The sequence below is a fragment of the Xyrauchen texanus genome, chromosome 35 (genome assembly GCF_025860055.1).
Source record: "Xyrauchen texanus isolate HMW12.3.18 chromosome 35, RBS_HiC_50CHRs, whole genome shotgun sequence".
NCBI lineage: Eukaryota > Metazoa > Chordata > Actinopteri > Cypriniformes > Catostomidae > Xyrauchen > Xyrauchen texanus.
The window spans coordinates 28,305,464-28,377,552 of NC_068310.1; positions in this window are offsets into that span (position 1 = coordinate 28,305,464).

The window sequence follows — 72,089 nt, forward strand, 5'->3', positions numbered from 1 at the left end:
TATCAGTCGCCCCTGACACACACCACAGCTCCATCAAGAGAGGTTTTTTTTTTACTTTTGACTCATTTATTACACATACAAAGTCAACAGCTCTGCATCACAGATCATACACAGCAGACCCTGTACTCCCATCCTTTTTCTCTGTCTCCCTCATCAACATAAACTTCCCCTCCTTCTCCTCTCTCCATCTGTCTGTGGGGAAGACGTATCTATCTTTTTCCGATAAGTGAAGAGGGAAGTGGTGGTGATAATTTATGACATCATGAGACATGAGATGAGAACATTCCCTCAGACACTTGTCCCCATGGCAACTGACTAAATGTGGGCGGGGCCTCAGGGAATACTACAGACTGAGAACTTTGTGCAAAATAAACATGAAAGATAATCAGGATTGGCAAAAATAAAGAACACAACAAATAGCAAGAGGCGGTGATAGAGTGATAAGATGGAGGAATAAGCTGACGCCTTCGTTGCTCCATTAATCACATTTATGGCATTTTGTTTGCTGATAGCAGCAGTTCCTCCTACCTTTTTCAGACATCGTTATGTAGAAATTATGAGATGGCGAACCTTTGTAGTGCAAGCACTATGTCTGCAGCCAGGCCGGAGGTTATTTATTGGCCGGCAGAAAAGAGAAGAGGGGGAGCGAGGGATTGGGAAAGAGGAATGAGTGAGTGTGTGATCGGCTGCGGCCTTATTAGTGTGATTTACAACAGAGCCACATTAGTTCAGCTTCATGAAAGCCTGAAACCCACAAACACACACACATACACATACACGCTATTACAATTACAAAAACATCGTTGCCCACTGTACGTCTGAGTCCAACATGATGGAAATCATGATTTTACTGTTTTAAGGCCAAATAAATTAAGAATGAAGATGTTATACACACTCACTTTCTCTCTCTTTTACACGCACACTTTCAGAGGAAACCCAATCTTGAAATGTTTCACATGAACCTTAATGACACATCATGTTTTAATCTGACTCTCATCTCGGGAGAGGGACACATGGCACACAAAAATTGAAAATATTCACACACACACCCAGTCACTGTGTGTACTGTGAGTACATTAGGCAGAGTAAATATGGCAGTTTGTGGATTTGTGTAAAAGAAAAAGTCAAAGGATGAATGGAAAGACAGTGACAGAGAATGAGAGAGGGAAAAGCATGTATGTTTGTAAGCTGTTTTCATGCTGTTGTGTTCTAAAAGGTATCAGGCGCTAATAAAGTCTTCAGAGCGAGCAGTTGCTGTTTAACATCTGTGAAAGTGATCAAGCAACAAAGAGGTGGTCTTTCACTCTTTCTTGCTCGCTCTCCCTCTCGCTCTGTTTTATTTAATTTTTCGGCTCATATTGGCTTCTCACTCGCCAAAGCATTTACAGACCGTAAAAAGCATGAACAAAATGAGCAAAAGCGAGAAAAAGGAAATAAACCTCCGTAACACCAATAAGTTATATGCTCTGTTCCAAAACCTAGTGAGCTGCCTACAGAAGCAGCATTTCATGGCATCATGGGCGCAATCCCGATGCAGTTCCAAAATGCATCTTAATTATGCTGCCTTCTAATTTATCTAATTTAAGCCAACATCGCATGTATCCTTTGTGGAGAATGTAACCAAGACTGCATTGCAATGAGCTCAGTTACAAAATAGTGGATAAGGCAGGGGAATGTTGATTATAAATATATTTCAATTTCATTCTATACTAAAAAGTGTCAAAAACTACTGACCTACAAAGGCAAAATGCACTAATTATGCCAACACTGAAACTGGCTTAAAAGTTACTTGGTTTAGTGCAACACGATCACATGGGATGTCAACATGCTGCTTCCAAATGTTCATGGAACCTGAAATCAACCCCAGAGTGCCAAATTACTGAGAAGTGCCATCCCAATCACACATTTTTGCATGAATTCAAATGTGTTTACCTTTCTATACTAATAGCATGTCAAGGTGAGTAATCTCTGAGACACAGGTTCTGATGCCATGGAAACTAGGAAGTAATTGAGGTTTGGAGGTTGTGTTTTGGAAAATGCATTATTACTCCAGTGATGGATAAGTATTGGATTGGGGTTTGCCTCAAGGAGTAGGGTTACTGAAAAATTAATTCCTGTTGACTGTATTACGATTTTTACAACTAAACTAAAATACAACTCGCTTTTGGTGCCACCCTGCGGACATTTCACCTGAACAACAATTCTGGCTTTGAACAGACCAAGCACAGATCAATTTCAGCAGCAGAACTTTTGACGTACTGTCAAAACCTACTGCAACCTCTGACTCTGAGAATAGTTGAGACCCCATTTCAGTTATAACTCAGTAACGACAAAATTTGTAGTTACTGCGTTTTGCCTTTGCTTGGCAGAATAGTATAATTAAAAATGTATCTGTGTACTATATACTGTATATTTATTCTCATAGTATTTTGCGGTTAGCTTAGCAACATTCTGACGTCAAACATGCTAATATGGATTTGCCTATATGTAACGCATTCCAAATAGGTTACGTGTAAGGTTTGCTGATGGTTAAGATGCTACATTGGAAAGGAAGCTGCATTTGTAGACAGTAGGTAGCGAGGTATCTCACTGGAACAGAGCTATTCTACAGTGTCATAATTATTCCTCTATGTCACACAGACACACATCCTAACATACACATAAACTTGTTGATAGGTTGGTGTTCCCTCTTCACTCACTCTGAAACCTCGAGTCTTTCAGCAAGAACCTCACAAGCCACACACACACTCAAGTACACACTTGAGGCTGACAGCGAGGTCAACAACCACATTAACACACACAAACGGATGCATTTCAGCAAGTGTTTCAATGACCATATAAAGAAAGCAGTGTGTCATTCATGCTATGTAAAAGCACCACTCACACTGTTATCATCAGCCCCGTCACTCTGAGTGGTCTATCATAACTCTATGCTTGAATGCCTCCAGACAGGCCTGAAACATTCATATGTCACTCCTACTTTTATCTCTCTTTATATGATAGGATGCCTCGGAGATGTCACCCATTATCACAGAACCAGACTGTATCCATGCTAATGTATTGCTGGTTTCTGTCACAAACACAGCTAACAGAGCTAGCTTTTACACATATACTGATAACATTACACAAAGGTAGTTGACGCATAAGTTGTCCATGGACACTTTTTAAAATCAACAGAAATATTTTAGGTTACAATTTATATTAATATATAAGGGGAAATGTGCTTCTTAGTCCCTGTAACTGGGGCCAACCCTTTCTCTTTTTATCATAAAAAAAAAATAAAAAAGTACATTTTTTAAAGAAAATTTGTAATTTGTACTTTCAATTAATATGGTCATAAAAAAATACATGCATAACATTTTTTAAATCATTAAAAATGTTGTTAAAATAGTTTTAGATTAAGTATAGCATGTCACACCATGACAACTTCCCACAAGTAAAATAGTATATGACTATTCACATTATGAATGAATTTGTTACGACCCCGTGTTGTCCGCCCTGTGTTTTCTGTTTCACTCGTCACTGTTCACATTCCATGTCACGTTTTCCTTGTTGTCCTCCCTGTGTTTCACTAGTCTATTGTCTTAAACTACAATTCCCACAATTCCCGGCCTCCCTCACTGCCTGCACTCATCATTGTTCTCACCTGTGTCTCGTTTAGTCATTATTGTGTTCTTAAGCCCGTGTGGTTGTTCAGTCTCTGTCGATCGTTGTTTGCTCATGTTGAATGTTGACGTGTCATGCTCTTTGCTGAGGTACCCTGTTAATGCTGTCTTCTACTTTACCCTTCGTGGATGTTTTACCAAACCTGTGTTCTCCTGTGTGTCGTTTTGTATTTGAGTTAGTTTTCCCATCGTGGGCTTTTCCTTTGTGTTGAATAATAATTATTTGTTTGTTAAATAAACTGCGTTTGGATCCCCCCGGTAATGTTACCTAGTTTGGTCAACGACTACATGTTTAACTGTTTACAGTTTATATGATTTATATTATGTTTTTTTTATTTTTATGGATCATTTTCTTCCTGTTGCCTGCACACAGGAGCGTAGAGTAAAATCACATTGCTTGCATTTGTGTTTTTTACATGTTCATGTGTTTTTATGTGTTTATTCACATTCTTTTCTTTCCTTCCTTCATATCTGACATGCTTCTTTTCAGTCTCCTATAGACAAGTAGAAAGACAGTCTCAGAGACAGAAATACAGATTAAGCAGGGCGCCTCAGTGGCTCAAAAAAATTATTACTGTGTCCTGTATTGTGAAGTAGTTATCATTACTCTGTATGGAGTAATCTCTATTGCTTTATCTGTTTCTAAACACAAACTGGAAAATAATACACATTTATACACCCTCTTGTAGAATATTTTACTGTGTACTCAAATGAGAACGAAGCTTTTAAAGATATGCAGCCAGGTGGAAATTGTCAAGCAGACTAATGTCAGAAAACTCCTCCATTTGAAGGTAGTGAATAGCTTCCGTGCAAATATTTATTGATGTTATAGAGTACAGAGGGAAATAAATGAACTAGAGCCATAAAGGAATCATACTGTACTGTATATAAAACTCCTAATATCCTTTTAATGTTGTAGAGCTTTTGTTCACCTATTAAAGTGAAAAAAAAATCCCTCTAACAAAAACATTGATTCCCTCTTTCCATGATGTCTATTTAACTTAAAGGAATAGTTTTCACTTGTACTCTATGGTTGAAGTCTTCTAAAGCCATTCAATTGATATGTGTAAGGAATCGACTGAAATTTAAGTCAATCACTGAAAATCCTGCAATTCTCTTCAGCTCTCAATTCTCATTCATGTTCACATACTGCACATGCAAATAATGTGCATCAAGATGTCATGCCAGGTTTAATGCTAATTCTGCCAAAAAACTGTAACATGTTAAGTTAGAATATTTGAATTAAGTGTGAATTAGATTTGAGCGCTGCAGCTCATTTCATAAGCATTCATATAATTGGTATGTCTCTGACTTTATATGTCTGTTAGCTCCTAAACTGCACTATTAAATTCTATTCAATATAAATAAATGTATAAAGGAGGAGACAAATTTGACATGGTCAGAATGCAATCACATTCATTTTACTCTGCAAATCACTGATTTCATGACAATTTTTTTCCGAGGTATGACAATGGAAACATTTATGATTGCGTTACATAAAAAGGATTGTAAAGGATAAGTGTTCAAATGATTTTATTTGCACATTTTGTCACTCACACACACACACACACACACACTTGTTTTGGAGCAGCATAAAGCCTGCATTTCCCTCTTTATGATTTTAATGGTATCCACAGGGAAAATACACTTCTGACACTTTAGCTTTTCTATTTGAGAGAGAGAGAGAGAGAGAGAGAGAGAGAGAATGTGGCATTTGTTAATGGCACAATGCCTGTGTTACCAAGTTTATACATCAAAATAACCAGGCAGATTATAAAGTAGACCAGTGACCACATAAAGACTCCAGAAATGAGCGGTAAAAAGAGGCCTATTATGGATTTCATTAGTAAAAACCCATACGCCCATACTCATAAAACACTCATTGACAGTGAAAGGAGAAATCTGATGCCAGAACTAAATGGTGCACAGTATCTGCTGTGATATATCTGCCTATTGAATGTTAGATGCCTTAACAAAAGTTTGTGTATGAGCCTGCAGAAGCCACACTTCAGAAAAGATTCATGTTTGGAGTTAGTATTCATGCTACAGTTCCCAAATATTATCTGGTTCTTTACTCATTATAATACAGAGTAATTTGAACTTACATTTAGCCATTTTATCCAAAGTGACTTACAGTGCCTTTATTACAGGAACAATCCCCCTGGAGCAACCTGGAGTTAAGTGCCTTGCTCAAGGACACAATGGTGGTGGCTGTGGGGATTACATGGTGAATTTGCACTCTGTTTACTGTCATCTGCTACAAACAGAGCGTGCAATGCTCATGACAGTGTTTTCCCTGTATGATCCAAGGAGAAGCTTTATAAGGAATGAGCAGCTGGCGTCTGCACAACACTGTCTCTATATATTCACAAGCGCTCACATTTGAATTACATGCAAACTATATTTTTATTTTATTAAATCGCAGCTTTTGCCATTCTCACTGCAATCTCACTAGGACATAACATGATTTGAATTTGTGGGGTGTATGTTTACGGAATGACTTTCGTACATCAGATGGTATTGCTTTTAGGTATCTGAGCATTTTTCTAAGTCAGATACATCCTTAATTGTTTGTTGTGATTAAATGTTTTTATTAAATTAGAAAAGAATGCTAAATAGAAGCATTTTCACTACTGTTCTTCAGGACCCCTCTGCACATACATTAGATTCATTAGATTACAAGAAAGAATAAAAGTGATAACTGTTACTCATGGTCCCCTAGACAAGGTCTTAAACTTATTAATTAAATCTTAGGGATGCATATAAATAGTAGGCACTCTGTGAGTGTAATTGTATGTGTGCTCATGTTGGAGGGTGTGAAAGCCTTAAGTGGCTAATTGAGGCTTGTCTTGTGACTTGTATTACCCTTTCACCCCCTGTAGAGTGTCACCTACTGTCACTCAACTCTCTGATGGCTTTACCATCTCAGCCATGCTAGAAAAGACCACACACACATGTTTGAATGCATGTAAACACCAAAACATTCATTTGTGATGAAGGAATTTCATAATCTCCCTTCATAAATAATATTTTTAAAGGAAATGAGATCAGGGATAGATTGTTTTGTACAGTATCAAAAGAGCAGATTAAGTTCAAAAGCAATAAGAGCAATCAGAGAGAGCTTACTCTTCTCTTTCTGCAACAAAACGAGATTAAAGCTCAATAATGACATCATTGGGTCTGTACTGGTTTCAACATTAGCCTTTTTTTTATTTTTTTTGTCATCTGCAAATCATCTGCATTTACACGCAATCCACCCACCAGATTACCATTATCACTATTACAACATTCCCCTCTGCTGTCTGGAGACAGAAACAATCCTCTAACATCCTCCAGTCTACACACGTACACTGGGCACAGGGGGAAGTTGATGCTAATGTTTGATTTTAGACATTTCAGAGAAAGAGTTTCGACACTATTCTAACTGATTCTCTAGAGGTTCTCTGCTCTGTTCTTGAGAGATGCTTTCATGTAATGTATTCCCCTAATTTAAACTGCTCTTGATTCACTGAATCAGGGGCAAACTGTGATTTTACTTAGAAACTGGCCCAAAAGTTGAGCGGGATGGGGGGTTTGGTGGTTGAGGTATCGCTTTCCTTTTCGGCATATCGCGGCACCATTTTGTGGCCCATTCTCCATAATGCGGCCCCTTTCAGCTTATCACAGACATTTGCCCCCATTTTGTGGCCTGCCCATCGGGAAAAGTCCCGGTTCTCCCAATGGGCATCCCGCCCCTGCACTGAATCATGAGTAGTAGTAAAAAGAAAGCGGAAAAAAAAGTTTAATTACTTGATTCGTTTCTTATTACAAACTTCTAATTCTCTTTGTGATCTAGATGAATTTGCTAAGCCAGATAAAGTTACATAACATTCTAATACAAATAGTGAGTATTTGTGTGTTTTATTTATAAAACAAATAATTCTGATTGGATGAGCTGTGTTCAATGCTTTTGAAAAATCATTATAAAGGAACACAAGCCAGCACAGTCTATATTTACACTTGTCCTGACCAACCACTGGGCGGTGCCATGATGATGCAGCTGGACTGTTTTCTGGTTCCGGTCTCCATAAGAAGCTATGTAAAAAACTAGCATTCCTGATGAAGAACAACAACCATTTTAAGTTAAAGTTGGAGTCAAAATAATTTAGGCTCGACTTGTGCAGTTGTTAGCTGTCATACAACTTGAAGGGGTGACAGTAGGGCGATGAAACCAACCGGGGGGAGAAAAGTACACCGAAAAGAATTATGTGTTGGATTTACTTAAAATACAGGTGAAACTCGAAAAATTTGAATATCGTGCAAAAGTTCATTAATTTCAGTAATTCAACTTAAAAGGTGAAACTAATATATTATATAGACTCATTACAAGCAAAGTAAGATATTTCAAGCCTTTATTTGATATAATTTTGATGATTATGGCTTACAGCTTATGAAAACCCCAAATTCAGAATCTCAGAAAATTAGAATATTACATGAAATCAATAAAAAAGGATTTTAAATACAGAAATGTCGGCCCTCTGAAAAGTATAATCATGCATATGTACTCAGTACTTGGTTTGGGCCCCTTTTGCATTAATTACTGCCTCAATGCGGCGTGGCATGGATGCTATCAGCCTGTGGCACTACTGAGGTGTTATGGAAGACCAAGATGCTTCAATAGCGGCCTTCAGCTCTTCTGCATTGTTTGGTCTCATGTCTCTCATCTTTCTCTTGGCAATGCCCCATAGATTCTCTATGGGGTTCAGGTCAGGCGAGTTTGCTGGCCAATCAAGCACAGTAATACCATGGTCATTGAACCAGGTTTTGGTACTTTTGGCAGTGTGGGCAGGTGCCAAGTCCTGCTGGAAAATGAAGTCAGCATCTCCATAAAGCTTGTCTGCTGAAGGAAGCATGAAGTGCTCTAAAATGTCCCGGTAGACGGCTGCGTTGACTCTGGACTTAATAAAGCACAGTGGACCAACACCAGCCGATGACATGGCTCCCCAAACCAACACAGACTGTGGAAACTTCACACTGGACTTCAAGCATCTTGGATTGTGTGCCTCTCCATTCTTCCTCCAGACTCTGGGACCTTGGTTTCCAAATGAGATGCAAAATTTGCTCTCATCAGAAAAGAGGACTTTGGACCACTGAGCAACAGACCAGTTCTTTTTTTCTTTAGCCCAGGTAAGACGTTTGACATTTGAAGCCCATGTCCAGGACCCGTCTGTGTGTGGTTGCTCTTGATGCAGTAACTCCAGCCTCAGTCCACTCCTTGTGAAGCTCCCCACACATTTGAATGGCCTTTTCCTGACAATCCTCTCCAGGCTACGGTCATCCCTGCTGCTTGTGCACCTTTTTCTTCCACACTTTTCCCTTCCACTTAACTTTCTATTAATGTGCTTTGATACAGCACTTTGAGAACATCCAACTTCTTTTGCAATTACCTTTTGAGGCTTTCCCTCCTTGTGGAGGGTGTCAATGATGGTTTTCTGCACAACTGTCAGGTCAGCAGTCTTCCCCATGATTGTGAATTCAACTGAACCAGACTGAGAGACCATTTAAAGTCTCAGGAACCCTTTGCAGGTGTTTAGCTGATTAGAGTGTGACACTTTGAGCCTACGATACTGAACCTTTTCACAATATTCTAATTTTCTGAGATTCTGAATTTGGGGTTTTCATAAGCTGTAAGCCATAATCATCAAAATTATATCAAATAAAGGCTTGAGATATCTTACTTTGCTTGTAATGAGTCTATATAATATATTAGTTTCACCTTTTAAGTTGAATTACTGAAATTAATGAACTTTTGCACGATATTCTAATTTTTCGAGTTTCACCTGTATATATGTAACATTTTTTCATCACCCTCTAAGTAAATTCAACTTATGGTTATTTTAGATTATGCAACTAAAAAAACATTGTAAGAAATACACAAATGTACTGGTTCATTCAACTTTATTTACTTAAAAAGGTATGTCACATGAATACGATTTAACAACTAACGGCATGTTGTTTCAATTGAACTTTAATATAAAAGCTATTATTCTTAAATTGCATCTATTCTTAATTTAATTGTCTGAAAATAAAATAATGATTGATGTAAGTAATTAAACTTGATTCCCCAAAGAAGCGCTTCAGCTACGCACATTCACATGCACAGGGAAAAGCTACACGGTTTCAACAGGATCCAAGATGGAACACTACTACTACTACTGCTACTATAACTAATTACAATAAAATAATATTAATAATACTAAAAAGAGCTATAATCTCTGTGTATTCTTAATAACAAGTAATTACATGCCCCAATAAGTTCTTTTTGAAAAAACAAACATGCTTAAATTATTCAAGCACAAGAGTTTATTTCCCACAACCCCAGTTCTATATGATCATTTGAGTAAGTAGTAACTTAGTAACTTAAAATCTTAATTTTATGGATTTTTAAGCCAAAATTTTTAAAGGAACTCACAGTTAGGCCTATTCTTTAACTTATACTTTTACCTTATAATTATTATTTTGTGTTTTACACATTAATGAAAAAGCTAAAAATGTTATATATATATATACAGTATATATAGACTTTAGACTGTTCTAGTTGGTGGGTTGACAGGCAGGTAGGTATTTATGATGCTGTCTACAATTCATCTTATAAATACGTTATTTATAATGTCAGCTGCTCAAAATCAGAGAAGCCCATGTTTTCATAATTTCCACGGTGTGTGTGTCTGTGTCTGTCTGTGTGCGTGCATGCGTGCGTGTGTTTGTGTGTGTGTGTGTTTGTGGACGGGTTTGGGTGGTTTATGAGGACATTTTTTAGGGTACAATCTGGTAATTACAAGGGTATTATGCTATAAATGTGGTTTATGAGGACATTTTTTAGGGTACAATCTGGTAATTACAAGGGTATTATGCTATAAATGTGGTTTATGAGGACATTTCTAGTGTCCCCATAATTCAAATCGCTTAAACATACTAAACAATGTTTTTTTGAAAATGTGAAAATACAGAAAGTGTTTTGTGATGGTTAGTGTTAGGGAATTGAATCTATAGTTTGTACAATATAAAAAATCAGTATGTCTATGGAGAGTCCTCATAAGGATAGCCGCACCAGTGTGTGTGTGTGTGTGTGTGTGTGTGTATTCTACCGTCTCTAATATTTGTTATTTAGTCTGTGGCTATAAAAAATCTGCACACCACACACATACACACTCTTTCTTTTTCTGTCTCTCTCTCTCTCTCTCTCTCTCTCACACACACACACACACACACACACACACACTATACACACCATGTCCAAACATCCCTGAAGGGCTTTGTGGGCCAGTACCCAGCTCTGTCCAGATAAAAGGCTAGAGCGAGAGGCCTGTCTGAGGGGCAAACGGGATGTTATATTCCTATTAACGGGACGATAATTACTGCTTTATACTTCTATGTTTGGTTTATTCAAACTACACATAAGAATAACAATGTGGTGCCCTTCCATCAATGTTTCTGAAAAATAAACATTTTAAAAGGTTTTTCATACAATTACTCAGAGAACATGACAGTCCAAATCAAAATTAAAGTGACTATGTGGAGAATTGATTTTAGATCAGCCTCCATTATAATACATTTCCATATAATATCTTAGTTCATATTAAAAAGCTGAATAAATCATCAATAAGAGAGTGGGCAAAAGGCGGGAAAACAGTTAGCCCTGTGAGAGGATGAGAATACTAGAAAAACTAGACCGAAGCCCTGCATGAATGTGCAATCTGTTTCATATTCTTAAAACAGCGTATTTATTTTTAAAAGAGACATGGCAAATCTTTAATTATTCATTATCCAAAAACTGGTAATTTCAAAACTGTAGAGGACAAAAAAAAAATCTCTCTTCCAATTACTAGATGAAAGCTTCTGTTTTTAGAGTAGAGTTTTAAAAAGAATTGATTGGCATTTTGGTCTTGATTTTATGATTAGCATGATTATGTTTCCATGTTTTTGCAAATGTTTGATTTCTCTACGGGTTAAAAGCTTTCCAGAGAATGTGGCTTTTGGTTTGGGGTATTTTTTGAATCCAATGCAGTGAAAAATATTCCAAACATTTTAACAGTCTGTCTTCAAACGCAACCTCATGTTCCTTTTTTGCTCTTTTAAGTCTTTTTTTAAACCGCTAACATTCAATGAAGTCTCACAGAGAGGATATCCCTTTTGTGCATGTTGGATTGTAAAACTGTGTTTCCTGGTTCAAAAGAACCAGGGAAAGGACATTTATTAAATACCAAAGAAAACTCTGTAAAAAAAAAAAAAAAAATCAGATATGTTTGTTACATTTGTGGCAGCTTAATACATAAGGACAAAAAAATCCTGAAATATAGAAATAAAAAATAAAAAATACTGCAATAAAATAGCTTAATTCATTCATTCATTCATTTTTTAAATTACACAAAAACTTTGGTAATCCTCAATGTAAACAATTAAAGGGATTGTTCACAGAATGATAATTCTGTCATCATTTACTCAGACTCATGTTGTTCCAAACCCATATGACCTACTTTCTTTCATGGCAAACATAAGAAGATCTTATTAGGTGTTAGCCTCAGTCACCATACACTTTCACAACATCTTCTGTCTATATACATTGAAAGTGAATGGTGACTCAAATTCTGACTAACATCCTATTTGTGTTCCAAGGAAGAAAGTAAGTCATATAGATAAATGAGTAAATGGTGACAGAATTTTTTGGTAAACTATCCATTTAAGAAGGAAATTACAGTAGATGCACTACGCCTTTTAGTCACGTTGATAGTCCAGATTGTTCGGTTAAATAAGCTGTTAATTTTTCATTCTTTCCAGAAGTTCAGAGTAAGGTGCAATGCATGTAAATAAGGGACACAATGCTGTCAATCCAAAGGGTGTCTAATTAGAGTATAGCACTATTTGTTAACAAGAGAGAGGGACAGAGACAATGGTGCCTGGTTCCCCCTTGTGTTTGGACTTGAAACTTACCCATACTTTTGGGATCCTTCAGTGTTCTGTCAGATGCTCATGTCTTCAGTAACTGGCTAAGTTGCTCCAATAGCTATAAGAAATAAAGTACTAGTGTAAGAACAATCCTAGGTTAATGCGCATTGTTGCTCATATATAACATTTAGGCTGTACTATTAGCAGAACATAGACCTTCTCTCAAAAGCAATGCAAAGGTTCATTTGTTGAATATTCATCTATAAAGTTCATATAATTACTTTAGCAGGTTACCAAGTATACAAATAAATCCTAAATATAAATGATATGTGTGGTTGTGAACAAAGTATTAATACACAGTCTAGTATCACCAAACAGATGCAGTGTACTGTAAGCTTTAAGAGTGCCAGAGTATTGGTATTCCACAAAAGGGATAGTCCACCCAAAAATGTCAAGTCTGTCATCATTTTCTCACCCCCACGTTGTTCCAAACCCATATGCTTTATTTCTATCAAGGAACATAAAACATGATATTAGGCAGAAGGAGAGTCTCAATCACTATTTAATTTCATTGTAAAGAAAAAAAGATACAAGGAAAGTGAATGGTGACTGAGTAAATTATAAATAAGTAAATTATGAAAGGATTTTCATTTTTGGGTGGACTTAAACTTTAAAGCAGAGGTTCCCCTGATTACTGTTCCACAGGGCAGGGACACACACATGAAATCTCCATCATATATATATATATATATATATATATATATATATATATATATATATATATATATATATATATATATCCATACTTTGACTGTCCCTCTCCATAAGAGAGGTAAGAGTGGCCACTCCTATGAAGTTTCATCCTGGTGGAAAAATAGATTTATATTTTTTGACTCCATACATGTCAATGTCACTGACTGTAGCAGTTAACCATGTGTGGACGAAATGTCTGCATATCACAGAATCTCTGAATCTCAGGAACAACATTTTTTCAAGGCTGCACCCTAGAATGCAAAGTCATATAACAAGTTACATGTGGCCTCATGTGAATGGACTTAGAGCATGCATGACCCTGATGCGTGTAAATGGCTAAACAGCTAGAGATGCAAACAAACTGAGAGACACACTCAAACACATGATGGAAACCTTGCTTGCTATGACTTCTTTAGTTTTTGTATTTCATCTTTCTCTCACTCTTGTTCTCCCACCTTAGAGCATCTATGAAAGATATCTATCCATCATTTACACTCCTTTTCCTTACCATTTGTGTGTGTGTGTGTGTGTGTTTTTGTGTGTGTGTGTGTGTGTGTGTGTGTGTGTGTGTGTGTGTGTGTGTGTGTGTGTGTGTGTGTGTGTGTGTGTGTGTGTGTGTGTGTGTGAGCGTGTATTTATCACCAGATGTCCCCATAAGGATAGTAAAACCCGAAATTTTTGACCTTGTGGGGACATTTTGTCGGTCCCCATGAGGAAAACAGCTTATAAATCATACTAAATTATGTTTTTTGAAAAGGTAAAAATGCAGAAAGTTTTCTGTGAGGGTTAGGTTTAGGGATAGGGTTAGGTTTAGGGGATAGATTATAAAGTTTGTACAGTATAAAAACCATTATGTCTATGGAAAGTCCCCATAAAACATCGAAACACAACATGTGTGTGTGTGTGTGTGTGTGTGTGTGTGTGTGTGTGTGTGTGTGTGTGTGTGTGTGTGTGTGTACATACTTAGTAATAAGTTTGGGTACAAATTTATCCTCTAAAGCTAAATCTGATGAAATATATATATATATATATATATATATATATATATATATATATATATATATATATATATATATATATTATTTATTTTTTTTTACTACAAAAGTTTGCTTTAAGGGATAGGGTTTGGGTTAAGGTACGTCAGTAATGATTATAATTAGCTTTATGTAAAAACAATAGAAGTCTATTAAATGTCCTCATAAGATATCTAAGTAAACTTGGATGGGTGGGTGTGTATAATGTTGCTTTCACTTCACGTTGGAATCACGATTCGTAAAAAGCATTCACGTCTTTGTAGAACTTGTAGTTACAAGTTGTAAACTCATAATTCTATATAAGCCAAACTGACGGTTGTGATGTCATGTAAAAAGAGCCAATATGTCATCAATCTCAACAGTTGAAGGTAGCGAACACATATTTCTGTTTAATGCCATTTTATTATGCCATTTTTATCTGGAGCACTTTCTTTGTTCGTAAACTTTTGCAACAACATATAGAGGGAAGTAAATAAATTAACGCTGTGATAAAAATTGTGCTGTTATCAACAACAATATTTTTTTGACATTATTAGTGTTGCCAAAGAAACAAAAACCCTATGAAGTCCCATGACACAAACAGGTCCAAGTAGAATATCTGAGTTGCCTTATCTTAATTACACTAATTCCAACATGATATATATGCGGTATAAGTGCAGCAGGATTCTAGAATTATTACTCAAGCAGTGCAATGCTGGCAATGATCTCTCCTGAGCAGCAGGAATATGTGTGTGAGAGAGTGTGTGTGTCTGTAAATTCCATCTGTGGGTCAAATGTCAAATGTCAGGCTCTTACACATATGTCTTCTCAACAGGAGCCTCTCAACATCTCTCAGTTTATCACACATATACACACAAACACTGTCTATCTTCCGTTGGAGAGAGATTTGGTGACAAGGCCATTTTAAACTTGAAAATGAACATTTGTATTGTATGTGTATTTGTGGATTTATTGGCAGTGTCACTCTCCGTTTAAAGCTAAAGTATGTAAAGTTTTTAATGTTAAAATACCATAATTAGGCTGAATTCTTTGAATAGTGTAAACACTGTGTTGCTAATAAAGAAAGCATTGCTTTGTTTGAGCATCTCGAGCTGCCCAATATAGCAACATAGCTTAACCAAAAGTGTGATTTTGGGGCTGTACTACCTGTTTTTCCAGCCAGGAAGATGGGGTAAGTGTTTAGGAAACATGTTATAAAAAAGTAATTATTTTGCAATTTACATTTCAACTAACTATAAATAGATTTGTATGTGTGTCTGAGGTACAGATGGAGAATGCATGGCAAGCCCCCAGGTGCGTTTGTCCACCTGCAATGTTAATTGGCTGGACGCTCACTGGTTCACACAGACACTGACACAATTACCCGTTTTGTGATCTTTCAACCCCCTGCAGTACAGAGGAAGGGATCCAAGAAGCATGCAGTGTGGATGTGTGTGTGTAGGTAGCTATGCAAGTGGTTAGCGGCAAATTGAAATTCCATCCATCCCCTTTACCCCCAGCCCAGTTCGGAACAGCTGAAAGTCAAAATGTGCCCTTCTCTCTCTGCTTCCTCCCTCTCTTTAAAACATTTCTTATCCAAACAGGAAGTTGCCTCCTGACCTGCAGGATGTAAGAGAACACCAGTGGAAATTTCATTAGACTGCACTGATCGCTCGTGGACAAATTAACACACCAATTACCTGCCTCACTGCACCTGTAAAACTTTACTATGTGTCACTCTGACCAAGCCCAGTCACAACGGCTGTACATGTGAGTGTGTGTGTGTGTGTGTGTGTGTGTGTGTGTGTGTGTGTGTGTGTGTGTGTGTGTGTGTGTGTGTGTGTGTGTGTGTGGGGAACTGAGAGATGCAGCTCATGTCTGGATAATTCATTTGTTTCTGCATATTTTCTGTTTCTGAAATATATGCATTGAGTATTTCAGAAAGTTTGAGAATGCATGCAATGCTCTAGAATAATGTAGTCAATTGTGAGCTGCTTTAGAACAATGCCAGAAAAGCCTAAGCAGCTCTAAAACAATGCCTGATGAAAGTGTGAGTTACTCTAGAACAACAACTGATTAAAGTGAGGTTGCTCTAGAACAATGCAAGAGAAAAATGTGAGATGCTCTAGACCAAAGCCTGATTAAACAGTAAGCTGCTCATAATAATGCTTGAGAAAAGCATGATCTGCTCTAGAACAATGCCAGAGAAAACTGTGAGCTGCACTAGAACAATGCCTGACTAATCGATGAGCTGCTCTAGAACAATGCAACAGAACAATGTGAGCTGCTCTAAAACAATGCATGATTAAAGTGTAAGCTGCTCATAATTAAGCTTTAGAAAATCGTGACCTGCTCTAGAACAATGCCAGAGAAAAGCCTGAGTTGCTCTAGAATAATGCATGTGAAAACCAGGGGCTGCTCTTTAATAATGCCAGAGTTAAGAAAAGGCTGCTCTAATATAATGCCTGAGTAAACATAGGCTGCTCTAGAATAATGCCTGAGAAAAGTGTGAGCTGCTGCTCTAGGAGTAGTAATGCCTGAACAAAGCGAGAGCTGCTTTATAATAATGTATGAGTAAAGTGTGAGCTGCTCCAGAATAATACCTGAGTAAAATATGAGCTCTTAAAGTACAGTGCCTGAAAAAGTGCAAGCTGCTCTACAAATAAAATGTTCTGAGTAAAGCAATAGCTGTTCTAGGAATAAAAATGCCATAGTAAAGAGAGGGCTGCTCTAGAATCACGCCTGAGTAAATCATGAGCTAAAGTGTGAGCTGCTTAAGAACAAGGCCAGAAAGCCTGAGGTGCTGTAGAACAATTTCTGATTAAAGCGTGAGTTTCTCTAGAACAACATCTAAGTAAAGTATGAGCTGCTCTAGAATAATAGCTGTGAAAAGTAAAGTTTGATCTTCTTTATAACAATACCAGACAAGCCTGAGCTGCTCTAGAATAATGCCTGATTAAAGCATGAGCTGCTCTAGAACAGAGGTGCCCAAACTGGGGGAAGGTATATAATTTTCCATTAAAAATACTATAGCTTATTTGAAAAGTAGAGTGTAAAAACAGATAGCAAGTTTTTAAATAACCATAAGATACAATACCATATTTCGGCAGGTTCCTTTTTTATTTATTTATTTTTTATACATTTTATACCATTTTCTCCCCAATTTGGCATGCCCAATTCCAACTGCTTACTAGGTCCTCGTGGTGGCTTGGTTACTCACATCAATCCGTGTGGCGGAGGAAAAGTCGCTGTTGCCTCCACTTCTGAGACAATCAATCAATGCATCTTATCATGTGGCTCTCTGTGCATGACTTACAGCATGTGGAGGCTCATGCTATTCTCCACGTTACATACACAACTTACCACGCACCCCATTGAGAGCGAAAACCACTAATCGCAACCACGAGGAAGTAACCCATGTGTCTCTATCCTCCCTAGCAACCGGGCTAATTTGGTTGCATAAGTACCTGGTTGGAGTCACTCCGCACACCCTTGATTCAAACTCACGACTCCAGGGGTGGTAGTCAGCGTCAATACTCGCTGATCTACCCAGGCCCCATTTCGGCAGGTTCTTAATTATAATCATATTTTGGAGTCACCTAAATGAATAGGCCTCTCAATTTTTTTATTTGCAGAAAGCAAATAGCTTTATAAAAATAGCTTTTATTTAATTGCATAATGTAATGCATTCAGCCTTAATTCATCGCCTCTTAAGAAAAGAAGCAAAAGTACTATTAAAGTTTTTCACATCACAACAGTAAAACAGTTTTAATGTCAAATTAAGTAAGTAGACTAAATGCATTACCTACGCTAAAACATTTTGCAGCATTGTTTAATTAGGTTGGCTTGATAGAGCCAACATACTGATATTCTATTTAAACTTATTATTATTATTATTATTATTATTATTATTATTATTATTATTATTAGGTTGGCTTTTCTAACTGATCGGACTTCCGGTATTCCCGTCCCGGACTTCCAAACAGGACTGATTTTACATTGACTCCCATTGAAGGTGTGAAAAATGTTTCCGTTAATAACTCCTCTAAGCGGGAGCTTAGAGACTGCTGTGGCTCAACAACAGAGTTCCGGAAGCCGCCATTCAGCTAGACGGGCTCGCCTCATTTCGTGCCGACAGAAATGCAGCTCTGTGCGGTAAGAATCGCGGTGGTGGCTTGTGTGTTTACATCAACACGGAATGGTGCAATAACTCTATGTCTCTAGTTACTGCTCATCGCTGGTGGAGCTTGTGACTGTTAGATGCAGACCTTTTTATTTACCACGGGAATTCACCACTGTTATTATAACCGGAGTTTACATTCCCCACAGCGCTAGCACTAAGGAAGCGCTCTGTGAACTGTATGGGGCTATGAGCGAACTGCAGAACACTCACCCTGATGGACTGTTTATTGTCGCCGGAGATTTCAACCTTGCGAATCTCAAGACAGTGTTCCCTAAATTCCATCAGTATGTGGACTTTGCAATGAGAGGGGCAAACACACTTGATCTTGTTTACACAAACATCCCAGGTGCATACCGGGCCCCGCCCCCACCTCGGCTACTCAGACCACATCTCTGTTATGCTAATTCCAGCATACAGACCACTCGTCAGATGCACAAAACCGCTCCAGAAGCAGGTGAAAACCTGGCCAGCAGGAACCATCTCTGCTCTTCAGGACTGTTTTGAGTGTACTCACTGGCACATGTTCAGGGAGGCTGCAACACATGGTGACTCTACCAACTTGGAGGAATACACAGCATCAGTGACCAGCTACATCAGCAAGTGAATTGATGATGTCACCTTCTCCAAGACCATCACCACAAGCTCCAACCAGAAGCCGTGGATGATTGCGGAGGTGCGTGTGCTGCTGAGGACCCGAGACTCCGCCTTCAGAGCAGGTGATAAGCCTGCCCTAAGAACAGAGAGGGCCAAACTGTCCCAGGCCATCAGAGAGGCAAAGCATGCAGAGAATCCACAGTCACTTGCAGGACAGTGGCGATGTGGCAGGGCATCCAGGCCATCGCCAACTACAGGACAACATCAGTTGCCTGTGACAAAGATGCCTCCCTTCCAGATGCGCTAAACGAATTCTACGCTAGGCTTGAAGCACAGAACGACGTGTGGCAAGGAGCCTTGATATGTATCACCCAGTTAACTGCCTAGCAACCAGATGGGGTTATCCTAGCAACCAAATAACAAATCACATATCTCTGCACCAGAACATCGTAGAGACTTCCCGGTTGACTTATTTCATTCAGGATGGAAAGGAAGCTTGATAAGTATAACCCTGGTAACTGCATAGCAACCAGATGGGGTTACCCTAGCAACCAAGTAACAAATCACATATCTCTGCACCAGAACAACTTAGAGACTTCCAGGTTGACTTATTTAACTCAGTATGGCAAGGAGTCTTTTGAGTATCACCTTGGTAAATGCCTAGCAACCAGATGGGTTTTCCTAGCAACCAAGTAAAAAAATCATATAGCTCTGCACCAGAACATCGCAGAGACGTCCTGGTTGACTTATTTCACTCAGTATGGCAAGTAGCCTTTTGTGTTTCACCTTGGTATGTGCCTAGCAACCAGATGGGGGTTACCCTAGCAACCAAGTAACAAATTACATATCTTTGCACTAGAACATCGTAGAGACTTCCGGGTTGACTTATTTAACTCAGGATGGCAAGGAGTCTTGAAAAGTATCACCTTGGTAACTGCATAGCAACCAGATGAGGTTACCCTAGCAACCAAGTAACAAATCACATATCTCTGAACCAGAACGAGCTGTGAATATATGTGTATCACATCAATAATCATTGACCGGAATTTATAGCCTCGGCTGATGTAATCATTAGATGCACCTGTGGCCAGGCTATAAATGGATGTGTCACCAGGTTCTGTGTGTGTGTTTTACAACCCTGTCAAAACTTTCTTTCCTCTGCTAGGATTTAGAATTTGTTAGGCAGTGTGCAGTGAACCTTGTCTCCTTTCCTCTTCTATCTAAGAAAATAATATATATATATTTTTAAAAGAGAGAATGACTGAAAGCCAGGGCAAACGATTATGATGTTCCCCTGTTCTCGCTCTATAGCTGAAGAGGACACGCATCAGTTTTGCTCTGTTTGTTTGGTGGAAGAGCATGCTCACGTCTCGGGTTAAGTATGTAAAAACATCAGAAAAAAGTGGAACGAGATGCTGCACTGTTTTGCTGCACTGGGATGCCCCAGGACTGCTCTTAAAAAAGAAGTATCTGATGACACCTGGTGACGCATCCATATATAGCCTGGCCACAGGTGCATCTAATGATTGCATCAGTCGAGGCTATAAATTCCGGTCAATGTTCATTGACGTGTTACACACATATTCACAGCTCGGTCACAACTAGGATTGTTCCCAAAAGCGCTTAGCAAAGCGCAGCATCTTGTTCCGCTTTTTTCAGGGAACAAGGGTTACATACATTACCCGAGATGTTCTTATGATCTTTAAACTTTGAATTTTTAAAACTTCTACTTAAACTTGTAACTACTTCAAACTTAAAACCTTCAAACTACAAGCTTTTACAACTACTTCAAACTTTCATGCTCGGCTTTTTGAAGCCAACCTAAAGTTTGTACTCAAACTTTTTAATCTAGTTAAATAATAATATTACATTTGGCAGTCCCAGTATATGGTAATACTGAGTGAAATCCAGGACAATGTGTAGTTTATGTCTATGAAAAGAAGATATATTTAATATCTTCTTTGTCACAAATTAATATCCTACTTGATAGTATTACGTCATGCCATTATATCTTCATCTCTCCAAAACTGCAGAGAACTACACAGAACCAACATGTGTTCAATGTGAGGAGATGTGCTGTTCTTAAAGAGACAGTAACAATGTTTGAAGAGACGCTTTCGTTTAGTCGTTTAGCAGACATTTTATCCAAAGTCACTCACAAATGAGAACGAGACACAACATGCATAAAAGTTATGTTGAAATCAATTATGTGCATTGTACAAGTAGAGACTTAATGATTTTAATTTTACAGTTCTGTGTGTTAAAATAATACAGTTTGATTTATGCAACATTTACTTTTGGCCCACTGCCATCAATCAAGTTAGATTTTTGGCCCTTCAAATGAAAACATTTAGGCACCTCTGCTCTAGAACAACACCTGATTAAAGTATAAACAATGCCTGATTAAAACATGAGCTGCTCTAGAACAATGCAAGAGAAAAACATGAGCTGCTCTAGAACAATGCCTGATTGAAGAGTAAGATGTTCAGAATAATGCCAGATTAAAGTATTGTATGCTCTAAAATAATACTGGAGTAAAGCATGAACTGCTCTAGAACAATGCCCAAAAAGCATAAGCTGCTCTAGAACAATGCTTGATTAAAGAGTGAGCTGCTCTAGAACAATGCCTGAGTAAAGTGTGAGCTACTCTAGAACAATGTCAGAGAAAAGCCTGAGTTGCTCTAGAATAATGCCTATTAGAATAATGAGTTAAGCAAGTGATGTTATGGAATACTTTTCAAAAGTGTTGAACTGCCCTCAGATCTTGCTGCTTGAGTATATGTTATGTTTAGAGTGTGTGTTTTGTACATTTGCGTGCATGTGTATGCACCAAGGCACTAGCGTAGTCTGCCTCACTGACCGCTTCGGTCCAGTGCCTTTCAAGGTCAGCTAACCATGACCATCATTTAACACTATCAAGTACAGTACATAAATAAACACACACACACACACACAGCTGATTGACAAGTTGCCTATTGAGATATATATATATACTGTATGAATGGGTTATTTAGTTATATAAAACTAAGCTTTGGGCAAAACACTTGCAGTAGTGACTGCTCAGAATAGAATAGAATCTACAGTCCTTAGTCTTGCAGTATGATGCTTTCACATCAAGTCAAAATTACTGAAGAAATTTCTGTATTAGCATTTCTAATTAATAAAATCCATTTATGTCTTTACAAGTTACAGGTTTGAAACCAAGCAAATTATAAAAGCACTCTTTATGAAATTCTCTCCCTTTTGTTACATTATCAACACTTCAAAATAATTGGATACCTCTACAAATATTTATGTTCGATCACTAAAGCCAGTTTTCATGGCTGCACTTTCTTTGTTCTTAAATCTTTTGCTAGTGCATACAGAGGTGAATTTATGTCATAAAATGTATGATTTGTAAAATGTAGATTACAATGTATAATGCACAGCTTGGCATTCAATCTAACAGTTTTTTGACTTGGTTAGTCAAGGGCCATGGTATCAAAATGTTTGAGAACCACTGACTTAGAGTACAACCTGAATTCAGCACAACCACCCTGAATTAGATCAGCGTTGCAGGTCTGCACTGAATGGCATTGAGTCAGAGGTGAAGTATAGTGTTGTTCTGCTGGGTCAGCACTCTCTGTATGCTTCTTTTCATCTGAACTGTGCCTTTGAAGCTGACTCACTTTACCCAGTTGAAAAGGGCTGATCTGCAAACGGAGAATGATCAGAGGGCCCAAACTTTAATATTGTTATTGTAGGAGTCCATCGAGGTTTTCAGAAATTCTCACCATTTCAGTCTCTCTTCCTGTCTCCACGGAACACACAAACATGGCACTATTTTTCTCCTAATCTTTTCACTTTTTGTGATTGTATGTAAATATTGAGGTTTGTGTGTATTCTGCACTCTGGGAGTGTGAATTTGTAATGTATTTGCACTGGAGAAGAGTAGCGATGTAGGAAAAAGACTATAAATACACTTGGGCCATTAGAACCTGCCTCTCACCAGTGGCTTGGGGCCGCAGCCTGTTGGCCAAACAGAAGCGTTGCCTGGGGAATGAAATCCAAGTCGGAGCGACGGGACCCGCTTATGCTTTTATCCCACCAACGCTCGGAAGTCCAGCAGGAATGTCCCGGAATCCTGCAGAGATAAAATAATCTTAGCATCCTGCTGAGAAACCACAGATTGCCTGTGTGTGTGTGTGTGTGTGTGTGTGTGTGTGTGTGTGTGTGTGTGTGTGTGTGTGTGTGTGTGTGCGTGTGTGTGTAAAACTGAACGAGAGTGAACATGTCCTAAACCCTCACACAGGCGTCACCCACCAGTAGATGTGAGAGCTGCTGTTAGTTTCACATTTGTCTTATCATCTGTCTGATGTAGAAATATTAGCATTAGTTATACTAACATATTAACACTTAAAACGTGATGATATGTTACTTATACATTTGCTAACAATTAGGGATGTGCATGAATTTTAAAAATCAACTAGGTCGGTGGGTTGCATCTTAAAAAAGCCCTGTGGAATTAGGTTGGCTTCGGGTTCACCTGACATAAGATGGAGTGGAACAGAATATAACACAATGTAGGCATCTTCCAAATGTTTTTGAAAAGTTTAACCATTTTTAACATGTCTTAAAAGTGCAACATTTGTCATAAAACACAATGCAACAATCAAAGACACAATTTTTTTTTACAGGATTTTAAAATGTATAAAAGCTGAAGCACAGTACAATTTCATTACTAAAAACTGTAAAAAATAGAATAAATTTGAAAGAAATCTAATCGACTAGTTTGTTGTTGGGCAACTAGTCGATTAGTTGACCATTATGACTCTAGTGATAAAGCTAACACACAATTGGCAGTATTTTATTTCACAAGGGCAAGTAATTTGTTGATTAATATGGTGTGGTTAGCATTGCATTGTGGTCAGTGATGGGAAGTAAATGATTAAATGTAATCTGGATTATGTAATCAAATTACACAAATCAAGTACTTGTTATTAGAGTAAATTACATGTTAAAATACTCGTAATCACATTACAGTTACCTTTGTATGGATTACGTGATTATGTTAATCAGAAAAAGGCAGTTAATAGTTGAATGAATTCTTCTTTAAAAAAAATTTCATTCTAAATCAGTCTACTGCTGGTATACATTCCTAAAGGTTTTTGAGTGTTTTCGAATTTGCCGTAGCGACTTCTCCTTTGGTGTCAGAGTCATCTCCTGTCGATTCATGCAGTTTATGTCATTTGTCGCCTAAGCTGGGGAGTAGATATGCTCTCGCGTCATGGCATCAACCAAGGGGAATGGATATTGCACCCTCAGACTGTTGGCTCCTTAAAGGGCCCGTCTGATGTGTTCGACACCATGCTGCAGGCCAGGGCCCCCTCTACGAGGCTGTATGCTTTAAGGCCTCTCCTCTGATTGGTGCTCTTCCCGTGGTGAGAACCCAGTCCATTGCCCTGTTCAGTCAGCACTGCACTTCTTAGAAGAGGCTTCTCTTGGTGACTGTGGCTGCCCGCGGGCCTCCTTCTTCTCTCTATGGCTGTATCCGAAAACTGGAAAATTCTGCCTTCAGAGGCTGTATACAGAAAATAATGTGCTCTTCATACTGTCCTGAGACCAGTTCCCTTAAGAGTTCCATTTATTCACAAACGCCGTCGGTTAAGCCGTTAACTGATTACGTTTTCGGATGCAGCCTATCTCACTCAGTTTGATTGAGTTATCTGGCTAAAAAAAATAAATAATATAAATGCATCTATTCTTCGAATACTACAAACTCTTCAGACATGATTTGTAATTTCGGTTCTCTGGTTTGTGTGCGACTGTGTTCTGTTCTTTAGTATTGCTAGGGCCGACCTGTTTATAAATAAACAAAACGGGTCTCGTTTGCGCCATGTTAGGGTCGGACGTGTGAATGGCGAGCTCTGAGCACTTTGCTAGTTTTAATAATATTTGTGTCACAAACTGGTGAGATTTAATACACACTGATCCTTAATTGTTTTGGGAAGGCAATATCTCAAAGAATTCAAAATCCTTGGGCTCTGGAGGTATTAAAAGACACTTACATGCTTGGGGTGATTCCCCTCAGTGGCAGGCTGGAAGCCCCGCACTCAATTCGGATGGGATCTGAAATAAATCCGGTGTGAATTGATGAATGTGTCGGCAATGCTGATAAAGGATATCGCAGACTTGGAGGATCTTGCTGTAATACGTTGATCGATCATGTCCATGGGGATGAAATTCAGAGGTGGATTCAAAAGTTGCTGATGTTGCGAATAGGAACGATTATTTGGAGTCACCGGAGAGGGAATTAGCTGCTAACCTTCTAGCGACCAAGGTGGATTTGGAATGCGTCTGGTAAAAATTTGAGGATTTGGAGAAACGTAATCGACGAAACAATTTCCGAATTGTTGGAATTCCTGAGCGTGAGGAAGGCCGAGATATGGTCAAATTTCTAGACGGCTCTTCCCGAGTCTACTTGACAAAACAGGCCATAAGCTGGAAATCGAGCGAGCTCACAGAGTCCCACCTCAGAGATCCGCTGAGGGAGACAGGGCCCGATCAATTCTGGCCACCGAACATAAAGATACAAAACAAAAGGCATAAGGATAAGGTCACAAACTGATTGGACAGCTTTTATGATGTAAATTTTGCAACAGAACTTGCCGAACATCCAAAGCAATGCTGGCTGCTGGCTAAATGCGCTAGTTGGATTTACGTATATATATATGGTTGTATTTTTACCAGCTGAGAACAAATGAAGAGCTAATAAAATGTGTAAAGGAGTCAAAACAGCGCCAGGAATTCCTTCGTTGCACACACAAATTAAGATATGCTGCAAGGACATAGCAGTTCTGATGCCTGTACCAAACACTAATGGGCAACATACAGTAGCTCCTATGATGAGAAGAACCAGGTATGCTTGAGCAATCTGTCCTTTGAAATCAGAGAATCGAGTACAGTATTTACAAGACCAGAATTACATTTGTTTTATAACCGTTTTAGCAAGTTAAATAGTTTTGTGATTTCTCTGAGTTTCTCACTGTTCCGTGTAAATAACATTAGCTTAGCTTAAGTTATTGTTATTGGACCGTTTAGACATCTTTGGTCCATGCTGCATTCATATATCAGTCGAACCGCACAAGAGTTCATTTGTAAGCGGACCAAGACTCACTATTCAGGGGGTCCCGGTCCGTTTGTTTTGTGTGCAACAAGGTATGGTTGACAGCGTTCACACTTGTTTATATGACCCGCACTAACTGAGCAATCGCACCAGAGTTCATTTTAGTCAAAACAAACCTGCTAAGGATGGCCGTAGAGAATTGACATGCAAGCATTGTCCTACATAAAGACAATTGAGTGAGTAAGCCATTTGATGATTTTCATGTTGCAGCAAGTAAGCCTGACTCACTGAAAATACACTTGGCTGTCCAAGCAATATCAATAATTTGTTTTCTTTCTTTTGTGCTGGTTACACCTAGCGGCTGGGGTTTGTTTTGTGGAATAACACTCCCTCGGTACAGTTGTGGATGAATCTGCACGTTCTTTGTGCTTATGCCTCCTATCGGCTGGAGTTTGTTTGTAGAATATTTCTTGCAGGATATTGGACTGATTGGGTCTTTGTTGCACTCGTGTAATGACCAAATGGACCGGCTCACTGAACATTCATTGAGCCCGAGGAACTTTTAACTTTTATTTTTTTGTGCCAGTTAGAAGTTGTTTTGTGAAGGAACACGTCTTCGGGGCAATCTACATGTTTTTAGTGTTTTCCGCTTATTGGATGGAGTTTGTTTTATAGAATATTTTCTGTTGTGTAATTCTGGGCTCTCATAGGCATACATAAACTGTTTGAGTTTAGAGGCATGGATGGTTGGCGATGTCGTGCGTGGGGTTAATGCGCACATTTTTCTTTTTTCTGTTTGTATGGTTAGGGGGGAAGTTTGGGATTTCATTGTTGCTCTAATGTTGCAATGTGGTCGTTATAATTTTATTTTTGTTATACAATCTATTTTTTCTCATGTGTCAAAATGTTAATATGATTCGACTTTCTCTCTACATGGAATGTGAATTGGGGAACCTCATAAAAAGAAGGAAGGTTATTTCTTCTCTTAAACGTAAGAAATATGATATAGTGTTTCTTCAAGAAATGCATCTTTCCCCGCAGGAAGCTGAAAGATTTGTGAAGATATGGGGTGGACATATTTTCTTTAGTGCTAGCTCAAGTAAGAGCAGGGGAGTCATTACATTAAGTAAACATCTATAATTCAAATGTCTCAAACAGAGTAAAGATAAATTAGGAAGAGTAATTTTTGTTTTAGCAGAAATTTAGGGGGAAAAGTCTTATTTTTGCTAATATTTACACACCTAGCGCTGATGATCAGGGCTTTTTTATAGATCTTGAAAGGATGTTGCAAGCCGCTGGCACCCCTTATGATATAATATTGGGTGGGGACTTTAATCTTTTGATGGACTCAGTCCTTGATCATAGTGAAGCAACAATTAAATGCTTCACAGGATGTGTCCAAATCTTGGTCTCACAGATATTTGGAGACTTTTGAACCCATCTGGGAAGGACTATACATTCTTTTCATAAGTCCATAAGATTTACTGATGTTGTTTGAAAGTATATATTTTTTAATGTTTTTATTTATTTATTTATTTATTATGTTCTAATTGTTGGTGACCACTGTAGTGCGTGTTTGTGTCAGGTGGGTGGTGTGGGATAATGTTTCAAAAATGTACATGAATATGCTTTTACGATAACTTTTGAGACTTTTTTCATGACACTGATTCACAAATATCTGGACTGATCTGTTACCTCATATGGATGGCATCTGTAATGCCAATATTGCTGGAGTAAGACCACATTTGTTAAACCTGGATAGCCTGTCCATAATAAGTCTCCCATAAGAAAGGCATGTTTTATTCGTCTAAATATATATATGTTGATGAATTATTCTTATCAGTTATGTTTCCAGGTAATGGTTAAGAGGCATTAATTCCTGTAATATACCTAGTACACACATCTGTGGGAAATTGGGTGTAGGGGCTTTAAGAGTCACTTGGTGACATTATTACACACACGAGTGGCTCACTGTGCGCAAGTTTATGGGAGAGCAGGGTCGTGAAGGGATATACTTCATGCGTAGAGATCTTTGGGTGAATAATAAGACATTTCTCATAAATACATCGAAAACCTTTCGATGAAACTGTGAACGGCCTATTTATGTATATTACTTTGGCTGTTTTTCTGTTTTCGTACTAAGTTGGATGCTGACACAGGATTGCGTGTGAGTGTTAGCACAGAGGGCCAAGCTAACTTATTAGGTCAGCTTTATTAACTGGCATTTTAATAATAAATGTCTAGAAGTGACAACTGATGACAGTTCATGGATTCTTTTGTATTTCTTTTCATGTATTTATAGTGAAGTGAGTTAATTGATACTAATATCAGATTACTGTTTATGTAGCATGTGTGTGTAATGCAAGTTTTCCTGGTGTGATAGGCCTACCAGCGTATGTGGGGTCTAAGACAGATATTTCAAATGTGAGTAGATTTCACACCAGTGAAATTTCACAGCACCATTTTGAATGATATTCCAGTCTGGCTTGTAATGGAGTTCTTTGGCATGTTGTATTTCTCTACAGAAAATTGCCACTGCTGTACAATTGTTACTGGAGTTTTGCTGTTAAATTTTATTTTATACAAAGAGACAGATTTTTGTTTTTGTACATTGTTATCGTTTTTACTGAATGCTGTAATGCTTTGGATTTCTTTCAAAGACACTTTGCTTTTATAATTTGATTTTATTGATCATCTTAATTACAGAAAACATCTAAAACAGATAAAAAAGTAATAAATGACCCAAAGTTTCTATTTGTTAGTCTGTGTGAACTTCACCAGCAGCTACAATCTTGGTACCAGTAGTGGGGTCTATTCCAAGTGAGTTAAAAGGATCAATGATCTCTTTACAGTCGATGAGCAAAGTGCGACTATCTTGTCAGAACAAATTAGTGAATTGCAAAATAACTATGATGAAGCAATGGCAGCCATTTCTGCACTGAATCAAAAGTCTTATGTTTATGTCCTAAGGGAAAGGCACGTTTCTTCATATTGCAGTGATTTTGATAAAGAAGGCAGGTCCGGTGATTATTTTATAGAAAAAGTCAAACGGGTGATGCATGCTAGGCATCAGTCAGACCAGGATCAATATGATGTTGTGATGTCACTACTAAAAGGGATAGCCCTAGAAGAGGTATGTCTATGCAATAGTACTGATGATGGGATTGGTGATGTGTTCGAGTACCTCAGGCAAGAATTAAAGCATAGTAGACTTCAGCTCCTGCACAGTGTTTACAGTCGTAAACAACTAGAGAGATAGAACATACGAGAATTCTCTCATGCCCTGGCGCAAGCTCTCAGCTTGATTCTAAAATGTTCCCCTGATGCTGTAGCTAATGAGGCGGCAGCATTAAGGGACCAGTTTGTAGAAGGGGTCAGAGATCCTTCGAAAATATGTATGAAACCACCCAAGGTGTACGATGATAGATGTGCGAGATGAAGCACAGTAGTTCTTCAGCAGGTGCGAAACCAATTAAGTGCAACTGCTGCAGTAGCATAGCACAATGTTCAGCTTTCCAGGTACAAGAACACAAAGATGTCACCTTAGAGGATGTACTTGAGGTTGTAGCCGAGCCATGCAAAGCAATTAGCAAACTAACCCAAGCTGTGAAAAATGTTGCCATACAGAGTGGTAGTGCAGGTTCAAATACCCGTAGGCCTAAGTCTCAGCTAAAGTTCAGTGAGGATGGGCAACCAATATGTTTTAAGTGTCAAGTTGCTGGACATGTGGCAAAGAACTGCCCTCAGAAGAAAAGCACTAGAGAAACCAGACCTGTCCCCTCTGACTTTCAGGCAAAGGGGAACCCCCAATTTTCTTGAGTGGGGTAATTCGGGGAAGACATACTGACTCAAAAGATGCGCCTCCGTCCAGTGACCCATTGATGCGACGTGCTGTGGGTACATGTCCTGTGGTTGAGCTTTCTGTTTGTGGTGTCACTACTCAGTGCATGTTGGACACCGGCAGCCAGGTGAGCACGATAACAGAGCATTTGTCCAGAAACGTCTGTGTGGTGAAGCTGACAATATGTTCAAAACCATGAAGTGAAAGAGCACATCTCTAAGTTGTTACGGAAGGGAGTCATACAAGAGAGCAACAGTGCCTATGCGTCACCCATAGTGCTGATACGTAGGCAGATGGCAGTATCAGACTATGCATAGGTTAACAGAAACTGAATCAAAAGGCCAAGATTTACTGGCTGCCACAGTTAAAATGTGTTTTTGTAGTTCAAGACCCTTCAAGCTAGTTTAAACTTCTTTTTGTTTTGTATTTAGTTTTTTGGTTTTTAGCATGGCAGATTAGTCTGTCAGAAACCGACACTTCTTTCTCATTATATTCCACAAGACCAAATTATCGGAGTTATGATATTCACAGTAATAACTTTGTCAACAATTGTCACATTTGTTTCTATGTATATACAGTTTATCTCCAAAGCACTCCTTTTAGGAGAAACATCTGGGACAAAGGTGATGCTTAAACAAAACATAACTGAGAACTCTGTTTTGTCTCTTGTCCAATAAAAGAGCAACCTCTGAAAAATAGTTTTCCTATTGGTACTCTAAATGCAGACAGTTTTTCCTGTTTTAAACTGATTCTTGTGCCATTATTTAAGAGATTTTGTGTGATGTGTGAGCCAGCAGAGGTCTACCCTGCTCTGAGGAGAGGGTTCCACTCATAAGTTTTATTCCAAATTTTTTCTCCTTATTTTTTAACTTCCCTCAATTTTCTCCATATGTCTGACAGCCGCAACTGCCGCTGGAGGGGTATGTGCTGGGTGTAAGAAAAGAAATAAGGACAAAATGTGTTAGAGAGAGCAGAAAAATCCAACACAAGGCCCATCAACACCTCGGTCATCTGGATCTGTGCAAAACTGGACCTTTCGTGAATCGTAATTTATTTATTTGATCATGTGAAACGCATTATAGTCCTTGATGCTGAGACGCAGATAAAACATTGGTAGGGTCTAAAAGAATTGTGAAAGTGTAAGATCTGTTCTTCAGAGAAATTAAAGGAAAATAATTATTTTGATGTTAAATGGCATTTTGATGCCATTTATAGGCTGATTCCCACTAAAAGTTGAAATACTGTAGCACTATCAAAACACTTTAGAATCTCGTAGCATAGCAACATTGACTCAACCAAAAGCATGAGCTTGATCCAACCAATTTTAGATGGGAGGGGAATTCAAGAAACCCAGCCTGGTCTCATGAACATTATGTGACTGAGGCATATTTGCAAAAACTAAAATATGTGCTTCATTACACATTTGGCTGCACATTCCCAGTGAAATGTCCCAGTAGGGGGTGCCATAAGGCAGTGAAATTATGCCATAATCACACAAGGTTTTAAAGGGTTAGTTCACTAAAAATAAAAATGATCTTATTATTCACTCAACTTCATGCAATTTAAGATGTGTATTACTTTCTTCTGCAGAACACAAACAAAGATTTTTAGAAGAATTTCCAAGCTCTGTAAGTCCATATGATACAAGTGAATGGTTACACTTCCTATAGCGCTATCTAGTGCTCTTTGCATATGTAAAACATTAGGAAGTGTAATCAAGCTTGAAATCATGATCCTGCCTACAGTAGAGATTTCAATGACAAGATGTACAGTGGAAAAGGAGTTACATTTTGGTCTGTTCTTATCCAAAACTGAATGGATCACTTTAGAAGACATTGATTAAACTACTGGAGTAAAATGGATTACTTTAATGTCACCTTTATCTGCTTTTTGAAACTTCAAAGTTCTGGCCACCATTCACTTGCATTGTATGGACCTACATAGCTGAGATATTCTTCAAAAAATCTTTGTATGTGTTCTGCTGAAGAGAGAAAGTCATACACATGGATCGAGAGTGAGTAAATGATAAAATAATTTTCATTTTTGGGTGAGCTATCCCATTAAGCTACAGTAAATATTGGATGAAGGTTTAAGTGAGTAAAACGTACCTCCCTAACCTAAAACTTTAACCTAAACGTAACCGATATTTATCTAAAATAAAATGAGAGTTACACAAAACAGACATCCTTACTCTAAATCAACCCCTTAATTAACCAAACCAATAGTATCCAAAAACAAAATGAGAAATGAAAAGCACATTTTTTGAAGCAAGCACATAATTTCATGTCACTTCCATTATGCTCAATTCACATGTCAGCTTGCATGCTTGACTGGTTTTTAAACGGTTTTCTGAGTTCAAATTCCAACAATTTATCAAGTGAGCTACCATGGAAATAAGTTTATTTATTGCAAAAAATACGTGTCATAATCAGCCATTGTACTATTTACTTGTAATTTGAGAGAAAGTAAAAAAAAAAAAACAGTTGTTGTACTGCCTCTAGTGTGAAATCTGAAGCGAAACGTAGAACGCGGCACATAAAAGTCAGTTTCAAATATATTTCACTAATTGGTTTACAAGCATACATATTTCCATCAGTAGCCAACTATTTATAGCATTCCCTCTAACACAAGTCTTTATTCTCCAAATACTACATTGAATGTCTCACTCTCATTGCACTGCTTTTCATCCTTTACTTTCCTGTTCGCTTTCTCCTCTGTGCACTTTCCTACAGTTTTGTCTGCCGTTCCCACACTCTGTATAGTGAAACTGTCAGTAAGTCTCTCTCTCATAAACTTGTTGGCTATAGAGTGAGTATGTGTGGATTTTGTGTGTTCAGTGGACCATGACAAACCCTGCACCAGCCAGCCGCTTAATCATCAGGGTGTGCCCTACAGCAGTGGTACTCAACCTTTTTGACTCCAAAGCCCCCCACTGTCCAAGACAATATTTGAAGGCCCCCTCATCCAAAACTAGACGTGTCTGATTAAAATAATTAATCATGGATAATATTTTATTCTAGACGTTTCAGAAAGAGTCTGTTTATAATTTGTAGGCATACATCTTAATGTATTTTTTTTAGCATTTTAATTAAGTTGAATTGTTTTAATATTTCTTATTTAAAATTAATTTGAAGTCAAATTGAGGCCCCCATGGAACTGTGCTGAGGACCCCTAGTGAGTTCCGGACCCCTGGTAGAGAACCACTGCCCTACAGTACTCCCAGCCTACCTCTCTCTTTCACAGACTCTCTCCCACTCCAGGTGTTTAAATGGGATTTGATTTTATGTCTGTAGCGGCCATAAACCTATATAATGGGACCCGCTCTGTATCCATGGCAATCACATGCACACACTGAGGCCACATGTGAACTTGAAAGAGTGTGTGAGTGTGCACATGTGTGTGCATGTATGTGTGAGTCCCACTGGTCTACATCTCCGTGAAGACAGCGAGGCCCTCTTCTGGCGGCACGTCAAAGCAGGCTATCACCACGGGAGCCGTGGATATGTTTATAGGGAAGTGAGTGAGAGCTCTAAAAACATCCAATAGAATCAGATCAGAGTTGGACTATGAGTATATGTGTGTGTGTGTGTGTGTGTGTGTGTGTGTGTGTGTGTGTGTGTGTGTGTGTGTGTGTGTGTGTGTGTGTGTGTGTGTGAACACTATGCTTGACTTTACCTCCCTCCGATTTCCCCGGTATAATATATCAAAGCCTCCCTTTATATGTGTCTGATCGGCATTCGCTCTTACACACCTGCCACCGTATGCGCCAAAACATAACCACACAAAACTCAGACCCTCAGCAAAGTCTGAGTGCAGAATGGGCACAAAACTGCATGAGAGCATACAATTTCAACATCAAAATTACCTTAATACCTCAATTGCTACTCATAGACACCAATGTTTATTTAAAAGCTCTATACTCTTACTGTGTCAACAAATGTGTCCTTTGTTTCTTATTTCTCCCAAGAAACATCAAATTTGGATCTTCAATGTAACAACTGAGGACTCCATTACCAGTAAATGTCTTGAGCTAAGAAAGAGCTTGAGCAATAACAAATTCTTCTGGGATGTTACGATTGTCCTTATCATAGTCTTCTGCCAAAGTATTAATACAGACTTCACTTTAGTCTATTAAGATGAACTTCACACTGGATGAATTGATGCAAACTCAAAGACATGGGACTCTTCATGTGCCACTGTCTGTGGTAAAGGCTCAGGATGGAGTTCACTAAAATGACCTGCCATAAGCTTCTAGACGGACGGCAAAGAATACTTGTATCTTCTTGGTCAAAGGAGGGACAACACTCTCTTAAAAAATGAACTACATAGAAAATTAATTAACCACCAACAAAAGCCTTCTTTGGCCAAAATCAAAGGACAATACATCTACATGTATTTCCTCAGTTAATTCGGGATGACTTCAAAGATTTTAACACTAAAACATTTTAATTAATAACTAATATTTCTAAACATAAATAACTATTGGCATTATGTTCATTCAGTCTGTTGTGATAAGCGCTATACAAAAACATTTAAATTGACTTAAAATTTTGAAGTATTTTCTAAAAAAACATTAAGAGAGAGTCAAAAAATCGAGACCTTCAGTACACTAGCACCAAATGGTGTGGATAGCTGGGGTCATAGGTTGTTCAAGAGGACCTTGAGGGTGCATAGAAACAAATGGCAGCTCTAGTGGCAAACTATTTGAGAGTGTGTGCCGGTAATTAAACTTTTTTCCTCAGATGCTTGGATGCTTGTAAAATTAGATGTCCTGAATTTTTGTGGTTATTCAGCATAGTGTCTCTGAAGTCGTCAAGAAAAAAATCGTCCTTTTTTCACGACTGATCCTGATTTAATTTAATTCTCAATGTCTTTTGTTTGTCCATAAAACAATATTAGTTCTGCCGTGTGCCGATTCTCACAGGAAGTGAGTGTAAGACCTCATTAATGTGTGTGTTTGAGTAATGTTCAGTGTTAAGGGGTATAATGTGTTGAAAATCAAGAGTGACAGGGTAAGAGGAAACAGGGGGCGAGTCAACTTCCTCCACACAATGACAGAACCAATCAACATCTAAGACCACACACAAACATACAAACACACAGTAGCCCACAGACTATGAAAATCCCAATATATATCCATTTTGTAAATAGAGATAGAGAAATACACAAATAATGTATTATGACTTAGTTAATATAAATGAAACCTATTATAAATGAGTAAACATGAAAATGATCTCCAATTTTTCACTCTTCCGTTCTCCATCATTTATGAAATACAGTCGGAGTCTCAATGTTCTCATTTCATTCTGTTGACCAGTCTCACCGAGAGAAGCTGAAGGAAACAGATGATTTGAAGCTCAATGTTGAAAACCTGAGTGAGGTGGACCATAACGAGAAACAGATGCTTGAGTCTGGATACAAACTCCCTGTTTCTCCCTACCTCTCTCTCTTTCTTTCTCTTCTCCCTCTCTCTGGCTGTATATTTGATTTGATTTTCATCTCCAACTGTCTCATTTACCATCCATAAAGACTGAAATCTTTTATCTGGCTGGACAAGTGCTTTAGGTCAGAGAGAATAATGACAGTTGGACATCAGATAAAATCTGTTATGCGTATTTAAACCAAGGATGATACCAAATACTTAAGACTGGGGAGGTAAAATTTAAAAGTTTTAGAATCAGTGACTGAAAACTCATGTATATTTGGTACTCCTATTTATTACAGCTCTTGTTGTAGCGAATTACTTCTGCTGCTATTATTAGAACTGCTGATTAAGGTTTTTTTTTTTCATTATTTACAAATATTATTTACAATAGCTTATTGCTAACGCTAGAGTCCCACGATAGTACTCTGGTACCGGTATATCTATATATAAGGCTAAATTAACACAGAAATTTCTTTCCAGCTTTCAGAATATGAAATGGATAAATAATATGATTATACAATTTTATGCACACTGTAAACCCCAAAGTTGTCATTACTGTAAAAATCAAGTTGTCTTAATTATTATTTGAACTGTCAATTAATATATGAATTATTATTGAAATGTCAAGTAGCTCATATAAATATAAGTTAATTGAACTTATGTTTCTTAAAAATCCATGGACTTAAGATTTGAAGTGTTAATAACTCAAACTATTGAGGACAAAATTGAGGCTATGGGGATTACCCACAATCCCTTGCTGCTTAAAATATGTTTTCTTGGTCAGAGGGAACAGATTGGGGAATTTAAATAATTGTTATGAAGAATTCATAGATGTTTTAGCTAATTTTGTTGTATTATTTATATGCTTTGTTGCAAATAGGTGTTTAGTGTAATGTCACCATTATGGTGATCTGTGTCTCTTTGGTCAAGTTGTCCCTGGTCACACTATCTCAGTTCGCTTCATATATGCATTTCTGTAAAGAGTTATTTAATAACTGACCTAGAATCAGTTATCATCTTTATTTGAGCTGTTGTTTGATCTAAAATTGAATCAATTCAAAACAACAATATTTAAATTCAACTCTGTGTTAAGTCTACTTGCATGTAGTTAACTCAACCTAAATAGTTAAATTCACTCTACTAATTAAAACCAAGTTAATTGAACTTAAGTACTCAAGTTTTGGGAGGTCTTGCCATTACTCAATGGAACTGAGGGAACAAGTTTACTCAATCAAATGAGTGCAATGAACTTATTAAGGTTTTCAGTGCACTTTAAAAATGGAAAGCACTTTTGTTATCAGCCTGTTCTTTGCCATAAACAACATGCTGTTTGGCTAATATTTATTTGTTGCATGAATAAATGTGGACTTAAAAATCTGGTTATTACTGATGTCTTTTAGCTTTTTTCCTGTAACTGAAACAATACTTTCAAAATTTGAATAACATTTGAATATTCAATTCTTTGAAACATTTTTAATGTCAAATATAATTAGAAGTCTGCTAATATTTAAGTGAAAAAGTCCAAATTCGTTTTTCAGCCCTATAAATAGCCCAACTGCTGATTGTCAGACTTTGTCCCACCACAATTTGATGCTTTGCTAGTTTAGCCTAAATCAAGGTGGTATGCAAAAACCTGGTGTATATCCTGTTATGTAACCAAAATATACAGCGCAGACACAGCTGGTCCTACTAAGCTTGGACAAATCTGACAAATCTTTATCAAATAAAAACAAACTAACAAGATAACAGCACCCATGTCTTGAACATATAATTTCAAACTGCCCTGAGAACTCCGCAAATACTTTTCAAATAAACCTGTGACAAACCAAACACACACGTCCATCTAAGGGAAGGATGTGTGCTGTCAGTGAGGAGTCACCGCAGAGGAAATAGAAAATTGACACAATGTTGTGAAAGTGACCAAGAGTATGAGTAAGAAAGCAAGGAGACAGACACCAGGACTAATCGATTCCATGCTCCCTAGTCAAGATATGCTGCTTTTCTTCTGGTGTCACAGAATAAAGAGAGCTGGTAATGCTATCTCTGAAAACTCCACCAAGATCTCTTTAAAACAGTCACAGCTGCTAAAGGGATTTTCCTCTTAATGTAAAGCCAAAGTAAGACATCACTATAAAAAAGAGAGAGAGAAGGGGAGATGATATCATCCATCTTTCAGCCCATCCCCTCCTTTCCTCATTCTATCCCTTGTTCGGCTAATTTAATTGTCAAGGTGAAAACGGGAAGTTCTATCGTTTCGCTTCATAAATGTCAACCAGTCATCAGGTGGTGTGTATGAGCACAGGCTTATCTCCGGTGCGTTGAGGATGATGATGAATGTGTGTCTCCCTGAGGTCCTGTATAAAAACATTTGTGAGAGAGCAGAGAAGAGAGGAGTGTGAGAGAGAGAGAGAGAGAGAGAGAGAGAGAGAGAGAGAGAGAGAGAGAGAGAGAGAGAGAGAGAGTGTATGTATTTTTGTGTATGACGGATGGTGTAACGAGTGTTTATGGTGCATATCGTGTGGTCTTCAGTATTAGGAAAAGAGGAAAAGAGTTTGCAGGAGGTAAGGTCTTCTCCAGAGGGCAATCACAGAGAGGGGGAGAGAGAAGAGCCAGTAAACTGTGTCTGTTCCAGGCACAGAAACTCATGTAAGAAGGTTCACTGGAAAAGCAGTGCAGACTCGGAGATCAAAGACTAGAGTAGTGATTCTCATCTGGTTTTGTTTCAGGACCCAGGTTTTACATTGGACATCAAGTAGTGACCCAAAAAAGTAAACAAAAAATCCTTAAAGACAAACCCTGAAATCGATTTATTGTTATAAGTTTTATGTATTATTTTTAAAGGAATGTTCTGAGTTTATAATGTTGATTACCACAAAAGATTGTTTTGTTGCACTCGTTTATAAAAATGTCAAAAAAGACAAAAAAAAAATCCAGGGTTTCTTTGTCATGATAGCAAAGTTGTAATATTGGATATAACTTTACACAAGTAAGGTCAGAAGACAATTTTATCACCCAGAAATCATGTTAACATGCATATCTTATGTTTACATCTTGTGGCTATATTTTTTAAACTAGCCCCATTCACTACCTTTGAAAGTGTCTTACTGAAACCACGATATTTCAAAAGTATTATTTTATATTTTATAATATTAATCTCATCAGCGAATAATTTATCAAGTTTAAAAATGATGTGTAAAACCATGTTTATACTTGCAAATGAAACCGTATTTAAAGGGACAGTTCACCAAAAACTGAAAATTCATCCCAGGTGTGTATGACTTCCTTTCTTCAGCAGAACACAAACAAAGACTTTTAGAAGAATAAATCAGCTCTGTAGGTCCATACAACATAAAGGAAACAAAATTATCTATATACCAGTGTTTAAATCCATATCTTCAGATGCAATATAACTGTTAGGAATTCCTTGTCTTGTTTCACTGTTGCCCTCTGTCTGCCATTTTTGTCACTTTGCATTCCATAGTTTTGTCCCTTGTTTAGCTCCACTGTCTCACTTGTCATTGTTTAGAACTACACTTCCCAGAATCCACCTGCCATCATCACTGCCATTTGGTTCATTGTTTTCACCTGTGTCTCATTCTGTCATCACTCACTGTGTATTTAAGCCCTGCTTTTTGTTCACTCCTTGTCGTTCGTTGAATGTTGTCAGCCTGGTGTGTGTTCGTTCCCTGCCTGTGTTTTCTAGTTTTATGTTTATTTCCCCATTGAGGGTTTTCCTTTGTGTTTTTTCTTGCTTGTTTATTTAATAAAGTGTAACTGCATTTAGATCCGCATCTCCTCGTCTGCCTTGCTGCTCAATCGTGACAATAACAGGTGTGGGTGAGAAACAGAACAATATTTGAGTCATTTGTTACTCTAAATCTCCACATTAACTTTCAAATGTGAAAGTGAAACTAAACAGAGACCATATGTGACTTTCAAATGTAAAAGTGAAAGTGGAGATTTACGCCTGTTTCACACACATGCAGTGCATATTTTTTTCCGTACCCATGTTAACAGGTTAGAGCTTTTACACTGCGCGCGGTTGCAGTCCGTTGATCCGTTCCAGTTGTGGTGCATATACAGCAGTGCAGCGATCGTTTCCGCACCGAGTCAATTTTTGCTGTGCTGCACCGCACTGAATTGAAGTGGCAGCGCATTGTTCACATTAAAATAGACGTAGATTGACAAGAAACTATAATAATTTCATCATATACGCATAATTTTAGTTAATGTGTTCTACAGTTACTAAATTACAGGGTCAAGAAAAACAAAAAAGTATGATTATAGTCCCAAAAGTTGCAAAATTCCATCATATGATCTTTTTAACCCTAAAAAAAGACAGAGTGAACCCAAATGCGTCTCATTCTTCTACTTCTTAGCAACCGATATAGCGCGATAGATTTTCTTCTGTCAACAACTCGAACTACATGTAAAACAAAGAATCACAATGATTAAAATAAATGTTCATACTGTTTCAATGTCTTAAACAATGTCAAAGTTAACGTTTGGATTTAAAATCAAAATTACTTACACATTTTTGATTTTGTGGCACACAGAAACTGCGGATCAGCAAACGCAGCATATGTGAAAGGGACATTAGAGTAAAAAAATGACACCCACACCTGTTATATTGCTTCTGAAGATATGGATTTAACCACTTGAGTCATATGGGTTACTTTTATGTTTCCTTTATGTGATTTTTGGAGCTGCAAAAGGTCTTATCAACATTCATTTGCATTGTATGGACCTACAGAGCTGAAATTTTCTTCTAAAAATCTTTGAGTACTGCCGAACAAAGTCATACACATTTGGGTAAGTAAATGATGAGAGTATTTTCATTTTTAGGTGAACTATCCCTTTAATGTCTTGGTCATATTTTCTTTTACTTTGCAATGTTTTTTTTATTTTGCACCAAAACAGTATAGAGTTTGACTGGACGCACATGCTTTGAGTTTAACAAGAGATATGAGAAGCATTTTGCTATCTTAAATATGCTTGATTACAAGTTTAGTTGTGTTTTCTTATTTTCATTTATCACTGGAAACTGAAGAAAATTTTTGGGTCGCAACCCACCAAGATCCTCTGGAATATTAACTCTCCATTTTAGAGAAACACACCATTATGAAGCAACATAGATCGATTCAGTGGTAATTAGGAAAAACCAAAGACCAGAACACATGATGCCAAAGTCATGACTGTGTAGTTAAGTAATTCATTCTCACTGTGTTTAATGAAAGCAAAGTCCAATGAGCGTTAAGAGCAGAGATCTTTAATATGCCAGCCACAGGTGTAGACATATAACATAAAGGGCCTTCTGCAGTCACTTAAAGGGTTTGCAAAAAGGGAACAAGTGAAATGGTTCAGTACGCAGGGCAATTTTTACAGTGTTAAAATACTTTCTCCTATCTCAGCTTAATACACAGGTGCAACTATTAGTAAGCAATTCATAGGTTGATTAATGTGAAAAGCGTGAAGACTGTGGCGCTATCAAAACATAGTATTGTTTGTTTGAGCATCCCGACCAGCTGGACATAGCAACCAATTGTGTCAGTTTGGGGGCGGGACTACCTGTTTGCCTGACCAATGGCAGAAAGGGAAGAGTTTGGGAAACCTGTTTGATACATATGTTTTGCAAATCTCTTTGGTGCCACTAATGCTGCAGAAATCACACAATTCACCTTTAAGAAATATACAGCCATTTCCATACACTGTTTTACAGTCCACAACATTGCTGTATTTCTTCTTTAAACAGAGATCAAGACACTGTTCTTTGTACTTTTCAATTATGTTTGTTGCTTTACTGTCAATAAAAAGGTCTTAAATCACTTGGTTTGCAGTGAAAACAAAACAAAAAGGCATAGTTTCCATTATTTTGTCATCTTATACTCTCATTTTCTGACTCTTTTTGGTCACCATGGTTTTTTTTTCCCTCACTCTTCCCTTCCCGCTTATTGTTGCAGTAAATCTGAAGGGCCCTTTTGCAGATTTACTGGAACAGAGAGACGTTAAATGGTTGATTTCAGATGGCAGAGTGTGAATGTTTTAAATTAACTTTATTAATCTGCTAGTCCACCAGTCAGCCAAGGAAGTATTGGCACCCACCTGGCACATGGGCAGTAGATTTGCACCACAGCCATTTAAAAATGCCTGATTAGTATAGCTGGCCATGTTCCACACACTCAAACTCTGTGCGGTTTGTTCTCCAAACCAGATATTTGAGGATTCTATATTATTATCACACATTATTAGATTGACATCAAATAAAAGTGAAAAGGTATGTTGTCTCTTCAGGAAGCAATGGGTTTAAACTGCAATTTCTGATTACTAGTTGAAAGCCGAAAAACGTATTACTGCTGTAAACCAATTTTTGTTCCCAGAAATAGCTCAGTATCATGCCAAACGTCAATGGTGAATGTTTATTTCCACACCACTAGTATCACCAAATAGAACTGTGTGGTGTGGTGGTGGTGTAGTGGTCTAAGCACATAACTGGTAATCTGGTAATCAGAAGGATGCTGGTTCAAGCCCCACAGCCACCACCATTGTGTCCTTGAGCAAGGCACTTAACTCCAGGTTGCTCCAGGGGGATTGTCCCTGTAATAAGGGCTCTGAAAGTTGCTTTGGATAAAAGCGTCTGCCAAATGCATAAATGTAAATGTTACTGTAAAAATAAGAACTGTTTTCAGACAGGTTTCCTGAACACTTGCTCTCTTCAGCCATTATTCAGGAAACAGTCCCACATCAAACTCACTTGACAGAGCAATGTTTTGATTGCATCACAGAGCCACAGTGTTTACACTTTTCAGTTGGAATCAATGAATTAATGACTTGCATTGTCTATGCACAATTAGGCTTGGATAGGAGAAAGTGTAACAAAGTAAAAACTACAGTTCATTTTTGTTTACCATTGTGTCTTTTTCATGATATCTTGTTCTCCCTTTCTTTCAGTTCTTTTTGTCTTCTGTGGACCCAACTGTTTCTAATTCAGACCCAGCATCTGACTGCCAATCATTCTTATGAGAGGCAGCTTCCAGTCAAGGTCAGCTGACACATAATTGTACAAAGCTGACACATAAGGGTTTTGATAGTTAGCGTTTTAGTGTGTTTTGGGGGAGAGGGCATTTCTGTCAACACCTGATTTTGTCAACACCCCTACAATTCATTCAACATTTATCTCATACACATACACATACATTATTTTCCACATGTAAACATGTGCATACATTTTACATACCTCCATGTCTTCTGCACAATTTTATCATCCAGAAACCAACCTGGCCAAGACCTCAGCCAAACTCTTTTTAAAATACACCACACCCTCAATGCAACCTCACCAGTCACAAAGTACAAACACATACTCAAGGCCATTTTCCTGTCTACTCAGTATCCTGTGCATCCTGGATGTGAAAAGGTACTTCATTAATTTCATCTGTTCATTGCTGAAGCCCTGCATGCTTGAATGGAGCACTGAGTCCATCATTAGACCAATAACTCTACACATTAATCTCTCTCCTAGACTCTGTTTTTATACACCACTGCCACGACTTAGCCAAACACACACACTCCCATTTCTCTCCCCTTCACAGTTTTCAATCAGTAGGCAGAAATATCATGGCTCATCCTCTACATTTCACCCAGATCCATTACAAAGTACTAGACCTGCCTGTTTAAATGAGACCCCAGTAGAGTCTGCAGGGGCGCCATCTTGGCTTGGGGAGTCTGGCCTAAATCCTGATCTTGTCCCAGTGAGCATGGTGTTGGCTTGGCTCTGCTGTGTCAGTTTCCTGCTGCTCATGGAGGGCTGGGTTTTAGAAAAGGCATTTGCTGCCCTGAAGAGCTAATTGCTCACTCAGGCTAAAACCCAAGATGTTTAAATGAGATTGAGATGAGAAGTGCCAACTGTTTTGGCTGCAACGAGCTGAGGGATGGATGTGTGGTTGTCAAATTAATGTTAGCTTGTGAATGAGCACAGAGGGCATTCTAGAGGGTTTTGCATTCATAATGTAACATGAGTCTGTTTATAGCCAAGAGTTTGTAAACACCACTGGTGTTACTTACATTTACATTTATGCATTTGGCAGAAACTTTTATCCAAAGCAACTTACAGTGCAATTATTACAGGGACAATCCCCCCAGAGCAACCTGGAGTTAAGTGCCTTGCTCAAGGACACAATGGCGGTGGCCATGGGGTTAGAACCTGCAACCTTCTGATTAACAGCCCTGTGCTTTAGCCACTATGCCACCACCACTCAGCTAGACACCACCAATAAAACTAAACAGAATTCTAAATAGAATAGATGTAGTTTTCAAAAACGCATTGACACAGTGACAAGCAAAAAATCTCTTTAATTTAAATCTGAGTTTTGTCCAAAATAGTCTCACAACAACATGTAATACTTCATACCAGATGTCGAAATTGTATGATTTTAGGCATTACATTTTACCTAGCCTACTATCCAACACTTTTATTTTAAGAAAGGAAACATATGTGAACAAATTTGGTTACTTATTCCATATTTATTTAAGCAATACAAATGACAAATATAATTCTCTTTCTTCTGTGGTACCTAAAAGTTACTTTCCTTTTTAAATCATGGGTAGGTTTAGTATTTGGATGAGGGGTTAGATTCATGGTTTGGGTTAGGTTTCAACATCACACAGGAAGTTGGCATGTTTTTTCCGAGAGTTTCTATACCCTAGGATGGGTCACATTATGCCAACTCCCCAACAATCGGCATCTTTTCAGCAGCGTGGGAGACTTGGATTCAGATCCCATGTTAAAACCAGGAAGAACTTATGTTCACTCAATCATTGAGGATGGAGGTCCAGAGATTGCATTTTTCCCTCTACAGTTTGGGGTTTGAGTTGGGAGGGTACAGTTTTTAAAATATGCATTCCTTTACACTATACTTGAGTGAACAACTCACCTCTCAACTTGCTTTTGGCACCCCTCTGTGGACATTTCACTTGGAAAATGAACCTCACACATGCCCTTACACCCAACAACAGTTATAATTTTGGCCACATTAGGCAGTGTTTCGAATTTCAGAGAGCATAGACCAACTTCAGCTAAAGAAATATGTAACTTACTGTTTCTGAATTCAGCGTGAGATCAGTCTGTTAGCTTTGAGTTAGAGGTTAAAGTTAGGAAAAATTGTGATAACGTTGTTCGTTGGTTTATTTATTTTCTCTGCAAGTCTAAAAGTCACATTTTTTTGCACAAGCCATCCCATACGGTTTCTTCAATTTTGCCATTTCTTACTAGCTGTGACTGCAATGAGTGACAGGACATGTTGTCAGTTGTTTGGTTTCTATTTATGCTGCATAATTCCAGATGGTCCTGCCCAATTTTAAATCTCATTGGTCCAATATTAAACATAAATTATCTTGTGATTAGCTGTGATTGTCATGTCATGCACCAGTTTAGTGTTCATTATTGTCCAATAAATGGTAACTTGCAAGATTGTTTCTGGTTAGGACAGAGGACAAGTTTTATTGCTAACAAAAAAATAAAAAAGATCAATGTTACATTTAGGCAATTAATGCAAAAAACAAACCGGAAATACATTTCTTATATTAACTGTGCTTCCTCTTTTAACTAATTATCACACTGACACACTTTAAAATTGCTCTAAGAAAGAAACTTTCTTAGAGTTTAAGAAAGGCAATGGGAGGTCTAAATCAATATAACCATTACTGAATCTTGTGCAAGAGTGAACATTTCCACTAAAGTGAACCAAACTCTCCCTAGTTGGTAAAATAAATTCTAGCATTAAAAATAGATTCATCCTAAATAGAAGTCCAGAATACCATTCCTCTCAGCCTAAATGACCTCACATGTGGGTTGTATTTTCCTCTCTAACATTTTATTTTTATACCTAATAATCATATAAAAAAGGTTAGTGTGGTGAACCAGTCTTATGAGGTTATGGGGCCAAAGAATCTCGAACCGGTTTCTTTAATTCTATTCCTCACACAGCGGGTCACACTAAATTTTTCCCAATGGAATCATGGCTAGCCAGATCACAAGGTTCTCATATTATCATCTTCCAAGATTGCTCCCAAATAATCAAAGGCCTATTCAAAGCATTTATTTATTTATTTGTGCCATTTTGCAGATCAAAAAAAGAATTCTCTGAAGACTTAGCAAACAATAGTTCACACTCGTTATAAATGGATACTGGAATAATATACTGTAAAAGAATCAATGAAAACCCTACCACAACACACACTGGATTATTTATGTTTAAAAAGCATCAAGGGTTTAAATGACAATAAAAGGTTTTCAGAATAGGAGAGACAGGGGAACGAGAGAGAAGTCCTGCAAAGATTTTCCATGATTGAAACGATTTACAGCTTCAGTCTATTGGTAGACGAGAAACGGGGAGAAAATCAAAGAAAGGACTTGACAAAAAACTATTCAAAGATTGACGAATCACCAAGTGAAAAAAAGTAATGCTTATGATCTATAAAACCGTTCCTTTATCCACAAAATAATGCATCAAAACAGATTCATATATAGGGGTTGTCACAGGCCATGGAGCAGGAGGGGTGCAGCTGGCTCTCTCTCATTAGCTGAGTGTTTGGATCAGGAGTAGCTCTTGTTACAGCAGTAAACTACAGCTTTGAACTTTTAATAGAGCTCTGAAATCCAAGCAGCCTTTAAAATACACATTTATGCATAACAGAGCTAGATTGAAAGCAAAACACTGAGAGAGACTGAGAGAGTGAGAGCGAGAGAGATGCAGAAAGCACAAGAGAGAACTATATGTACAAGGAACAGAAAGTTGAGAGCTTACTAAACTAGATTTCATAGATCTTAAACATTTCAAATACTCAATAGGCAAAAGTCCATAGCCAACAGCACATAATGGTGCATCAGCAGTCTAACCAGATGTGACTCAGCAGTGGCCCTCACTGTGGGTCAGAACCAAAGGTGAGGCATTAACAAACCAGTCCTAATGAGGCAGAACCGGATAAACAATCATATTTATCATGATTGACAGGCTTACATGTTTGACATAATATTGGAAAAGATGCAACTGTGTTATGTTTCTTTCTTTTCACATAAAATTAAACTGAATGGAAAGCACAAGTTAAATAATTACTTCCATTTCAGAGGAAAAAAGTCTCATAATTGTGTATTTGTTTATTTATTTATTAATGCATGCATATGCACTTGTGTGCTTAATCTGCTCATGAAACAAAGAAAACCATATACTTAAAAAGAAATCCAGCTATAGGATGAGCCATGTTACATGGACAGGGTTTTAGGCAATAACAAGAATAGCATAGTCAAAAACTGGCTTATTTTTGGGGTTTTCATCGTTTGATCGTGTAAGGGAAAGACCTGCAAGTGAAACATTTATTAATCTTATGGAAGCAAGTTAGCAAATTCTTATCTATATTTGTGGTGTCTAAAACATTATTTTAAGAGCTTCAGCGTTTATAACCTTTATTACAAAACTAACAAATGCTAAAATGTCTGCAGCAAAGTACAACTCGATATCCTGATGTATTAGTATAATGCAATGCTTTAATGTATATTCAGACTGTCATTGACATTTCCAAAGATATAAACAAACACATGTAACCATGAAATCACATTTAAGTGAAAATTGAGATTTTGTGTATAGAGCTTGACTGAATGACAGTCTTCACTGAGCAGAGTGAGAGTTTATTTATTTGAGTGAATATATATTTACTGGCCAAGACTCATGAGAATATCAGTGTCAGACAGTAAAAAAAAAAAAAAAAACATTAGCTCCAAATGTTGCTCCAAATCTGCAACCAGAACTTTTTAATTTCTCTCCCGACAGATGGACAGACAAATAGACAGATGGGTAGGTGTATAGATAGGCAGGCAGGAATGCAGGCAGGCAAGCAGGCAGGCAGGCAGGCAGACAGACAGACAGACAGACAGACAGACAGACAGATAGATCACCAAATCACTTGGTGATTAGCTTATTTTGAAACAGTCCAAACAAGTTGGATTTTTAGACCCTTCAAATGTCACTATGACATCTGTTAAACTGGAGTGCCACAGGGCTAACACATGGGAAAAGACACACAGATCCAGATACATTCATGCCCTCAAGCAGACTCGGCACCCCCTCTCCCCTGCTGAAGTCTGTAATCATGTCCAGGAACACTAGAGAATTCAAAACTTATTTTCTCAAGGTTCACAGCAAGAGAGCACTTTTGAGACCAACCACTGCCAATCAATACGAAAGAGAGGTCAGGTGGACAGAGGTGTCAGGTGACATCACTGACAGGTGGACTGTGCAGGTGATCTCTGATGAAAATGTAATTACTAAAACTATTAGTTGATGAATTTATGTGGCTTAGTATCAGTGCTCTAAGTATAAAAGGGAAAATGAAAACCAATGTATTAAATCTATCACCAATAGCAATGCAATATAATTCTAAGACATAAAATAAAGTTGTTATTAAAAATGTTAAGATTTCATCCATGTGCTCTGCTACACGCTCAAGCATTCAACAGGATCATTCCAACAATTCAGTGATATTTTAGCTTTGAATCTTTTGAAAATTAAACTTACATTTATAAGTATACTTATGTTTTTCATCATTAAAGGGACATGTCTTATAAGTTACTTTAAAGATTTTATACGTCATACCAGTTAAGCTAAATTACATGAAATATGCAAATGTCCATCCGGTTAAATGGCCAGGGGTCAGGGTCAGGGTCAGGGTGGGAAAATAACAGGGTGGACATTCAATGGGCAAATCACCCACTACATAGTCTGTGAATGATATCTAGCAAACATACAGTATTTGTTGATTTATGTTGATGACTTTATTTCTGTAAACATAAATATATTTTAAAAAATAGATACCATTATATTTTTTTCCTTATTTTCTCATAACATATATGACTTACATTACAAAATTAGAGAAATGTAAATAAAACAAACCGGTTCTGCATTTAAGATAACTCAAATTATTTTGCTGAATGGCTGATGTCACCTGAATGGTGTGTGTGATGTAATTTCATAACATAGATCTTCAATTAAAGGTCTCGGACTCGTGAAATAACAGAGTGGACAACAAATCAAGGTACACACAAAAAACCTCCACTATCAGTGTTAATATGACACATTTACCAAAATGAATACATGCTAGTGAGAGAACATTAAACCTTCAAAATGTTATTGTATATGGACTAAATGGAGAAATCCAATGGTTTAGCACATATTTTTGTCAAAGATGACTGATGTGCAGCTCTGGGGATAAGAGAAATTGACACAAGTGCAATAACTTAAATGTATTTGAATTGTTTAAATTGTGACTTTTAGGCCCACAGAGGTGTGTAGTATTATAAATAATATTTAGTCGTTATTTATTATAACCAAGTCTATTAAAATTGCAATTGGGTGAAGTTAAACATTATAAATAACACAACTTGTATTAAGAAATTAAATAGCACCAAACTGCAGGAATGACCCAGCTCAGACCTAGCCATGAGATTTATTTCTTTATTTATATAGGCTATATAGAAAACATTTTGTCATTTAGTAGTATCCTGATTGGACAAGAAATGCATGTTTGAACTTTTTTTTTTCTCAATAAAAATGACATAAATGAGGCCTATAACTGCGTTAAATAGAGCTACTTTCTTTTATTTCAATGTGAGCCACAGAGAGAGGCGGACACCGAGTTTATGTTGATCTTTATTTCCTGAGAATTGGCCTATGCGACTTGTTTCCACAGCTCGACCGCTGTGCTTCCGTACGCAACTTATCGAATCTCTTATCAATTCATTTAAAGCGATCACAGTGTCTCCAAACCCCACGTCTGCACCCACGATCCTGAACATTAAATATTCCTTCCTTCAACAGAATGGCGGAGGTCCAGAGTAAAAGCCAACACGGCTAAGCAAATAAGAGAACCCACTGCATGTAGCCTATCTTGGCAGACACATCATCAGATAAACAGTTTCAAAAATCCAACATAGAAATATGCGCAACCCGAGACAATATCAACAAATATGTCCTTCGCATGTTCACAGCGAGATTATTAAGAGGGCTTCACGGTTTAATGCAAACAAACAGAACTGCCTCCAGGACCTTGAGTCTCCATTTTATTTGCTCTATATGTATAAAATGGATCATGTATGCTACAATAGTCACAATAACAGCCCCTTTGTGTAATAGTCTAATAAATAAAACCAAATTTACATCACTCTGAGCAACTTCTGTCATTGCAACTTCTGTCATTGCTTCTATAAAAGGTAGCAATAGATCATGTGCAAATATTTATGAAAAATGTATGAATAATGCGTGTCAACTTTATGTGCGTAATAATACAAACAATTCTTAAATAGCACCGGTTTTATATTATTTGGATTTTTAATTGGATGAAACTATTAAATGTAGGCTAATCAAATGTCTGATTTTAACAACTGTATACGTGGTGTTTGCCGCGTAAAAAAATTGGTGATGAACCATAAATAGACAAAACGCGCAACAATGTTAATGTTTTAAAATATAGCCTAATGTTAATGTGTCAACTTAGGTAACCAATTTGAAACTGATTTATACAAAATAAATTAGAAATAGTGTGTGTGTGTGTGTGTGTGTGCGTGTGCGTGTGCGTGTGTGTGTGTGTGTGTGTGTGTGTGTGTATACGGCTGTATAGTTTTGTTATAATATTGTGAATCTATGACGTATCAAAACAAGCTATAAATAGCTAGAAAAAAAAATTACTGTGAGCAAATTTTTCCATTACGGGATCCACATTGTAACAACAGTTACGTTGCAATGATTGAATAATTATTGTTGTCAATTTTGTTATACCTAAAAATGAGTAATGTTTAGTTATTAAATTATTTAACAATTATTTTTAATTGGCCAGTTCTCAAAATCATTTATGGTTATTTATATGATGACGTCATAGCCCGGCCCACTAAGCGTTTAAAATAAAAGAAAATTCTTGCGTTGTTTTAAATCCTTATTGATGTCGATCTGAATTTCTAAAAATAATCTAATTATTGTCGTATGCTATAATTACTAACATGTGTGTCCATCTTTGAGAAGGCATTTATTTGCTGGTTTTGTCTCTTTAAACCAGTTAATTGATCTCTGCTGCCCTCTTCTGTCGTGAAGAAATAATGTGCTTTCAAAATCGGTATGAATCAAATCTCAATGGAAAACAATTCTAACCATTTTTAAATAATAAACGGAAGAAGCACTATTGTTGATGACGTACCACTGACTTAAACAAAAATACAATAATGCGCGGGAAAACAATATATGCAAATATTGTTTCTGTCATGTGACGTAACAAATGCGGCTCCAACAACATTTCCCAACATGCACTGAACACGTTGCCATAGCGCCTCGATGGTTTACTAACCTGGCGCTTAGCTTGTCTCGTGTCTTTGCTGCACTTCTACCGACTGCTGCTGATGTTTACAGAGACGATAACGAATACATTTTAATCAGGTCGACAAACAGACGTCTTTTCATCCTCAAAGCAACATAAAAGTGGTTCAGGTTACGGGGCTGTGTCGTGTTATCGTGTCCTCCGGACCGCTCCACCGTTACAATCGGTGTCAAGAATTATATAAGAAAATGTTAACGACGTGACTAATGGCGTAACGCAAAGACTGGAGTACAAGCGAGACAACACAATGTCAATGTGCTAATTACCATTGTTTCTTCTTTATTTTATTATTATTATTATTTATATTTAAACTGCTAGGTTTAAGACAGGTGGAGCTGACCCTATAACTGTTTCTTAACTGTCCCTCAACAACATGGCCTTTCTGTCGCAGTTTAAATCTAGTTAGTTTGTGTTGATAAAAATGCCTTTCGTCTGTGAGAATAAACTATTCAAATATTTCCTTCAAAACAGGACAAAACATAACTGTATCTAAGCATTTACAAAGAGATGAGGAGCACTTCCACATGCAGGCTGAGGTAGAGGTGGATGGATTCGAAAGAACTTGGACCTTTCTTCGGTGCAAGGTAGAGACGTAGAGTTCACCAAAAATTTAAAATTGTCCCATCATTTACTTACCCTCTTGCCATCCCAAATGTGTATGACTTTGTTTCTTCTGCTGTACAGTAACCTTTTGTAATATGTGGTTAACTGCGAGAGTTCACAAACGGTTATTCTGTTCAGGAATAAAGAATGATTAATGCCATGGATTCGTCAAACACAATCTCAGATAGCCGGGAATAAAGTGCACCCAGGGCCGTGGGAAGTAGGGGTGCTGCATGTGCTGCAGCACCCCCCGTTGGAAAATGTAGACATTACAGCACTCTCTGACAGATGCAAAAAATAAATAAATAAACATATTAAAAAATATTTTAAATGCTCCTGGTTGTTATTAACCTAAGAAGTTTTAAGCATGAGGAAGTTTTGAGGAAGTTTTGAGCAAAACTAAACAATTATTAATAATTAAAATAACGCAAAGCATCATTGTCAATGTCAACTGACGTCACGTTGCAACCGTTGCAACAGTGAAGGTATCTAGAGAAGAGACTCACACACTTGTCCCTAATGAATGTCCACACAGACATTTTGAACGCTTTGGACATCCATTCCCTCATGAGAGACTTTATATACTCAACTCCTGAGCGCCAAGCCACATTTGGAGTAATGTAACGGGCTCCCTGCTCAAGGTAAAGCGTTTGGTTTATTATGAGCTTACGATGAGCAGTTTAACGTCACATAAATTACGCATTAATTTCACACTGATAATTTTGCTGCAAAAATGTATTTGGTTATATTATTGTGTGCTGTGCAAATTCGGCTTTTGAAAAAGTGAAAATGTGCCTATATTTGGATATTTTCGTGTGCGCTTTCAGCCTGTGGACCGTTTTAATTATGCATAGGCTGAATTATTCTCATTAGCTGTGTTCTGTGAGTGTGTGTCTGCGCACTGACAGAGAGGAAGTTTAAATAATCTATATGTGCTGTTAAAAATATAAATATCTGCTTTTGTTGTGAATATGTTCTTGTCCGCTGCCTGTCAGCTGCCTGTGCGCAACAACCTTTTGGACATGTTTAACTGTCTTGGCTATTTGTATGTGTCTGGCTGTGTGCAACGGAGTCTGGTTACAAGATAAATATGTTTGGTTCTTATTGGTGTGAGTTTACTTTATTATTAGACTATTATTAAGAGGTGTCCACCTGACGCAAAAAAAATGCACCTCCCACTACAGCACCCCCAACTTAAAACCTCTTCCCACGGCCATGAGTGCACCGTGAGATATGAGCCTAACTAGCATAATACATAGATCTTCAAATGATAAAATCACATTAATGTCAAACAAAAATCATCTCTGTCACTGATTAAGAATAGGCATTTTATGTTGCAGGCAATGGAAAATGCGTAATTCTGTCCGGGCATTTTCACTTTCCATGAGGCAGCGAACACAACGGATTATAGGACTTCTTCGGGATGCTTTGATTTTTTAAATGATTCAGCATTTTGTCATCAACTTGTATACTTATTTTTTCAAGCAGCCAAATCACCCTAAGCTATGCTATTTTACATGAGTAAAAGTTACCATTATATTTTGACAAAATGTTATAGTTTCATATGAAATAATCTAAAGGTAGAATCTATTAGACTTCATTTTATATCAACGGTGGCATTTTTCAAGATGTGTTTCAGCTAGTATTTATTTTTTCATAAATACTATAATTTGTTATTATTATTACTGTTATTTAAGACTAGCTACACAGACCATGGTAATGAGGAGCCTTTCCTCTTGAGTAATATGTATGTTCTGTTTGAATTATGATTGAAATTAGGAAACAAACAGGTTAATAATGGGACCATATAATCAAATATGCTCTTCAATTTTTAAAAGGGGGAAGAGAAAACTTCCTGTCGCTTTTGTTGTTGATGTCAACAACAAAAATGTCACTTGATGCATGTCCTTGTACTTGACAACCATGAACAAACTATGCAACATAAAGGAAATGCGACACAGTATACATTAATACAGGTTACATTTTTACTATGGTGGGTTGCCACTTGATTTCCAATGTAAAATCTGTCCTGAAGCAAAACCAGTTGAGAACCACTGAGTTAAAGGTACAGACAGGAGCAGTCTATACCTACAGTATATGTTCATTGTTAATAATCATTACTTTAAAAATAACATCAGCTGTGTGAGCTTTTAATTTAACATGCTATGCTAACATGTAAACTAACATGCTTTAGTTATATAACATGTTATAGTTACATGGAGTTAAAAAAACAGCTTGTATTATAATTCTGTTAGCTTTCTTATTTATTATATTTATTTTCAAAAGGGAGACTTTTTTTTTACACATCAATAAAAAAAATTATTTCAAGTTTCAATTATAATGAAGTGTTTGCTCAACCAAAAAAAAAAAAATACCCTTCTATTTTCACTCCTTTAAGGGTCATTGTAACTGATCATATTAATTGTGTAATACCGTGAAACTTTGATATTTTCTGAGATGGCTATCGTACCGTGAAAATTTCATACCATTGCAACCCTACTTATAAATACTCTGTTCCCATAACAATGCGCTCTGTAGTGCAAAATCAAAAAGTCTCTAAAAACAGAAAATGAATATGTCCCTATGATAAATAATCTACAACACAGTTACTAAAGATCTAATACTTTATCATACTCCGAAAATGGCATTATTTCAGAAATGTTTTGTAAGATTTTTTATGTAAGTTTATGTTTACATCATGTGCTTAACCACTGGTAGTCACGGTGATGGTACCAGCCCTACTTAAATATTGCACTCTGAAGACATGGATTAAACCACTGGAGTCTTATGGGTTACTTTTATGCTGTCTTTATGTGCTTTTTGGAGCTTTAAAGTTCTGGTCACCATTCACTTGTATTGTATGCTCATAAAGAGCTGAAATATTCTAAAAACCTTTGTATGTGTTTTGCAGAAGAAAAAGTCATACACATATGAATGGCATATAGGTGAGTTAATGATGAGAGAATTTCCAGTTTTGGGGGAAATTGTGATGTTTTTGTTTAAAAATAATAGATTAAAATTACATTGTGACACTTTCATGTGTTTGTTGATTGTTGCTGAAGTATGCAGCATGTAGGACCAATACATTTCATAGACTTGTTTTAACCTAACATGTTCTCCCATCAAGACCATTCTGAACAGCACAGAATGCTACTCGAAATATGATAATGCTAAAATCATGCTCTAAAGCAATCAATCAGTACTTACTCGTCAGTCATTTGCATGTTGGTAATAAGAAAATATTCCTCGGTCTAAAGAATTTGTTAGGTGAACCAGTGTTTGGAATAAGGAATTTATAATGCATCCTGCACGATGGATGACATCATTGTCAGGTTGCTACCAGAGCTCACTCAGTCATGGTCATAATGTAATTTCTTGCAGCATCAGCAGATAGCAGAATTGCTAAGAGAACAGAAATACCTGAACAGCGCTTCATCACACATCCATAAATTGACTCAAACATGGTCATTTTGTTTAATTTGATTAAGATAAAAAGCAAAAATTCAGCATGGTTCAGTCATGGTTCATGGAGGGTTCATTTTATGCTATATTCAGGTTCTCTAAATATACATTTTAAACAAAAAATCATGTCTAAAAGAATTTATAAGGGCTTTAAGCAGGGACATGCAAAGACATTTTGGGGGGCAGGGGCTCAAGTGGAAAAAAAGCACTTCTCATGATTATTTAAACAATAAAAAATAAAAAAAAACGTTAAATATATGAACACAACTATGACCCATTCCTTACCCATTTATTTTTATTCCCTCACACTAATGCAGTTGTTATATACTTGACAGATTTCTACAAAATATTGAGATTTTGGTCTATTTTGCTTCCATGTCTTCTTATACTCTAATGGAAAGTAAAATTCCAAAATACATATTTAGATGGTATAAGTTTTAAGCCTGCTACCCTCCGTCTGTTTGTATCAGTAGATTTCTTCTAAATGAACCAAAACAAGCTAATCTGCATATTTAAACATAACATTTCAGGGGAAACGACTCTTGATGTAAGTCATTAACTGGGGAAGTTCTGTGGTGATATACTTTAGTTATTTTGTTTATTCTATTCACCTGCAGTGCCTTGTCAAATGTATGCAAATTAGGCACGTTTTAATTAGTTAACGCCTAATTTGCATATCAATGTGGTGATTGTGATGACATTATTAGACACAAATTTGACTATTCACCTGTAGTGTCTCCATTAAGTACAGTACATTAGCCTGTATGGCCATGATATATTGCCTATTACTTTAGCTAGTTCACGAGTCATGCATGTTAGCAAGACACAAGTTAACTATATTTGTCTTTTGGCTAATTAGCTGTAAAGTCTAGGCACTGGTAGCTTAGTCTTTTGTTCATCACTACTCACCTCCACACAAGCCAAGAAAAACACAACTGAGATAGGAGCTGGGAGGGGCTCCTGTCTGAGTGTCTGATGTGCTGATGTATGCTGTGCGGAGACACGGATGTAACTACACTGGTTTTAAATGAGTCCACGCTTCTTAATGATGTTCACATTCACATTTATTCTTCTTTGCCGTATCATGGAACACCGTGAAAACTAAAAGACAAACAAAACAGTTTTCAAATACAAACATTCATCGCACCACACATATACTCCATTTCTTATACAGACTAATACAACATGTCTCACATCCCTTGTACATAAACTTTAACATTGATTAACAAGATAACTATTACCGTGTTCGCCTGGTAAACCAGCTGTAGAAAATAGACGGAGCTTAAAAGTTTGCTGCTTTCACCCGCCACTCTCTCTTCTCTCTGACACGCTGCTCTCAAAGCTTCCGGGGTTAATCATGTGACTATCAATAAACAACCCTTTTTCTTCTTAAATAAATTTAACAATGACAACATAACAGCTTTAAGTCACTGTGGCAGGGTGGAGGGCGGGGTCGGGTCGTGATCCTGCGCGCCCGGTCCCGTATTAGGCTAATTATGCCTCCCTGAGGTTTAAAGGCCAACTGCGGAGGGCCGTGCGAGAGAGAGAGATCGTTAGCGGACATGTCCGTCATGTGTGTATTTATGTCGTCTTTTAAGTTTATCATTAAAACTATTATTTATATTGAAAAGCCGGTTCTCGCCTCCTCCTTTCCATTGAATACGTTACACTGGTGCCGAAACCCGGGAAGGAGGAAGGATACGCCGCAGTAGAGTTCTCGCCACTACCGTCCACTCCAACGGAGCAGCCGCGGCCATCTGCCGGGGGACGAGGAGCCCAGCCACCTGAACGAGGACGATGGCGCCGACCGCGAGGGAGAAGGGGCTCCTAGCCGACCGCCTGGAGCTGTCAGGGCCGCTGCCAGGGGCGCAGGAGTCGCCTACCGGCCGCTGAAACGCGACGGGGTTTAAGAACGCCGACCGCGAGCGGGTAGGGGCTCACTGGCGACCGCCTGGAGCGAGAGGACCGCTGCCAGGGGCGGGGGAGACCCCTTCTGTTCCCCGAGAACGCGGCGGGGTGTTCCGTCCACCAGGGGCTGGAGGACTGCCTCGGATCCGCCCGAGAGGCGCGGCTGTCGATCCGATAAAGGGTGGAGGAGTGGCCGAGGAACAAGCTGCGGCGTATCGGAGAACTGGCGAGTAAGAGTTTTTTTTTTTTCTTTTCATCTCTCTCTCCTCTCTCTCTCTCACTGTCGCTCTGCGTTGGCCTTTGCCTCTTTTAAAATTTACAGTTTTTGGGGGGTACTACACTGTTACAGGAAGTACCCCCCATTTTAATTATTTCTGTTTCCCTCCCCTTGTCCCCTCCCTCGTCCAGGTAGATGGGGATGACCTGCCGGCAGACAGCGCAGAAGGCGCGCCTTCCCCCAGGGAAAGAGGGGGGGGGGATGTACGTCAGGCCGGGGGCTCCCCAGCCTGAGAGAACGAGGGAGGAATGTGGCAGGGTGGAGGGCGGGGTCGGGTCGTGATCCTGCGCGCCCGGTCCCGTATTAGGCTAATTATGCCTCCCTGAGGTTTAAAGGCCAACTGCGGAGGGCCGTGCGAGAGAGAGAGATCGTTAGCGGACATGTCCGTCATGTGTGTGTTTATGTCGTCTTTTAAGTTTATCATTAAAACTATTATTTATATTGAAAAGCCGGTTCTCGCCTCCTCCTTTCCATTGAATACGTTACAGTCACATTACTACACAGAATTACAATAAACAAGACACATTATAATTTACATTACAAACCAACGTTATCGTCATAGTGGTTGAGCATGAACATTTCCGGTGTAGTCATGGAAACGAGTTTACGCTGGACTCAGAGTCAGCTACACTCCCACCAAATTACCTTTGATTGATTAATAACAAGTCGTGCAACCTTGGTGTTTTGTGTACATTAATCCCATTAATCAATGGTTATTTCAAAACAGTCGTTAAGATTACTCATAAACATTTGAAACTGAGTAATATGTAGAATACATCACATAAAAGTTAAATGTTACAATATCAACTGAAAGCACTCTCTTCACTACTCAAAGGTTAAAGAAAACAATTTCCTATAACAACACAGAAGAAATATGTAATTAGTGACTAACTGTAACAGAATTATGAAGTAGAACTTTAGCTGCTCTCTACGAGAATAACTAACTTTTGAATGGGTCGCTCAACGATGGATGGTTTGTTGAGGCGTTCACCTCTTTTTCCTAACTTGCGCTCTCCAATCTGTATTGTAACTCTTCGCACCAGTCCATCATCATTTTCATGTATTTTAAGAACTCTGGCAAGTTTCCACTCATTACGAGGAAGCTCCTCTTCCTTTACAATGACAATATCTCCGACTTGCACATTGCGCCTTGGTGCATGCCATCGTTGTCTAAGAGTAATGTTGACCAGATATTCTTTCCTCCACCTGTTCCAGAATTGCTCGCACAGGTATTGCACCCGTCTCCAACGTTTTTTGGCATACAAGTCTTCCTTAACAAAGTTGCCAGGTGGGGGCAAAGGAACAGAGGATTTCATAGTGAGCAAATGGTTTGGTGTTAATGGCTCTATACTAGTGGGATCACTAATACTGTCAACAGTTAGAGGGCGATTGTTTACAATGAACATAGCTTCGTAAAAGAAGGTTCTTAAAGAAGTGTCATCCAATCTTCCAGCACTGTGAGCTAGAACTGAGTTGAGTACACTCCTTACTGTTCTGATCTGCCGCTCCCATGCACCTCCGGCATGACTCGAGGCTGGTGCATTCATGCAGAAATCGCACTGTTTATCTGCCAAGTATGTAGCCACTCTTTCCTTATCTACTTCTTTGAGGGCTCTTTCCATTTCGTTTCGTGCTCCAACAAAGTGTGATCCTTGATCTGATCTGATATGTCTGACGACCCCACGAATAGCTAAGAAACACCGTAAAGCGTTGATGAATGCATCAGTCGTCATATCATCCACCATCTCTATGTGGATTGCTCTGGAGCTCAAACATGTAAAAAGGAGACCGTATCATTTGTTCTCCTTACGACCTTGCTTGGTACAGAAGGGACCAAAACAGTCCATACCGCAGTACGTGAATGGTGCGGAGTGGTCAATACGGTCTTTGGGTAAGTCTGCCATCCGTTGTTCCTCTGGAGGTGCACGGGCTCTTCTACACAGGACACACTGCTTTATGTGCTGGGCTGCTGCCTTACTGCCACCAATAATCCAGTAACCATTGGCCCGGAGTTCATTCAGCGTTTGTCCTCTGCCCTGATGTTGCGTTTTCTCATGGTGGTGTGCAAGGACAAGGCGCGTGACAACACCATCCTTTGGGAGGATTATAGGGTGTCTCAGATCCAGAGGTGCGGATGCTCTCCTCAGACGTCCTCCCACCCTCATTATACCATCTTGGAGGAATGGGTCTAGCTGATACAGTTGGTGGTTACAAGGCAGTTTTACCGATGTCTGGAGAATGTGTAACTCCTTTCCAAAGGCATCTTTCTGTGCAAGCTTGATGAGAGTATGAGTGGCTCTCCTTCTCTCCTCAACATTAAGAGGATCTGTGACCTTGATTCTCTTGGCCAACCATTGTATCCGAGCGACGACCTTTACGGCTGTAGACCATTTTGAGAACCTTGCGAGTCTTTCTTGAAAATCGACTTGCCTTGAAACTTCCGTTTTCAAGACTTGGGTTAACCTGACCTCGGAATCTCCTATCAGTAGCTCTGAGGTTCCTTGGGCTGTAACTACCTCTCTCTCCCACAGGAACTTGGGTCCGGTGAACCAGTTAGACTTGATCAGCTCTGATACTTTGAGACCTCTTGAGGCATGATCAGCAGGGTTGTGCTCTGTATCAACATAGAACCACTGCCTTGAGTCAGTGGTTTCCCGGATCCTCTGGACACAGTTTGCCACGAAGACATGAAACCTTCTGGCTTCGTTGTTAATATAACCAAGAACTACTTGTGAGTCTGTCCAGAAATATTCTCTGTCGATCTTGATCTCTAGCTCCTCTTTTAGCATACTGCTCATGGCAGCAGAGATTACTGCAGCAGTCAATTCTAGTCTTGGTATAGTGACTATTTTTATAGGAGCAACTCTTGCTTTGCCCATAATCAAAGTACAATGCACCTTATCTTTGCTCACCAGTCTAATGTATGAGCACTGACCATAGCCTTGTCTACTGGCATCTGAAAAGTGATGCAGTTCTACTCTCAGAACTTTCCCAAAGTTTTCTGGTGTGAAGTTTTCTGGTCTTGGAATCTGAATCTTGTAAAGATTTCTTAGATCACTGATCCAGCTCTCCCACTTTGGCTTCAATTCGCTTGGAAGTAGCTCATCCCAACTGATGCCTTTTTGACACATCTCTTGCAGCACCCGTTTTCCTGGTAGGATGAATGGTGCCAAGAATCCTAATGGGTCATATACTGACGCCACAACTGAAAGGACTCCACGTCGTGTAATTGGCTTCTCGTCAAGTGAAACATTGAAGGAAAAGACGTCACCTTCTACATTCCATCTAACTCCTAGCACTCTCTGGAATGGAAGATCATCACAGTTGAGATCTACATTCTTCACCTCAGCAGCGCGTTCGTTAACACCAATGGACTTAAGTACCTCTCGACTGTTAGAGATGAATTTATGAAGGTGCAACTTTCCTTCAGCACACAATGCTTGGGTCTCTTTTACCAGCCTGATTGCCTTGTCGACTGACTCTAAGCTTATAAGGCCATCGTCAACATAAAAGTGCTTTCTGATGAAGCTAGCTGCTTCAGGGTATTTCTCCTCATTTTGACTGGCAATATGCTTCATACCGTAATTGGCACAGCCTGGGGATGAAGATGCTCCAAAGAGATGGACATTCATATGGTAATCCCTGGGCTCTGACTCTGTATTACCATTATCCCACCACAGGAATCGTAAATAGTCTCTATCTTCTTTGCTGACGTGAAACTTGTGGAACATTTTTTCCACATCACACATAACAGCAATGGGATGCTTGCGGAAACGGCAGAGCACTCCAATCAGTCCGTTTGTAAGATCAGGTCCTGTCAGCAGATGGTCGTTTAAAGTGGTGCCTTCATACTTTGCAGAGCAGTCGAAAACTACCCTGATCTTATCTGGCTTCCTCGGATGATAAACGCCTTGATGTGGGATGTACCACACACTTCCTGACTCTGCTTGTTCATCTGCTTCCTCTGCTTCCCCATCCTTGAAGACGCCTTCCATGAATCTTACATAATCATCCTTAAATTTAGGATCTCTATCCAATTTCCTTTTAAGATGCTTCAGGCGGATTAAAGCAAGCCTCTTATTATCAGGAAGATGAGGACGTACTTTGAATGGAAGAGGCATCTCAAGATAACCGCACTCGTTCTGATGGATTCTATCCTTTAAGACTTGCAGAAATTGAATATCTTCTTGAGATATGCTTTTCTCTCCTGATCTAGTGTCTGCAAAATCAGATTCGAGGGCTTTAATAGCAGCAGCTGGTGTCACCTGCGGAACTTCCCTGACAGCTATCCGATGACACAGCCCAGTCACATCCCTGGAATTCAAGCGCTGTGGTGATCTGCCTACGATGCTCCACCCTAAGTCAGTCTTTACAGCGTAAGGCTCATAGTCACCTCCAGTAAGGACCTCTCGCGGTGCCAGGGCTCTGGAGCAGTCGTAACCAATCAGAAGTCCCACTCCGCAATTCATTAATGGAGGCATCTCGGGGGCTATGACTGCTAAATGCTTCCACCTATTAGCAGTCTCACATGTGGGGATGTGCGCACGTTCGAGTGGAATGAATTCCCTTGTGTAGATGGGAGGCAGGTTAATGAGGCAATCTGAAGAGAATCCTCAGACTCGGAGTCCACTGACTCTCTGACTTTCCACAACGGAATCCCTTCCCATCATAGTGGAAAGCTTTAATTTTACTGATTCCATAGATGCTTGCAACCTTCCACAAAGTTCCTGGTCCACAAATGTGTGACTACTTTGCGTGTCCAATAGAGCATAAGCCAGGGTTTCAAACTCTGGGTTTCCCTGTGAAGAGATCCATACTGGAACAATCATTGAGGGGCTCCCACCCTCACCTCCTTTCACACAACACGATAGTGAGGATGTGTTTTCTTCAGCTTGTTGGACACCTTGCAAGGAAGCCTGGTCCACTGAGGGCGGTCTTCATGCAATGGAGTGGGATGTTGCCTTTTGCATATATTACATATAGCTTTGTTCCTACAGTCCTTCGAAATGTCTCCCTTCCTCAGACATGCATAACATAGCTTATTATCTTGGACGAACTTCCTCTTATCCTCCACAGACTTTTCCACTAAGCTTTTACACTTATGTATGGAATGATTCTCTCCACAACACATACACTTGACTGTGTTTGAGTTATAAGTTGGTATGCCTCCTTTGTTTGACTTACTGGAATCCCTCAACTTGGTTTCATCTACATTGTAGGATTTGACTGTGATACTTGATGCGTTTGAAGCTTTCACATTAGTAGCGAAAGTATTTGCCTTTGGACGTTTTATTTCCCTTAACAACTTTTCCTCAGGCTTTAGTGCATGTAATGATGACACTGGATTACATGCTATGCGTGCTTCCTTTGAGATGAATGAAGCAAATTCTTTGAAGCTGGGATAATCTTTGTCCTGATCCAACTGCTTCGTGACAAGACGATTCCACCTGGACGTTATCCAGTCAGGGAGTTTCCCTAGCATTTTCTGATTCTCTTCGCAGTCATTCAGGACCTGAAGACCCTTGATGTGAGGCATAGCATCACTACATGTTTGCAGAAAATCGCTAAACTGTCTCAGCTTGACATACTCCTTAGCACCTATCCTTGGCCACTTATTAAGCTTCTCTTGGAAAGCACGCTGCACCACGAAGGAGTGACCGTACCTTGCATTCAGCTTCTGCCATGCTTGCTGGTATGCCTCTTCATCTTTTCTGCAGAAGCTACCCTCTAGAGCAGACCTCGCTTCTCCATTTATGTACCTTTGTAGGTAGAACAACCTATCTGCTGGATTTGAACATCGTCTCTATAAGGACTTTGAAGCTTGTGCTCCATTCTGTAAACTTCAGTGGGTCGCCAGAGAATACAGGAGGTTCTGGTAATGGAAGTCGAGTAAGGGCCATTGACTCCTGTAATGTCTGAACTAAAGATGCTTCGTTCTGTATAACTCGCTCCTTCAGACATCCTGCAGAGGGAGTGAGTTGTCCAGGAACATCTCCTTCACTGCATGGAGGACTGCATTTCTCACTCTTTTCTCTTAAATCTTCCTCATTAAACACTCTGAGTCATGCTTCAATGACCTCAATGTCTCTTTGATTTTCTAGCCTTTTCAGTTGCAGATGTTGTGCTTCAATGGCTACTTCTCTTTCAACCTCAACTTTCTTTGCAGCCAGCTGGGCTGCTGTTTCAGCTCTCTTAACTGAAATGCTTGGTGACTCCGAAGGACGGTTAGAGCGATGGCTGAGTGCGGTCGCCTTGGAAACTGTGAAAACTAAAAGACAAACAAAACAGTTTTCAAATACAAACATTCATCGCACCACACATATACTCCATTTCTTATACAGACTAATAAAACATGTCTCACATCCCTTGTACACAAACTTTAACATTGATTAACAAGATAACTCGATAACTATTACCGTGTTCGCCTGGTAAACCAGCTGTAGAAAATAGACGGAGCTTAAAAGTGCGCTGCTTTCACCCACCACTCTCTCTTCTCTCTGACACTGCTCTCAAAGCTTCCGGGGTTAATCATGTGACTATCAATAAACAACCCTTTTTCTTCTTCAATAAATTTAACAATGACAACATAACAGCTTTAAGTCACATTACTACACAGAATTACAATAAACAAGACACATTATAATTTACATTACAAACCAACGTTATTGGTAACACAAAGTCTCCACTTTCTACATCTCGCATCTAGACTGCGTGAATTTGTTTTCTCCACTGTGTTTTTTACAGGGATTATTGCATCAGTCTCAAATATCTGCTGATTAGGAACCACATCCATCTCAAACCCTCGCTATTCAAGAACAACCACAACAACAAAAACAACAAACAATTGTGAAAAGTCATGGCATCCGCTCATGTTATTTCTTCCTGCATTGCATGCCACATGTTTACTATAGCTTCTTCCGTCAGCAGTGAGGGATTCACATGTGATACATTTAAGGAATTAGTTAGGCTGATGGAGAAGATTAATGAGTTAGAGACACACATCCGAATGCTAGTGGAGGTCAGCAAGAAAGATAAGCAGTAGGTATTATTTCAGAAGCGGGTGGTACAGCGAGCAACACACACACTTTGGTTCCTGCTGAAGAGCCCATGCAGCAGGGTGTTTGAGTGATGTCTTGACGGCACACTCGCTCAGCAAAGTGACGCCACTCTCCCATTCCTGTTAGGATTTCCAGTCGATTCTTCCCACCCTATGATGCACCCACTGAGAATAATTTTGAAAGAGCCCTAATAATTGGTGATTCTATTGTAAGGAATGTGGAAATAGAGACTCCAGCCAACATTGTTAAATGCATTTTGGGGGCTAGGGCATCTGACATCAGATCAAATTGTGATCAAAGTGCTGTCTAATGCTAAATGTAGATTTTCTAAAATTGTATTCATGTCAGCACTAATGATGTCCGGCTTCGCCAGTCGGAGATCACTAGAGATAATGATAGAGAGTTGTGTGAACTTGGAAAAATGATGTCAGACACTGTAATATGCTCTGGCCCCTTCACTGCTCATCATGGTGATGAGTTTTATAGTAGTGTCACTGAATGGCTGGATGTCTGAGTGCTGTCCGGAGAATGGCATAGGATTCATAGACAATTGGAAGAGTGTTTGAGGTAGACCTGACCTGCAAAAGAGAGACGGACTGCATCCCTCCAGGGAAGGTGCTGGACTCCTCTCTATTCATTTGGCTCATAGTCTTAATAATGATAGTATTTGACTAACTGGGGCCCAGGTCAGGAAGCAGACAAAGTGGTTAATCCGGTTTGTGGTTTATCCAAACTGGTTAGTCTGCTAGTTACCTTGAGATGTCACACTGGTCACATGAACAACAACACAGAGACCGTATCACCTAGATATCACATAGAGACTGTGTCTGTTCCCCAAACAAACAAAAACAAAACTCTCTCTAAATCCTTCAAAAAAAAAAAAAATGTATTACGGTCAAACTTGGAAAAAAAAAAAAAAAAAGTTGAAGATAAAGGTAGGGCAACTAAACATTATATCTCTTTTTTACCAAAGCACTAATGGTAAATGAAATTATTACAGATCATAATTTGGATGCACTCTGTTTGAGTGAAACAAGGCTTAAACCAGATGAATATATTAGTTTAAATGAATCAACTCACCCAAGTTATTGTTATAAACATGAGCCCCGTCTGAAGGGTCGAGGTGTTGCTACAATTTACAGTGAAGTTTTTGGTGTTACTCAGAGGACAAGATTATAAATTGAACTAATAATTCTTAATATGGCACCGTCAGATTTAAATAAAAAATCTCTGTTGTCTTTTACCCTTGCTACATTACATAGATCACGAGGGCCGTATTCTGATTTCCTTGGTAAATTTACACATTTTCTACCTGATCTACTAGTTACTGTTGATAGAGATTTAATTGTTGGTGACTTCAACATTCACATAGATAATGAAAATTACACATTGGGAATAGCATTTAACAATATTCTCAACTCTCTTGGAGTCAGACAAAATGTAACAGGACCAACTCATCACAATAATCATATGCTAGATTTAATTCTGTAATATGGAGTTGATGTTTATACAATAGAAATTCTACCACAGAGCAATAGCATCTCAGATCATTACCTCATTTCTTGTTTGTTACGATCCAGCTTATGTCACTCAATCTACATCATGCTATATTTCAGGTAGAACTATTCTTTCAACCATTAAAGATAGCTTCTCTAATAATATTCCAGAATTGTATCCCAAAAAGTCTAGATGAACTTGATGTAATAATAGAAAGTATTAATACAGTCTTCTCTAGAACTCTTGATAGTAGATACCCCCCCATTCGATTGCCTTGCACCAAGGTACATTGATGACTGTTACGCTCTACGCGTGTTTTGTGTTCGTTTCATTGTTCTGTGCACGTTAGTGTACTTTGCACGTGTTGGTTGTTGTGCTCATTATCTTCTCTCTGTCTGTAGCTCCCTCTCTCTGCTCGCAGGTTGCTGTAATTGGCTGAGTCGAACGTCAGTCATCGCTAAGGCGGCGCTTGAGAACTAATTGGAGGCTGCCGGCTGGTTTTAAAAGGATGGCGCGTTCATTCATGCTGTCTCTCTCTGTAGCGAAATGAGTGTGTGTGCATGGCTCTGCCTGTGACTTGAGTGGTGTGCTATGTGTTTTGTTCTTTGTACTTTTAGTAGGTTATTCGACATGTTATTTGAGTTTAGTTTTGATGTGTATGTCAATCTTTTCATTTGCTTGAGATCTCGTTTAACAACGGATATTGTGGGAAGAGAACGCAGGTCAGTATATCGCGATATACACTGCACCCGTAGCAAATGACTGTCTAGACACACCAGGTAAGACGTGAGCGCCAACCTCTGTATTTTTGTTTTATTAGGTAGTTTAACTAGGTTGCCGTGTGCACTGAAGTTCCCGGTTTATTTTCTACCTTTTTCTTTGGTTAGATCAGGTTTAGATTAGAGGGATTGTTTTGTTATATTTTGTTCTTTCCTTTGGCGCCACTTTCGTTCTTTTCTCATTTATTATTTATTTGTTCACCTACATATTTTGTACATAGCACACTTTATTGTTGTTTCTTTGACTGGATTCATTGGCTTCGGCTTGATGTAAATAAAGTCCAGTTCATCTTTTCCTTCAATAAGAGCCTGTCATGTATTTTTCCATCACATCTCACCTTCAGCAGTACGTCAATATATAAATGTTGCGGTATCTGCCCTAGACCTTTTTAAGGTTCGTAACATTAAATGGGGGCTCGTCCGGGATGTTTAATAAATATTTTCTTTTTCCCGAGATATTGATTACTGCTGGGGTGGATGGGGAATATTCATGTTCAGTTTTTTTTGTTGAAGAGATTAGGGTTGTACGAGGCAGTGTGTGTGCTCTATACGTTCGCTACAGAGAGAGTACTAATACTTTAGCTACAGGAGCAAGTATGGCTGATTTTGATTTAGACACCTTTGTGAGTGCACCTACAGTGGAGCAGTTAGATAAATGTAGGAAAGATGATTTGCTACGTATCGCTGCTCATTTTCAGATTGCTGTTTCGAAGCAGCGGCTTAAAAAAGAGATTAGGTCTACTGTATCCCAAAGGTTGGTGGAACTGGGTGTTTTAGTGTTGCCTGTAGGTGGTGAGAAAGTCTTCCCTGGTGCTGACAGTCGTCCTGATGAGGAGGAGCAGAGCGAGACGGCTGAGATGGAGGGTTCTGAAGTCAACGCCGTTTTGCCGCCCTTCGATCCTTCGATCCTCAGATGAGTCTACAGGAGGTGATGCGTGACTGAAGGTTCGCATAGCGCGACTCCAGATGGAGACACGTGAACGGGCAGAAGTCCGTCGAACGGATATGGAGTTTCGACTTGAAGTCCGCAGACTCAAAATCGAGGCGGAGATGCAGATTAAGCTGCGTGAGCTTGAATTGAATGCAGCCAAAGTGACACCTGTTCCAGTTGTGCAACCCTTACAGGCTGCTGATGCTTCGGCAGGGCCTGGTTCGGTGGGAACCAATTTTGAGGTCAGTAGAATATATTTCTCTTGTGCCGCAGTTTCGGGAAACAGAAGTTGACTCATATTTTAGTGTGTTTGAGCGTATTGCTTCCACACTCCATTGGCCTAAAGAGGTTTGGCCTTTGCTGTTACAGTGCAAGTTAACCGGTAAGGCTCAAGATGTTTGCGCTACGTTGTCCTTAGAGGATAGTGTGAATTATGAGGTAGTGAAACTTGCAATTTTGCGTGCATATGAGCTAGTGCCAGAGTTTAGGTGTCATAAGAAAAGTTCTAATCAGTCATTTGTTGAATTTGCGAGGGAAAAAGGCATCTTGTTTGATAAGTGGTGCACATCGAGTAAGGTAAATTAATTTAAAAACTTGCGAGAATTAATTCTTTTAGAAGAATTTAAGAACTGTGTATCTGAGTGTGTTGTTGTTTATTTAAATGAGCAAAAAGTGACGTCTTTATCTCAAGCCTCTGTTCTTGCACATGAATGAATTTACGTTGACGCATAAAAATGTGTTCACTCCTGCGCGTTCTGAGAGAGCTATGTCTTCTCACGAGAATCAGAGTAGCTCGTTACGACCGAAACTAGTTAATTCTAGGTCAAAAGAAAATCGAGAATGTTTTTATTGCCACAAATCTGGCCATTTAATCGCTGATTGTGTTGTGTTGAGGCGAAAACAGTCGAGTTCTGTACCTAAGAGCACTGGTTTTGTTAAACTGGTTGACTGTTACGGTCGAGCGTAGTGACAAACCTGATTCTAGTTATGCACCTTTTCTACTAGAAGGGTTAGTGTCCGTTACGGGAAAGTCGGAGGCGCAGGTAAGAGTTAAAATGCTGCGTGATACTGGGGCAATGCAGTCTTTTATTAGTGCAGAGGTACTCCCGTTGTCTGACCAAACTTCCTGTGGCAGTAATGTGTTAGTACAGGGCATAGAGATGGGTCTTGTTCAAGTTCCGTTGCATCAGATTCACTTGGAATCAGAACTGTGCACGGGCTTTGTGAAGGTAGCCGTTCGTGAGAGTTTGCCTGTGAGTGGGGTACAATTTATCCTTGGCAATGATCTAGCCGGTGGGAAATTCATGCCTTTGCTGGAAGTTTTTGACAATCCAGTTGTGTCAGATCAGCCTGATGAACTGTCGAGGTCTTATCCTGAGACTTTTCCAGTTTGTGTGGTTACGCGATCTCAGGCTCAGGAGATAAATACTGTTGGTGACTTGGCTACATCTTTTATGGCATCTAGTTTTATCAATGATGTTTTATCTGATGAGAGTAAGACTGTTGAGAGATCCCTTTGCTGAGTACCTCGGGGGTAAAGTTGCGTGTGACGCTGAGAGGATTATGTCTGCCCAGAAGGAGGATAGAAGTCTTCAGAAGTGTTTTGCTGTTGCTGTTCTCCCAGAGAAGGCTCAAGAAAGAAAAGCGGCATATTACATTGAGAATGATTTATTGATGCGTAAGTGGTGCTCTGGTATTTCAGATGATGCTGAATGGAGTAGTGTGTATCAGATTGTGGTTCCTTCTTGTTACCGACAACACATTTTATCTTTAGCTCATGATCACGACTTATCAGGACATCTAGGAATAAAGAAAACGTATCACCGTATTCTGAGGCATTTCTTTTGGCCGAGATTAAAGGCTGACGTCACACAATTTTGTCGCACCTGCCGAATATGCCAGATTACTGGTAAACCGAATCAAGTAATCCCGTGTGCTCCTCTCGTACCTATTCCAGTGATGGGTGAACCGTTTGAGCATGTTATCGTCGATTGTGTCGGCCCTTTGCCTAAGTCTAAGACCGGTAATCAGTTTTTACTGACTGTAATGTGTACTGCGACCAGATTTCGGAGGCAATTCCATTGAGGAAGATTACAGCGCATGTTGTAACTAGAGCACTTGTGAAATTTTTTTCTACGTTTGGTTTACCAAAAATTGTGCAGACAGATCAAGGCACTAATTTTCTTTCGAGGATTTTTTCTCAAGTGTTGTCCAGTTTAAATATCTCCCACAGGGTCGCCAGTGCTTACCACGCTGAAAGCCAGGGAGCTCGAGCGTTTCCACCAAACGCTAAAGGCAATGCTTAGAAAGTATTGTATGGATACGGGTAAGGAATGGGATGAGGGTGTACCATTACTTTTGTTTGCGATCAGAGAAGCAGTTCAGGAAAGTCTTGGATTCAGTCCTGCTGAATTAGTATTTGGACACACTGTCAGAGGACCCTTGAAAATGCTCAAGGAGAATCTGTTGTCTTTCGAGTCTACACCTAAAGTGAATGTGATTGACTATGTGAGTAAGTTCCGTGAACGCTTGCACAAAGCATGTTCGGTGGCCAAAGTGTCACTTGAAGGTGCTCAGAAAAAAATGAAGCGTCATTACGATCGTAAATCTGTACAGCGTACCTTTAACAAGGGCGATCAGGTGCTGGTGTTGCTGCCTATGGTAGGGTCGGCTTTGTCAGCACGATTTTCTGGACCATACGAGGTGGTAAGAAAAATTAGTAATACAGATTACGTTATCGGAACTCCTGATAGAAGAAGGAAGACTCGTGTGTGTCATGTAAACATGTTAAAGACTTTTCACAACCGAGAAGCTGTCCAGAATGTTTCACCTGAAATCACCGTTCCTGAGTCATCTCTTGTGTTAGTCGCTTGTGTTGCTGTCGAGATTGCTGATCCGGAGGATGATGGGATAATCTTGCGTCATACTCATCAACAGTGTGCCCGACTTAAGAACTCTGAGTTATTGACTGATTTTGCATGTCGTGTATCTCATTTATCTGAACAACAAGGGTGTGATATTATGCAGTTGATTGATGATTTCCCTGCTTTGTTTAATGATGTACCTTCTTGCACTACAGTGTTAGAGCACGATATTAGATGTTAGAGCTGCCCCGATCAAACAACACGCGTATCGCGTGAATACAGCGAAAAGAGATCTTATGCGGAAAGAGGTTGAGTATCTGTTAGAGCATGGACTTGCTCAATCCAGTTGTAGTTCCTGGAGTTCTCCGTGCTTACTGGTGCCGAAAAGCGATGGTACTGCGAGATTCTGTACTGACTATCGGAAAGTGAATGCCGTAACTGTGCCGGATTGTTTTCCATTGCCGCGCATGGAAGACTGTGTTGACAACCTTGGTTCTGCGCGTTATGTCAGTAAGTTAGATTTGTTAAAAGGTTACTGGCAAGTTCCTCTTACGGCTTGTGCCTCTGACATTTCGGCATTTGTAACACCTGATAGTTTCCTCCAGTACTCCGTGATGGCTTTCGGGATGCGTAACGCACCAGCCACTTTTCAGCGACTCGTCAATATTGTGCTGGCTGGGGTGCAAAAGTGTAACGCATATTTAGACGACCTAGTAGTGTATTCTACTGATTGGCTAGAACATGTGTCGTTATTGCGAACTGTTTTTGAGCGTCTTGAGAAAGCGTTGTTGATTTTAAACCTAGCTAAATGTGAATTTGGTCAGGCCACTATTACCTATCTTGGAAAGGAAGTTGGTCAAGGTCAAGTGCGCCCAGTAGAAGCAAAAGTTAGTGCCATAGCAGAGTTTCCTGCTCCAGCCACCCGACGTGAACTCCGTCGATTTTTAGGGATGGCTGGTTACTATCGTGGCTTTTGCAAAAACTTTTCGACTATTGCGCACCCGCTGACTTCACTTCTTAGTCCGTCCCAAACGTTTTTATGGTCTGATGAATGTCAGCATGCTTTTCACTCAATCAAAGTTCTTCTGTGTAATGCACCTGTTTTAGCCGCACCCGACTGTGATTCTGCTTTTAAACTCGATGTGGATGCCAGTGCCGTTGGTGCTGGAGCGGTTTTAATTCAGGAAGGTAAAGATGGCATTGATCATCCTATCTGTTATTTTTCGCGGAAGTTCAATAGACATCAGTTGAATTATTCGACGATCGAGAAGGAAGCACTAGCACTTTTAATGGCCCTCCAATATTTTGATGTGTATGTCGGATCGAGTAATATTCCCGTTACTGTGTTTACCGATCATAACCCTTTAGTTTTTCTGTCGCGTATGTATAATCAGAATCAGCGTTTGATGCGTTGGTCTCTAATTGTACAGGGTTACAATCTGGTAATCAAACACAAGAAAGGCGTCGAAAATGTGATAGCTGACGCACTATCTAGAGTTGCTTATTGTGGCATTTGATAACTGTTTGAACAACTATATGTTTGATCTATCCCATATAGTTGGTTCTTAAGGGGGGGAAGTGTTACGCTCTACACGTGTTTTGTGTTCGTTTCATTGTTCTGTGCACGTTAGTGTACTTTGCACGTGTTGGTTGTTGTGCTCATTATCTTCTCTCTGTCTCTAGCTCCCTCTCTCTGCTCGCAGGTTGCTGTAATTGGCTGAGTCGAACGTCAGTCATCGCTAAGGCGGCGCTTGAGAACTAATTGGAGGCTGCCGGCTGGTTTTAAAAGGATGGCGCG